Genomic DNA, 65,295 nt, shown 5'->3' on the forward strand with positions numbered 1-65,295 from the left:
AGGGCCCCAAAAGTGCCCGAGAAGTAGGAAAAAATAATAATAATAATAATAACAAATAATCCTACCGAAAACAATAGGGCCTTCGCCCTTTCAGGGCTTGGGCCCTAATTACTGCTTCAAAACATCATCCATGATGTTAAAAACCTTGAAATGGGAGAGATTCTCTTATATCCTAGACGTGTAGAAAAAAATCCCTTATAACCACACAATCATTAGATTAAACAACAATAGAAAAGAAATAATAAGAATTGTAATAATAATATGATTAAATGATAAATGGTATAATTAAACTATATAAAAACAAAGAAAATAATACACGACACAGATTTATGGTTGCACAGATTGTTACTTAAAATCCTTAGATCATTTATTTCCCCCTAAAAAAATTACTGACCACAAACTTGTGATTAGTAGTAATCTCTTTTTCTCCCTCTGGCTTTCTCCATCTCTATACCTCTTTCTTATTTTTATCCCCCCATATGTTACATATATGTCACTATTCTTTGAGCCAGTGAATCTTGAAGGGTAGGGGGGATTCATAGGGGTCATGAAGCCCCTGGGAATGTAGCTGATTTGATCTGAGTACATGCCCAGTTTGGCGCTCACAGGTCTGGCCACAGCACTCAGGGCAACAGGCCAGACCGGCTATTTATGCCTGGTGACCCGCAGGCATTGCTGCTCTACTGTAACATACAGAGCTGGTACAACCATCCAATTCTGTTAACGCACACACACACACACACACACACACACACACACACACACACACACACACGCAAGCTGCATCTAATGTCACTGCTTGAATATTAACAGCCTCTTTATTGGTAATAATTCTGAAATCTTCTTTCAGGTCTCCAGAGTGATGCTGATTGTTATGTAAATAAATTGACGTTGGTTAATTTCATATTTTAAATTGACTCAATTCATAAAAATGAAAGACTGGAATGATCAATCCCCTCTCGCAACAACCGTGTACTGAACGTGTGATTTCCTTCCTTCAGCTCCCAGAGTGACCGGAGATTAGCTGGTGCAGCTACCAGAGCAGGATGTCAATATGGCTGCTCAGCTGCTCGTTCCACCCGGACCTGACAGCTTCCGGCCCTTCGTGCCCGAGTCTCTCGCTGCTATCGAGCACCGCATCGCAGAGGAGGCGGCCCAACGGCCCAAAGTCGAGAGACGGCCTGATGATGATGACGAGAACGGGCCCAAACCCAACAGCGATTTGGAGGCGGGAAAATCCCTGCCCTTCATCTACGGAGACATTCCACCCAAAATGGTGTCCGTCCCGCTGGAGGACCTGGACAGCTACTACAGCAACCAAAAAGTATGTGAAGGAAGATTTTTTAAATGGAAACATTTAACTTTTGTTTGCTTGTTATTTGCATTTAGATTGTCAACAGGACTTTAGTCTGGTGTCAGAACGTGTATCATTCTCTAGTTATATAACAGATTTGAAAAGAGATTGTCACAGAATGTGCACTGTAACCACAATCCGTTTTTCTCTGCTTCAGACCTTTATAGTATTGAATCGTGGGAAGGCTATATTCCGCTTTAATGCTACGCCGGCCTTGTATATTTTGAGCCCTTTCAATCCATTGAGGAGAATCTCCATCAAGGTCCTGGTGCATTCATATCCTTTATCAGCTGAATGGATGTATGTAATTGGTATAATGACAACTATATTAGCTTCCGCATCAGCGGACGAGATCATTTTGTTTATTCTAAACGCACATTACAGATAGGTTGTCTGCTGCTTTAAATGCTCGAGCTCTGGTGTTTGGTGAATTCTGATTGGCACAATTGTCATTGTTTTTATTGTTTATCAGCTGGAAAAAAAAAAATTCTGAAAGTGATTCCAGTAATATCGTTTTTCTTTCCCTTTATCATTATAGTTGTGGTGTGGAATCTGCTATTCTTTTATATTTAGAATGATTTTTAGAACTTTTTCTTCATCGTTATCTTTATAATTATTGTTCCTGGTGTGAACAGCGCTTTAGTCTTGTATAGCAAGACTGTCACGTGTAGCCTGTTTTGGTTTCGTATTCTCTGTGTTCTGTTTTGCCTGTCTGATTTGCGAGTTCGTTTCCATGGTTCTTAATTTGTTAACGCCTGTTCTGTTTCAGTTAATCATCCCCTGTGTATTTAAGCTCTCAGTTTCCTGTGTTCCATTGTCTGGTCTCGTCAGTGTGTAACGTGGTTGTGGATTCTAGCTCCTGGGTTTTCCTGAGTTTTCCTGTTGAATTTATTAAAAGGCTGTTTATTTTGTATTCTTATTCTTTTGTCTTCGTGCATTCATTACAGCCACAGTATGTGACAGAAAACAAAACCAAACCTGGTCTACACGTGACGCAGACTTTTTATTGCGACAACTTGCTTAGAAGGAACCAACATCTGACAATCTGACCAACATGTAAAGGGAACAAACAAAATTTGTTTTGTTTTTACCTATACAGTTCAAAGGTTTGAGCTCAGTGAAATTTTGTGTTGTTTTTTAAAAAGTGTCTCTTCTGCATTTATTTGATTTTTGTATCAAATAAAAAAATATATATATAAAAAAAATAGGAATATTGTGAAATATTTTTACAATTTAAAATAACAATTTTCTTTTTTAATATACATTACAATGTAATTTATTCCTGTGCTGGCAAAGCTGCATTTTCAGCATTATTACTCCAGTCTTCAGTGTCACATGATCCTTCAGAAAAGATTATAATATGCTGATTTACTGCTCAAGAAACAATTCTTATTATAATCAATGTTGAAAACAGCTGCTTAATATTTCTTTGGAAACTGATACATTTTTTTCCCAAAGATTCTTTGATTAATAGATCAAAGAATTGATGTAGCCTATTTTGTGACAATTTAAAAGTATTTTAAAAGTATTTACTGTCACTGTAGCTGAATTTAATGCATCCTTGCCGAACGGAAGTATGAATTTTGTAAAAAATCAATCTTTCTGAATCTTTCCAACCATTTGAGTGATATTGTACATACCGCAGAATATAGAGTTCTGCTTCTATACATTTATTTTGTTTACTACTAAGTGCCTCTAACATAACTTTTGATATCTTTCAAATATTTGGCAAACTTTGGCAAATCCAGTGATCAGTTTTTTCCCATAGGCATTGAACCTTGTGGCTATGTCATTTGAGGCTGAGATTTGGTTGATTGGTTGTATGTTTTTGTGTGTTTTCTTTGTGTATATTCCTTGACCTCTGCTTACGCTGTTCAGTTTTGTGATCATGTGCACAATCTTGACCAACTGCGCCTTCATGACCCTCAGCAATCCCCCGGACTGGGCCAAGAACGTAGAGTAAGTCACATCTTGTGCATAGATTTAAGAAAGTTTTACAGCCTAACCTGATTAACATTTATTAAGAACCCCAATAGATCATAGTGGTAGTTTTGTGGATTTTTGTTCATCTCTGTCCTAGCGTACTCCTAAATGTCGACAACATTATCAGTATTCTGGAGCAATGAACTAAACATATTGATGATCTTCTATGCACTTGTATGGAGAGATTTTTGTTCAATAAAATGCTCTGTAAGATGTGTCATATCCCCCTATTTTATATATATATTAAATACCAGCTGTTTCTGAATAACAATAGAAAAGAAAACTTTTGAAGTTTTCTAAAGACTTAAAATATAATATATATTCCAAGTTTTCTGAAGCCATACAATAACTTGTGATTGTAAGTGACTCAAAATGGAAAAAGAAAGAAGAAAATAATAAAGTCATTATTCACTGGTAATCTTCTCCTCTAGTGAGTTGTTGACTCAAGAACTGCTGTGACAAGATCATTGAGTCAGTGAGTTGAATTTTTCGAACGAATCTCATGGCACAATTTTTCACTTAACCAGTTTTTGAGTTATACTCATTAAATCAAACACCCATCTGATAATGAAAGTTGATTACGGAATTTAATAATCGTTTATGTGTATTGTTACATTGTCTCGCTCCTACAACAAACACGAAGAATGCAAGATTGAGGAAACAAATGCACATGTTAAATTAAGAAAAAATCTTGCTACCAAGTTTGGATTTCTGTATTATTATCCATTAATGTGTGCATCAATGCTTAATAAAGTTTATTTTTGTTTTCGTCCCCATGCAGTTGCGATATATTATGCATGTACAGGAATATAGACTCCATAGCATATGGTGAATATACACTATGCTGTAACTTGCCTTTTGTTTATTATGTGTTATGTAATAGATAATGTGCAATAAGAAACAAAATAAACCCTGACAGGGTGCAACAATATTACAGTAATACATGATACAATATTACAATAGGACAGTTTCTTAAATGTTCAAGATTCTTGTCTTCAAAGTAACTAAAAAAAGTAACTAAAACGTTGTTAAAATCAGCAATAAAGTTTCATTACACTATAAAACTCTGAAAATATAACTGGATTAGATTAGTAGAAAATTACAAATGAGGAGAACCAAGATTGCACTTTAAATTTAATATAACAGTTTGATATAATGCAAATTTTACTTTCGGCCCCAGACCTCAATCAAGTTTGATTTTTGGCCCTTTGTTGTGGCACCTCTATGCTAGACGGACATGTTTGACCGTTGCGCTTGCGTCTAGCATCTTTTGTACAGTAACACGCATGACTCACCATTCTAAATGCGCAGCTCAGGTTAAAATTAAAAGTTCATCTTTTAAAAAACATGCCTCTAGTCCTTGCATTTTTTTCCCCACTGACCTGTGTTTCTCGCTTTTTTTACCGCAAAAAATGTGTTTTGTGTGCATGAACCCTTATGTTTTTAATGTTCTTAAGTCTCTTCTTAAAGGGATAGTTCACCCAAATATTTTTATTTTGTCATTACTTACCCTCAATTTCAGGGTGTGTAAATTATGACAAATTTGACATTTTTGGGTGAACTATCCCTTTAAAGCAAATTCAGACTGAACCAACAGACGGCAACTTTGTCGGGTTTTGTCAGATCTGTATGTTACCCGTGTCAATGTCTGTCGGCGTTGGTCAGCACTTTTGATTGAACGCGTTAATTCTGCGTTTGTCGGGTCTTGAAACATCTGAGAAATGACATACTGTAATCTGGCTGGCATCTGTCGGTGCAGTGTGAACTGGCCTTTAGACATTTCTCTTTTTTGAGAGTAGTAAACATCTTTTGCGTAAGTCTATCAGTATTTCTTGGCCCAATGTTCTTTTTCAATAGGAAATTCGTCAACACAGGAAATAAAATAGCATTTGACAAATCATTACATGGGGTCTTTAACACTTAATTGTTTTAATTTCATACTGTAGTTCTTAATTCTTTTGAGCTATGTTGGTGAAGTTTTGTTTTTGTGCATTCAGGTACACGTTCACAGGGATCTACACCTTCGAGTCCCTGATTAAGATCCTGGCACGGGGCTTCTGCGTGGGGAAGTTCACTTTCCTGCGAGACCCCTGGAACTGGCTGGATTTCAGTGTCATTATGATGGCGTGAGTATTTCTGAGGACAGCTCATGCAGAATATTTTGTATTAGAGCTGCACGATTCTGGATAAATTGAGAATCACAGTTTTTTTGTTTACAATAGAGATCACGATTCAGCCACAGTTTTGAATAGACAACCAAACAAAATATCAAGTAATTGACTAGAGGTTCTGACAAAATGTTAATCGCTGCAGTCTATTTAAAGTTATAATCTAATTAATTTCAATGAATTATTGTTTTTAAAAAAAATATTTTGAATGAATGATTCAATGACTCACTCAGACTTTACTTGTTTAATTACTGGATGAATCAGCGTTTTTTGAGCAAATCTCTTGAACGAATGATTCACTGACAACAATCAGTTGTTGCCACCTACTGGTGTAACTATGTAATTTATATAATCTTTATTTGAAGCAGCAAGTTATTATTTACAGCAAGGTGATTTGCCCCATTTTTTTATCGCTACTGTAGACATCAGTGATTATATCTGAACTATCAAGTTTTTATCTCAGTAATTCTGTGATAATTTGAATTCTGTGATAATTTGAATGTGATAATCAGATTTGAATGTTCTGTTGTGATCGTACATAACAGACATAGACGAATTGTTACCATTTAGAAATTAGATCGCGTGGATGTTTGAATCAAGATCGTGATCTAATTAATACTGCAGCTCTGTTTTGTATTAAAAACACAAGAGAAATGTGAATGTCGACTGTTTTCCCTGACCTGTTAATGAGAGTTTAGAAAGCTGTTGAATCCATGTCGGTTGCAGTTGTGTGAGTTTGAGCTGGTGTGTCGGCGTGCGTGTGTGCGCTTGTGGTAACTCTCTATTTGATTCTACAGGTATGTAACTGAGTTTGTAAACCTAGGCAATGTGTCAGCTCTCCGCACTTTCAGAGTGCTCAGAGCTTTGAAAACTATCTCAGTCATCCCAGGTAAGGGATGTATGTGTGCGTGTGTGTGTATAGACGTGCGCATGCGTGTGCGCGTAAACACGGTTGTCAGTCAGGTGTGTGTCTCTGTGTGACGTTTCCCTCTGCTGCCCTGTCCTGTCCTAACATGTGTGCGTGTGTGTGTTTGTGCGTGCGTGCGCGTGTGACCCCCCTCTCCCTCCTCCCTCCTCCCTCCCCCTCCCTACAGATATGTAACAGAATTTGTGGATCTGGGCAATGTCTCAGCACTGAGAACCTTCAGGGTTTTACGAGCACTCAAAACTATATCAGTGATTCCAGGTGAGGGCTAGCTCACAGGCTGCCTCTCTCTTCATCTGAGCTCTCGCTCACTCCATCCCCTCCTCCGCTGGCCTCTCTCTCTCATTCTGTCGCTCCAAGCGGTCAGAGAAAGCAGGAATCCGCTCGGGTGTAAAAACGGGATTCCAGGCTTTTAAAAACACATTCTGTAGTTTTCCTTATATCCCTTTTGCCGGGCTCTGCTCTGTTATTTCCCAAAGACCATCACGCCTTGGGAAAGGTCTCCCATCATGCCTTGGGAAATAGACAACTGGGCATTTTTTGAGTTGTGTTGTTTCTTTGTTTTTTTTTTTTTTTTTTTTGCATGAGACATTGCTGAAGCCTATATAGTCTGAGATAGAGAACTTGAGACCCTTTACTCTTCTCTTCTCCTGTGTCTGCTGTTTGAGTTCTATGTGCATGCGCATCGCCGGCCGTGTTCGCTATGTCCCGTGCTGTGTGTGTGTCTGTGTGTGTGAAGCACAGACATGCACACACGCACATGCTACACTTTCACTCACTGTCCTACACTGCATGCTTAAATGTTGTTAATACGCAATATCACAAACATTTATTCAACTAGCTAATAGTTAATACAATGTTTTAATCACCAAAAGCTTCTGACTGCTTTATATTGTACTAATTTACAATATCAAAAGCTGAATGTTTTACTTTTGTATTGTTATTCTAGTCCAAAGAAAAGATTAAAGTAACTGTAATGTCAAAATTATACTTAATGTTGTATACTGCCAGATTTTCAAGGAAAAGTTCAGCCAAACATGAAAATTCGGCCACCCCCCCCCCCCATTCAGCCTCCATACCTTATTCCAAACCAAACTTGTATGCTATTTTTTTAAGATAGCATGTGTGAAGAACATATCAGAATTTGAGTCTTAATAAAGGTACGCTACCAAAAGAGATTTTCAGTTGAATTTAGTTTTTACACACTTTTATATCTTTTTAGTTTTTCTATCTTTTTTGGATATTGACAGCTGTGGTTGCTATGAACTGTCACTAGAATAGAGCTGTGTGAAGAATCTTTTAAATGTCCTTTTTGTGCTTTGAAGGAAAAATAAGCACACAGGTTTGGAATAACATGAGGGTGAATAAATAATGTGTTTCTGGGTGAACCATTCCTGTAAAAAAAACACACAAAAAAAAAACAATCGATATACATACGTATATATATATTATATATATATATACACAGTATATGTAAGGATGACAGAAACAGTAACACTTTAACAATAAGGTACAATTTGTTAACATTATATAATACATTAGGCATTATGAACTAACAATGAACAATATTTTACAGTATTTATATTTATGGTAATTTACAGTATAATAATCTGAATTTACACAAAAATGGCATAAATGTACTAGTATATGTAAACATTTATATTATCTTAGATTAATAAATGTTGTAAATGTTATTTAATGTACAGTAGCTATTATGTTATTTAACAGATTAGACCTTATTATAAAGTGTTACCATAAGATCTTTTTCATATTTATGTAGTTGTAACATAGGCATACTCACACTGTGTTTGAGTTGTTGTGCGCATCGGCAGTGTTTGTGACCACTGTTGCGTGTTCCTCAGGGCTGAAGACCATCGTCGGAGCTCTGATCCAGTCTGTGAAGAAGCTGTCAGACGTGATGATCCTGACGGTGTTCTGTCTGAGTGTGTTTGCTCTGATCGGACTGCAGCTCTTCATGGGAAACCTGCGGCAGAAGTGTGTGAAGATGCCGGAGGTCAATGTCACTGAAAACCTCACCGCCACACTGAACTATAGTATCGGCTTAGAGCTGCACAACTCCACCTTTAACTGGACAGAGTACATTAAGGATGAGAGTAAGTGAAGAATGTGTGTGATTTTTCTCTCCTATGTGTGTGTGTGTGTGTGTGTGTTATTGAGATGCTTGTTGACACTCCATGTTCTTGCGGATGTAAGGAGTGCTCCACTGGCCCAAGAAAAATGAGTCATCTAGTGCTTTTATGGTTGTGTGTGTGTGGATGTTGCCAGCAGCAAGTGTGATTTAAAGGCTAGCTTTCATTTGGACACTTCCTTCAAGCTACATGATTCGGGGCTAGAAACATATACTGTGCATCTTTGTGTGTATACGTTCTGCTTCTGATCTTTTTATTATATATCTTGACATTTACTGTATCTTATGCTTTTTTCCCTTTTAGAAAATTATTATCACCTCCCAGGCCGCAGAGATGCTTTGCTTTGTGGAAATTCAAGCGATGCAGGGTAAATATATGTTCTCTCAGATTTTACATGCTAGTTCAAATTAAAACAAAACATGTCATTATAGTTATTAGAATATAGATAAGATTTTTGTAACAAAGAAAAGTTTTGCAGGTTTTATTAACAATCTAACATACAGTATCTCCCTTTTTAATTGGATAAGCGTATATAATGCAGTAGTTCTCAGCCTTTTTGACTCCCAAGAAAATATTCGAAGATAAGCTATCCTGTACCTCTGGTACTTCTGTTGTAATAAAAATAAACTCCAAAATATGATGTCTGTTTAATGTTTAATCTTTATTTTTAGTGTTTTTTAGCATTTTAAATTGTTAGTATGACTAAATTATTTTAGAACTACTCAGGACCAGTTTTCTGAGGCCACTGTTCTGCTTTGTTGGGATAAATTGCTTACTCTTATTCACTGAATATACTTAAAAACTTTTTCTAATTGGTGGGGATTACAGGCAGTGCCCAGAGGGCTTCAGATGTATAAAAGCAGGGCGTAATCCTGACTACGGCTACACAAGCTTTGACACGTTCAGCTGGGCCTTCCTCTCACTCTTCCGACTCATGACACAAGACTTCTGGGAAAACCTCTACCAGCAGGTACAACTTAGACATCCCATCACTGCCCACCTTGTCTCAGTATCCTACTGTAGGCTTGAAAAGACACCCCGCATCCTTCTATATTGTCTAGGCCATGTTTTTTATATTAGCATTATACCACACCATTGTTTTTTGAAGCTCCAGCAGCACACCAAAAGACATTCAGTTTTATCAGAATTGTGAGCTGACTGAATGCGATGAGAGAAAAATGCAATTTTACATAAAAAAATGTCATGATAAATCCATGCAGGCTGCACAAAGGTATCAAACATACAGTGTGATGAGGATAGTAAAAAAATTATCATGTCGTACACAAACAATTTACTTAAGTTCTTGTAAGGAATAATAATAATAATAAACTTTATTTTATATATCGCCTTTAAGGCAGCTTCTCAAGGCACTTTACACAGTAAAAATACAAAGAGAGAGAAAGCATACAAAAAACAAAAGAACACACTGGAATACAAAATAATTAAAACCATCAAGAAAAATAAGGAGTTTTTAGGTTGGATTTAAAAATGCTTAGATTTTGTGCATCTTTAATATGAGAAGGAAGTGCATTCTAGAGTCTAGGAGCATAGGGTGACAAAGCCCTGTCCCATACAGATCACAAATGTGTCTGTGGAACAGCCAAAAGACCAGCTTGAGAGGAGTGTAAATGATGTTTAGGAATATATAGTTAAAAGCGCAGACAGATACTGTGGGGCCAGACCACGCAGTGCCTTATATGTGAACATAAGGATTTTAAAATCAATGTGGAACCTGACCGGGGAGCCAGTGCAAGGACTTCAGTATTGGAGAAATGTGTTGATTTCTTCTGACTCCAGTCAGGATCCTAGCAGCAGAATTTTGCACACATTGCAATTTGTTGAGAGTGGTTTTAGGAACCCCAGCAAGAAAGTTCATTGCAGTAGTCAATGTGGCCAAAAACAAAAGTATTGATAAGCCTTTCAGTCACAGGTAAGGATAGCATAGGGCGAAATCTAGCAATATTTCTGAGATGACAAAAGGAATTCTTAACAACATATTGCACATGTGGGTCAAAAGACAAACTCGAATCAAATATAACTCCTACATTTTTTTATTTAGTTTGAAACATAGCCATCTAACAGTTAACCAGTTAACCAGCCAGTTTACATTAGTGAACCAGCTTTACGAAGCTGATGAGGAAAGCCAATAAGCAAGACCTCTGTCTTATCACTATTAAGACACAAAAAGTTTGGGGTCATCCATATTTTTTATCTAAGAAATACAATGTGAGAGAAAAGAAACATCCATGATTTGACCAGTTTGGGGCACCTTGAGCCAGCGCCCAGGAGGAAGCAACACTTTTAGTTGAGTGTGCTCGCAACCCGAAACGTGCAAGGCAAGTCTGACAGATATATGACAGATATATGACAGATATATGCATAGCTGCGAGCTGGGCAACACCCAACACCCAACACGTTCGCTAGGTTCTATAGCCTAGAACTAGGCTGGAACCATCCCAGAGACTTCCATATGTTGCACTACCCTGCTTGGCTAGTCGATATGTGTAACCGCCACATTCACCTCCATTTGGGCAGGGTGTGGCTTTCGCAACATCCCCTTTTCTTCAAGGGCACGCTTTCCCAGCGTTATCCAATTAGTCACACTGAGCGGGTCTTGCAGAACAGCAGTGACTGACCTTCTCTGCTTAGAGCTCCTACCTTCCACCCCAGCTCTAGGAGGCAGACCAGGAGACTCAAGCGGAACGCTGGAAGGGCCAGCAGCAGTGGCGTGTTGGTAGATATCCCCATTTGTCGGATCATCTCTGTCGTACGTCGAGAGTGACCGACTGAAGGGGAACGTCTCGGTTACGTATGGTAACCCTTGTTCCCCGAAGGAGGGAACGGAGACTGTACGGATTTCCCTAACTCGGCTCCTCAGCGGAAAAACAAATATGCTACGCACCTTCTGCTCATTATATGGTCGCGCTGTGAGGCAGAGCAGCTGTTGCAATTATCGCATGCCAATGTGCATTGGCCCGTTTTGTTACACTCGAAGTAGATTGCACCTCTCAGACAGGTTGTTGCCTAAAGCTTTCAGCGGCAATGTGGATTTATGTAATTGGCAGACGTGGTGTGCTGCAAATTCAAACAAGAGAACCAATCAGAAGCATCAGAATAGCATCGCTTTACTAAACGGCCTTTAAATAGCAGGAAGCATCGTGCACATCAAAAACAGGCAAAGCAACAAATTAATATTATTCAACATATCCTTGCTTTTTACAGAAAATATTCAGATGTAACCCCCTTTGTAATCGTTAACTTTTTCATAATTTAATTACACATAATTTTCTCAGTAACTGTAACAGAAAACAGTTACATTTATTATATAAGTAAATTACATGTAACTTAGTCTCCAACACTGATCATTACTGACTGAACTAACATAAGTTGTGTGCGAAACTGTCAGAGTAGGTACAATGTTTGATGAAAAACGTACTTTGCAACAGTTAAAAAAGTATGTTCTGTAGGGATGTGTGTAGTACAAATGAAATCCATAGACTACATCCACCATGTTGGCTTTGTCATGTGACCCACGGCATCAGTTGCGTCATTTCACTGCCATGCACAACTCCTTTCCCGTGGCCTTCACATGCACACTTCCGAATCCCTGCGGAAGTAGTAGGTCATTTGTGTACTTTTCCCCAACTGTCTTTGAATACTATGAGTTCAGACTACTCTTTTCGTGTAAATTTTTTTGCCTGCTATATAGTAGAGAAATAGGCATTTTCAGATCAGGGCAAGTTCTTTTTTGTGTAGTAAGTGATATTTTATTAGCACTAGCAAAAATGATTAGAATTTTGCACCCCAAGCATTTGGCAACCCAGGCATTGGACCACATCTCTCCATTAACTAATTAGTATTATTTCACTTGCTTTCTCATTCTCTTTTTACAAAATAAGCGTTTTTGTAACATTTTGTATACGTGTGTTCCGTCTCTCACAGACCCTGCGTGCAGCTGGAAAGCCCTATATGATCTTCTTTGTTCTTGTGATCTTTCTGGGCTCCTTTTATCTGGTGAATCTCATCCTAGCTGTGGTGGCCATGGCATATGATGAGCAGAACCAGGCCACCATAGAAGAGGCCCAACAGAAAGAAGAAGAGTTTCAAGCCATGCTGGAACAGCTAAAGAGACAACAAGAAGAGGCACAGGTAGCAAACAAACACACGCAAACTCATTAGCATGTTAGAATGCACAAACTTACGTTCACTTCAACAGGCAGACATTGATTTACAGTTACTATTTGTTCTCATTATTTTTGTTTTGATCATTATTTTATACTAGTTTCCTGATCTTTGATCTTATCCTATGCCTTCGTTATCTCTGAAGTTTCTCAGCACCACACTTACTGCGACTAACACTGTCCTGTCGCCATGGAAACCGACAGATAAGATGAGAGAGAGTGAGGGAGTGTCCTTTCCCTAGTAAACATGAAAAAGAGAGAAACAAGAGGAAGACAGAAAGAGAGAAATAGAGACAGAGACAAAAGAGAGCAAGATTTATTCCAAAATGGCGACTGTGTGTTCTCTGTGGTGGCGGATGGATGGATTGATGGATGGATGGATGGATGGATAGATAGATAGAAAGTTAAAAACATAATGAAGTGGTAAGGATTAGTGAGAATGGAATAAAGCAGCAAGGTCAACAATGCGACTAATACCTGTAATTTAGTCTGATAACATAAAGCGATCTTCCCTCCTTCTCCAATGTTCACTGTTTATCCATCTCTTGTCTCTGCTTTTGGTATGTAAGCTTGAAATTAGTCTACCTCTGGTTGCCCCTAACAACGGTTCTTGTGCTGTAATTGGCTGGCAGGTTGCAGCGGCAGCAGCAACAGAGAGTGGGGAGTACAGCGGCGGGAGGGGAGGCTTGTCAGAGGAAAGCTCCTCTGGGGGGTCCAGACTCAGCTCCAAGAGTGCTAAAGAGCGAAGGAACAGGAGGAAGAAAAGAAAACAAAGGGAAGAAGAAGAGAAAGCCGATCAGGAGAAGTTCCATAAGTCCGCCTCAGAGGACAGTATCAGACGGTCTGGATTTCGCTTATCCATAGATGCCAACCGACTCTCATATGAGAAGAAATGTTCCACTCCAAATCAGGTGACTTCCACTTTTTTGTGGCATTGTGGAAAATATGGTTTGATAAACGTTACTGTGTCCTTCGGATAATTCTCAGCTTCTCAGTTACTGAGTTTAGGTGGGTGGAGTGCTAATCGGCTACAGCATTCAGGCAGTCTGAGACCGAAAATAGTTCATTTCTTTATATTAGCTCATCAAAATGCTCAGCAATGCACTTGTACACAGAGGATTACACGGCTCAGATGTGACCTAAAGGTGGCACAGATGCATTACACAGATGCTTCAAAAATGATCCAGATATGAAGTTGATATAAATGTGGTTGAGATGTAATTTCAATTCATTCTAACAAGTCTGAACAAATGCAATCCACCAGAATCTACTATATAAGGGAAAACATACTGTACATGCTACCATCACAAAGGGTTAATGAGGGCACATGCCTGCAAATTAATCTGCAACACTATTTTTCACAATGTAAATATACAACAAAACGCAGTTACAATGAAATATGACATATTAAGAACACATGACATATTATAACAAAAATAAACTTAAGAAACAAAATGAATACATTTTTACATATTTTTTTGCATCAGCTGATGATACAAATGCAACCAAATCTACAGGGAATTTAGTACAGAGCAATTTAATTTTAGAGCAACCATGTGAGGATTTTGTTCTTCTTTTTAATCATTTCCTACTGAAACAGGAGTTTTGGGTGGGACATACCGAAGGGTTTGTCCCTTTTTTTAAAATATATTTTGTGTATATAATTTTGAATTATAAATTATTTCAATTTTAATATTTTTCAATGCAATATTAGAGATGCAAAGAAGCAAGCCATTCACCTTCAGAGATTAGTGATGAGTAATTTAATTATTATCAGACACACAAATAATCAGTATCGCTTGTAAAAAAAAAAACTTTATTAGTTAATTGCTAATCTCTTTTTGTTGGATCTCTTTTTCAGTCTCTTCTGAGCATTCGTGGATCTCTCTTCTCTCCGAGGAGGAACAGCCGTGCAAGTCTTTTCAGTTTTCGTGGTAGAGCGCGAGACTTTGGCTCAGAGAATGATTTTGCGGACGATGAGCACAGCACGTTTGAGGATAGTGACAGTCGCCGCGGATCGCTCTTCGTACCTCGCTGTGTTGAGAGACGAAGTTCCACTGTCAGTCACTGCAGTCTTGCCCCCAGGATTATGCTCCCAGCCAATGGGAAAATGCACTGTACAGTTGATTGCAATGGAGTGGTCTCACTGGTGGGCGGGACATCTGTACCAACATCACCAATCGGACGTTTATTACCAGAGGTGGAGCAACTGAAATACACAAACATAAACATGTAACCCATAATGAAACTACTTATATGTGAACAATATTATGCTCAATCCTCATGGTGTTTTTCTTTCTTTCTAGGGGACGACCACTGAGTCTGAGGCACGTAAAAAACGTTCAGGATCACACCAGCCATCTGATTATCTGGATGAAACAGTAGCCAGAAAAAGAGCTCTGAGTGTGGCCAGCATTCTGACAAATACTATGGAAGGTCTGACACACACACACTAACCTCACATATACACATACAGAATACAAACACACTCACACACACACACACACATACACACAAGCACACTCACTTATATGTTGTTATGTAAAGTGTGCTTCGACATACATGTATTTTTGTATGTTTGGATAGAAGTTGACATGCACAATATCAACATATTGACAACATCAGAAATGCAGATATGACATACAGTATACAGTATTGCTGGAGAGGCTTTGGAATGTTAAGTTCTGATTAGGTAATGGACAGGTTGCACGAGGCAGAGGGATGGGCCACAGATGTATATTCAGAGATGTACATAGTCTGAAAAATAGTACAATAAAGATAATGAATAGACCTAATATACTGTATATAAACAATAATAAGCATTTATTGTTACATAATACAACAGAAGTATCCCCAATTCACATCAGTGATGTTTCCATACATAAACATATAGTTTAATAAACAGAAACAAGGTGTTTCACAGAAAAATACATGCCATAAGCGATAAGTTGCTATTACTAAAATACAGTGCACATATATGGATACAATTGTGGCGTAAATGACGTTACCGAACATAACGCCAATCACTCGGTATTATAACCGAATACAGATTAACATCATATCATTAAGAACCTGTAAAATTGATCTGCATCTTAATAAAGAATGAGTAATCACATGTTAAATAATATTACTGATCTGAATAACACAAAATGATCGCTACAGGACATTTGGAACACTGTTAACCCAAATTTAGTACAAATGGTCAATGACTACTTTGAGGTCAATGACTAACACTTTGATGTTACATTTGTTGCAATCAACACAAACAAACTGGAATTAACATCCTTTCAGGTGGCAGCTGAAACAAATCACAATGACACAGCAGATAGCAGCTCAACTGACTATGCTGCTCGCTCGCTACCAGAATATTACTATGACTATGGTTTCAAAATAAAAGTCCCTCTTGAAGGAGCCTTTAAAGCAGGGGTGCCCAATCCTGCTCCTGCCGATCGACTGTCCTGCACAGTTCATCTCCAACCCTAATCAAACACACCTGAAGCAACCAATTAAGGTCTTCTGGATCAGTGGTTCCCAACCCTGTCCTGAAGGCCCCCCAACACTACACATTTTCTTTGTCTCCCTAATCAAACACACCTGATTCAACTCATCAGCTCAATTAACCCATGTGATAATGAGCTGATGAGTTGCATCAGGTGTGTTTGAGTAGGGAGACAAAGAAAACGTGCAGTGTTGGGGGGCCTTCAGGACAGGGTTGGGAACCACTGTTCTGGATCACTTGAAAATGAAAGGCGGGAGGGAGTTTGATTAGGGTTGGAGATGAACTGTGCAGGACAGTTGATCGGCAGGAGCAGGATTGGGCACCCCTGCTTTAAAGGGTAACTAAACTCTAAAACAACATTTTTTAGGTAATGATCTGTAAGACTGGTGCTTCATTAGTGCTGTTCATTGATTCGAGTAAATTGTTTGACATTTGGGTATAAAGTGTTTTAATTCTATAATATATGGTGTAAAAACGAGTGCTGGCCTCTTCAGGTTGAATGGTGGCTACTGCAGTTGAATTTTCCTATTGGAAGTTGTTGGCCCGTGTGACGTAAGCAGGTACCAGCTCACCACGTCCTTGGTATGAGCTCACCACGCCCTTGGCATAGGCTCAGCCCCTGGTATAAAACATCTTGTTCCGTCAAAAAAACTGTAGCGAGTCAGGAGTTGGAATTGCGAGTATTGAAAATGATCAGGATAGTGTATATTAACATCTAGTTAGCATAGCATTTATATAGTTATTTAGATTATTCTGTGTAGCCTAGGTAGTTAATTAGCATAGTTGTTAGTGTAGTATTGTTCTCCCTACAACAGACATTCTCTACCAGGGACAGTGAGCTGCAGTGCCCACAGGTGCACCTGTTGAGACAGAATAATTTGTAACTGTAGAGGGAGACTTGAAATCTCTGTTTTTTGCTTAATTATCAACACTAAATCATACCAAAATGAACCTAAATGCATTTAAAAAAAGTTATAGTTCGTTAGCATTTGCTATGAGCATTAGCCTAAATTAACCATAAGGATAATGTTTTACCACTCAGACACTGGCCCCTGCTTCGCTAGCATCGTAGGATGCCGATCCCAATGCGGGAGTTAAGACCGCAGTTTGAACCAGCGGCTCGAATTGATAAGGCTCTGGCCCTGTGTCCATAGACAATTCACCCTCCTCCACTTCAGGTGAAGGTGGGGGAGAAAAGTCCTCGACTTCAAATGACTGCTCTGTTGCAAAGCTACTGGCGTCACTCCAGTCACTCTCCATCTTTGCGAGTCTGACAGCTGTCAATTAATCCGTCACTGCGGGGGGTGCACACCCCCCGCTCAGCCTCACCCTCAGTCCGTCCCCTCTATCTCCGCTGGGGTCTGCCCACTTTTCCAGCATTTTTCAAATATTGCCAGTGGGTGGAGTCAGGCTCTGACCAGGGGTTGAGTTACCCTTTAATACAGTCAAGTCAAGTCACCTTCATTTATATAGTGCTTTTAGCAATATAGATTGTTTCAAAGCAGCTTTACAGTGATAATAGGAAATTAAAGTAACAGAGATTGTTTTAGCTTTGCAGCATTTCTAGAATAGTTTTGAATTAGTTAATTAATTAGAATTAGTTTTGATTGATTCACTTCCGTTGAAAAGATCATTAGTTATTAACTTAGGGGCCACTTACATGACACCATTCTAACAGAAAACCCTTAATGTGCTCCGACCTGCTCATTTGCACAACAACAGTGCCCGGTGGCTCGACAAAGCAAACCTTGAAATAGATTCCAAGGTGCAAGCGTTGAAATTTTTTGAAAAAAGTTGTCATCTCATAGTTATCATCATAAGGTTGGCAGTAGTGCTGCACGATTAATCATATCGCGATGTCAAGCCTATTCAATTATATGCAATTTGCTGCAATTTTATGAAATAAATAAATGCATGTGTGGACATGACAACCCATTCTCTCTGAGAGCTGTTTGCCCATTTTCTACACCGCTAATAAAAAGAAGAATCAGTTTATGCAGTGGCGCATTTGGTCACGTCGTGACTTTTTCCGGTGTGCAGCGCAGAGAACAGGTGAAGATGGATACCGAGCAGACGGACACTGAACTGGTGGCCAGAAAAAATTCTACCTCTGTTATATGGCGATATTTTGACTATAAGATAACCGACACTGAGCAGAGAGAGCAGGGCTGCCAACTCTCACTTATTCAGCGTGAGACTCACGCAGTTGACACTTTTCACACACTCTCACGCCACACATCCATTTTCTCACGCAGAGAAAAAACACGAAGCAAAGAGGACACTGACACCGACAGACTAGACAGAGCAGGTTACTTTTGATAGGAAACAAATTCTCAGATTCTGTCAATTTTATTAGGAAATTCAAACAATAGCGTTTTGGCGCTTGTAAATGAGACTTGACAGATCGTGGTAGTGAACCGAACATCTCTTACTCTTTACTAGTTAATAGTAAATAAACACGAATGTACAATAGGTGTGTTGAAAGATATAGTACAACTTACCGAAATGTTTATGCCTCATACATAATATCGATCAATCAGTGTTTTTCAACCGCGGAAAGAGGTCAGTAAAACAGCTGGAGAACAATATGTCACACAACGTTACATTTACCTCAGGAAAGCCATTTGATAGCACGTTAGTTGGCAAGACAAATTTCATATATAGAGAGAGGAGTATTTTGCTAAATATGTGCACTATATTAAATATTTATTATATTTTTACTTATATCATTAAAATATTGTAACGTTGTTATTATAGCCTAGTAAAAACCACATTATATTTAATACCATTTAATAATAATAATATCAGCTTACAGGGCTCTCTGTATGTTTACAGCATTAGTTGAGTTTTTTTTTTTTCTTGAGAAAAATGAACATACTGTACCTAATATTTATCCAAATGAATTGATATTGAATCAAGATCGGAATCAAATCACAAGATTTGAATTGAAATCATGAAATTTGTGTTAATTGCAATAATTAAAACAGTAGCCTACCAGTCATTGTACCATGTAAACATTGTAACTTGTTGTCACTAAACTTAACAAAATTCTGTTTAGGGACTGTTCGTTATTTATTTAAGGGGCCACCGGAGGAGTTTTGAGATCTGTTGTCAAAAAAGACATGACCCTCCCTTCGCCAGCAATATTTTTTTCTATGACCCTCCAAAATGATTGTGAAAAAAGACATGACCCTCCCCGATAATTTGATTAGCCTATGGTTTGCGCTTGGCAAAGATGTTCAGATAGCCATTGTTTGTTTGTTTCTTAAACCATAAACTCTTGCTTTCTCATCTGGCTGTAACGATAGACCAAACCTACGATTCGGTTCGTATCACGATTTTTTATTTTAGATTTGAAAAAAAAAATCATGTTTTCGGTGCTGATGCGGTGTGACGCGTTCAACATGTGGGTAGCGCTGCCAACAAAGCATCTAAAAGCTGTCACAAAGAACCGGCAAAAGTAATGATTATTAATATGTCATATATAGCTAGACATTTTAATTGTTTTTAATAAACAAGTGTTTTCTGTGTCTACTGCAAAGATGAAGTTGACGATGCGACGCGATCTTCTCAGAACGCGCCAGAGAGAAATGCACATTTCATAAGGAGAAAGCAGTCTGTTTTCCTTCGTTTTGAATTGTTCTGTTTAAAAGTAGACATTTCAAGCTTTCTATATATTTCTCAGGTCTATGAGGCAAGTAGCATACCTTACGCTGAGTTTCGGTTCATTCATGAGACAAGAGTCCAGTTCACTCGCCCGCGCCTCCGTGTCATGATTATCTATTTTCTACTATATTTAGACTACTTCTTATTTATTAAATCCAGATGAAACATTGATTAAAATTAAGATAAAATTAATAAAAAAAACGAAATTCACTTTAAAGAAATGCTTTGTGCTTTCTGTTTGAGGTCTCTGTGCAATTTTTAAAGTCGCTTCAGAGCAGTCATGTCCGTAATGGAGAACTGTCACGCCCGTAACTTTTTTTTTTTTTTTCACATAAATGCAAACACGAAAAATAAAATGAAAATAATATAAAATTTAATTTTCTGTGGAGGCCGATCTTTATTCATCCGGTGGGTATATATATTTTGGTTTGCACAGTGTAATTTATAGAATTACTAAAAAATATTTTGCCACCTAAAAGTTAAAGTTTTTTTGTGTCACGTCACATGTGTATTTCCATCATATTAAATATAAAACGCATGTGTAGACTGATATTTTTCTAACGTCTTGACTCCTTTCAGACGTTTCAAATAAATGCATTTTCTGATAATTTTTATTTTAAGTTTTGACTGCAAATGTCACATCCATTCACTGGAATCGCCCAATTTTAACGAATTTATCCTCAACTAGTTTTTGTGGTGTAGGTCTATGTATTTTATGTTAACTTAAATAATAGCCTACTAATAGTGATTTAAAGATGTGGTAGCGCTGCGAAGATCGCGAGTCGTCATGTCAACTTCATCTGTCTAGCCAACACTGACATAAAAAATAACTGTTTTATTTAGTAAACAATTAAAATGTCTCCTGCTATATTGAACATATTTGCCTGTTCCTTACAAAACACTGACAGTGGGTTTTTGTTTTTTTTTTGAGCAGCTGCGGACAAATTATTTCGACACACACACACACACACACACACACACACACAATATTGATAAACAGGATTTTTTGTTGCTTTTTTAATACAATAAAAAATTAATTTAATTTATTGTTTAATAAAATTATAAGCCTATTATTATTAATAAAATTTAGTTTATTAACAGCAACATAAGCTGTAAAGATGAAGTTGACGATCGCCATCTCCGTAGTAGTGAACACGCCTATAGAGAGAAATGCACATCATTACATAACCAGAGAGTAGCCTATTTCTTTTCGTTTTAAATTGTTAAAAAGACATTTCAAGCTTTCTTAAGATATATTTCATGTAGGCTATGTGAGGCATATGCTGAGTTTCGTTAAGATGAGATGCGCTCCTGTTTACGAGCAGTACAAGTGACCACGCGGGCGCCTCTACGATTGTGTTGTCTGCTATATTTGGTATTTGGCAATTGGTTGATAAAAAAAAATATATTAAAATTAAGATACAATTTATACAAAACGAAATTCACTTTAAAAAATCGTTTTCTGCAAAACAAAACTTAATTAAGTGGTCAAAATCATGTCTGACCCGCTCCATGTCTCTCGATATTGCGTATACTCGTGTGTGCGGTTCACTTTTCATAATCAACATAGATGAAAAAATAACATTATTATATTTTAACAAAAATGAAACTAAATGAGCTTATTTAATGGTAACAACACAGTAGGCCTACAGACTCTGTATTTGTACAAATTGCTGCACATTCATTTTATTCTGAATTTTGCACACACAAGTTGAAAGGCATTTGTTTGTGCATGCATGTAAAACATATCTGCAACATTTATCAAGTTCACTGATAATTATGCGTGCATTTATTAATTATTATCTTAATGAATAATGTAGCAAGGACGAAGCATGTAAACTGTTTGTTTAGAATTTGGATCGATCATCGCAAATAGATCCGAATGAAGAAACGTAGGCTACAAAACCATAGGCCATAGAAAATGGGTGGGCCCGGACCTAAATGCCCACCCGGGCCCAATGGTAGCGCCCCGGCTGGTGGTAGCCCTACATCTTACACATCGTGGAAACAAATGGAAACTAAAATATGCAGTATCGCCCTACAGCGCACATTCTATCAGCAGTTCTGGCGCCTCAGTCCCAATACTGTTAAACTCGACGTACATCACATGTTAATGCAGCGGTAGAGTTACACTCACAGGACACTGTGCACTTAACAAAAGTTCATTATTTGCTCGTGCTTTAAAGCTTTGCCGGGTAAACATTTCATTGGCGTTCTGTTCTGACATGATGCACTTTTTCTAAGAGCGAACTGAAGGGCGCGCGCACTGTCAAACAGCGCCAAACTGGATTTTTGTTGGGTCAGACCCATCTGATATCGAAGGGGGGCTGATAACGCGAGATCAACATGGAGCTAAATGGAAAAAAATAGCACCAAACAAGCCACTTTGAAATGTTGCTGTTTTAATGAATATAAAAGTTGGGTGACCCTCCCCCTAGACTAAAAAAAGTTGGATGACCCTCCCCTCAACAAAGAATAAAAAGACATGACCCTCCCCTATTTTCCTCCGGTGGCCCCTTCCATAAATACCGAACGGTCCCTTAGTTACCAAATGTTTTGACAATCACAATACACTTACACCAAAAATTATCCACAGACTGAGTTTATACAAAGCATATGTTACATCCTGCTTAAATGTCCCTGCTTGTCTGGACAGAAAGTTCAAAATATCTTATTTTCATGAGCATACAAATGTTCTTATTTATTGTTCTATTTATTTGTACTATTGAGACAATAACAAGTTTGCAGTAATGCAAGGATGTCATTATTTAATTTTGTAAAAAATATTATTTTAATTCGAAAACACTATGCATTTAGTTGTTGCTAGTTTGAGTTGAGAAATACACATTTCAGCATTATCACGAATCTGTGTGCAATTTCCTTGAGAACCAAGCAAGTTGACTCATGAAACCATTTGTTTATTAAATCGCAATCACATAGCACAATATTGACCTCAATAAACGCAATATGATATTTTCCTCAAATCGTGGAGCCCTAGTTGGCAGGATGACCAGGTGGACTACCGGTCTAGTATACACATGGCCCTGTATCTCCACATCAGCTGACCTGATATGACCATCCGGGCTTGGGTGGGTCTTGATGACTTGTCCCACAGGCCATAAACTACAAGGTACACATACATTCCCCAAGGGTTTTGATTCAGGATTGCCTCTACTTCCAGCAAGACTGTCATTAAGGCTTTCACTGTGAACTGTGAACCCAAAACTGTGTACAACAGATTTAACAGATATCACGATTTAACAGATATCACCTCTATCTCCCAAACTCCATCAAAGTGGGGGGCCAATGGGGGATTAAAGTGGAAGTGGATCCTCTGGCGGGAAAGCTGATGCAGTAGGTAAAGATCCAATGGAGCATAAGCTTCCCGTAACTCTCCATGAGTTTCACCCCCATGGATGTTTGTACCTCAATCCGACCATAACTCTGCTGGTGTCCCTCCCCTTGCAATAAATCTTCTAAGAGCTATGAGGAATGAGTCGGTAGTCATGCTAGAGAATAGGTCTAAATGCACCGCTCTCGTGGTCAGACAATACCCCACCACTTCTCTGTGCATCTTCCCATTTTGACCAGAAGGGTTCCAAAACAGTCCACTCCACAGTAATAGAAGGCAGGCTTGCAGAGCCAAAGGTGTGCAGAAGGTAGATTCAACAATCCCATTTAAGGGCTTGGCATTCTTGGCAGTCTTGGCAGTCATACTGAAACAGCCGGACAGCTTTCGGTCTCGTAGGATCCAATAGTATCTTCTTATTTCTGCAAACAACTGTTCTGATCCAGAAGGATGTAATTGGTGGTCATAATAATGAATGATCAGAGGAGTGACGGGATGATTAGGATCCAGGACCAGAGGATGTATAACACATGCAACTGTCCTTAAACGACCTCCTACCTATATCAGACCACTGGACGGATCCATTTCAGGGGGTAGGGTAACTAGTCAACTTCCGGACCTGACCAACTTTTCAGTCCCTAACCGTTTGAGGTCATCATCGGGGTTGTCTGCAGAGATTACATAATGCCAGGAACACTTATCCGTCAGCTCCTGGATCTCAGGAGACTCGGTAGTGACAGGACTCTGAATTCAAACATTGTAGGACCATGGTAGAGTCTGTCCACAGAGAAATAGCCTTGATACATAGTCAACTCTGTTTCAAGTAACTTAGCCAACTGTGCTGCGACTAGACTCCTGCAATGTTCCAGTCTTGGAATGGATGTGAGGTCATGTAGGAGTGACACGGGAGCGTACTATAATGAGGGACAGGTAGGTCCGATCATCCTGGTCGGTAGTCCAGGGTAAGCCACCGCTCCATATTCCTGCTCAGATGTATCCAAGAAGATATGTACCTCATGGATAGCTCCCATGAGTTCCTCTTCTCATGCATTCCAGGACCGGAGGAGCTCAGGTAGCAGGTTGGGGTTGACCCAACCTCTCTTCTTGTTCCACAGTTGCTTAATGATGACATTTGCTCTAGTCATATAAGGTAGAAGCTATCCCAGAGGGAAGTACTGAGTACCTTGGACCTTACATATATATGTAAAAGTAGGAGTCTCATATATCACAGGGCGGTGTTTGTATGACAAGGTGTCCATCCGCCAGTTCTAGCTCAGACCCAGTGTTAGATAGATTTTATTTTAGATAGATAAACTTTATTAATCCCCAAGGGGAAATTAATACTAGACTCTGGGACATCTAACTTCTCCTTCATCAACCATAGTTCCACACTTGCAGCTCGGGCTTTGGTTGGTAGGTGATTCAGCACACCAGGATCATTTCAGGCCCACTGGCGAATTTCAAATCTAGCTCTAGAAAGGGTATTCCTTATCCTATCAATCAAGCATCAGCAGTAGGTACGCTCTGCAGGCAGTTATCAAAATAAAAACATCTCTCCACCGAAAGCCGAACAGCCTTATCTGTCAGGGAGTGTTGCCGTACATGTCGTCGTAGTGCATAGGTAGCACAGCAGGGACTGGAGGTTGTGCCGAAGAGTAATACATGCCACTTGAGAATCTTGGGGGCCTCATCCATTTTCAGGTCCCACCAAAGGAAACAAAGTAGAGGATGGTCCTCAGGTAGAAGACAGACCTGGTGGAACATGAAGAGGATAAGGATGCCCAACAGAGAAGCCCCAAGGGGGGGCCTTGGCAAGAGGAACTGGTTGAAGCTTTGACCTTGGTACTGATGGGAGCAGTAAAAGACGATGCAGAACTTTCCATTGTGACTAACAATTTGGTGAGGGATGTACTAGCATTCACGCAGATCAGGTAGAGTGTCAGTCACTTCCCGAACAGCTCCTATATCAATGCGTTTCCTCATTTCCTCTTTATTGACCTCAGCATTTACAGGGTCCTTCAGGAGACGCCTCTCCACACTGTGAAGGGTAAGTAGGACTTACTCCTTAGGTGAATTCAACAAAGGCATGTCCTTTTGCCACAGTAGGGGCATTGCCAACCGATTGATTCCCTCCATTTCCAAGGTGAGAGTCTGACTTAGTGTGTGACCTCTTAGACATCAGCTCGGCATCATAGTTGTGGCACCAGGTTTCGTAACCGAGCCAGTTCGAAAGGTCAACCAGATTAAGGGTTGTGCTAGGTTGGCGGAACATGTGACGATGAAACTCAGTCTGCTGCTCAGGAGGAAGGTTACTCAGAAGGTGCGTGACCTGGGACCCACAACTCAGCTCCTGTTTACCTCATGTCCCAGGGTTCTCAGTAGGCCCACTAGTGACTTCACCTGGAGAGCGAACCACAAAGGCATAGATATCACCTTGCTTGATGTCAGGACTCTCAGGGACAATAGCGATCCTCCTTAAGGCTAGCTTATGCGGTTGGCCAAATTTCTCATGTTAGTACAGCCATTGTATCAGTGAATGGGGCAGGTGAGTTCAAATAAGCATCCGTTATCATTCTAGCCTCCTCAAGCTTAAGGCGATCCACTAAGATCTGGTATTTGAAAAGTTAAGTCCTATCTGGGGGAGCAGGTGTTTTCTGGTCAACGTCAGGATCAGGCCATGGCAGTGGGGGAAGCTCAGTTTCCATCCTCCGCAAAGGGTGTGGATTCATACGGCCTCACATGGGGACTGGATAACTGCGATGCCAGTGGTTGTGCTGGTCAGAGATTCTTGCCTCTGGCTTGACTGAGGTTGGCTTGAGCCACTTGAACTAATTCTCTGACTTTTGCACAGACTCCCAACTCAACTCCCACAAGTCTGCCTGGAAAGCTTGATGGGTCTGCGTTAGTTGAGCATGCTCACGGCACAGATGCTGTAGCTCACTGTTGCCTGTAGAGGTAGTGAAACCAGTTGCCTGAGTCGAGGAGAAGGATGGCTGATGGAATTCGAGGAGAAGGATGGCTGGAATTCGGTAAACTGTGGAGGCTTGTAACTCGAGGACATGATCTGTGAGTCATCAGAACAGACTATTATACCATTATACTCAGCGACAGGTCTGCCTTGAGCATATTGTACCCTGATATTGCTATAGGTAAGCTGGAGGACGAGAATGGTGCTTGGGGAGAGCTGCTCCTGTAATCTCTTCATCAGAGTCCATTATGTCAGAAGGGAATACTCAATCCGGAACGAACGACTAATTCTGTTGGAGAGACTTTTAGACTGTTAGGTTCTGATTAGGTAATTAATGAGTAAACCACCTGGGTGCTGGTCAGAGCACAAATAATGAGGAGACAGATAATCAGCTTAACACTGTGTATTGGAGGCTGAGGAATGGTCCACAGATGTATATTCAAAGATGTACATAGTCTGAAAAATAATAAGTACAATAAAGATAATGAATTAACTAAATGTATATAAACAAAAATAAGCATTCATTGTTACAGAATACAATAGAAGTATCCCCAATTCACATAAGTGAGGTTTCTATACACAAATACATAGTTTAATAAACAAAAATAAGGTATTTCACAGAATAATACATTGATAAGTTGACATTTCTCAAATACAGTGATCATTTGTTGATAGAATTGTGGCGTAAAGGAGCAGCATTCAACCAAACATAATGTTAATCACTTGATCGGTATTTTAACCAAATACAGATTAAATTGTCATGAAACCCTAATCTTTATTTTCAAAGATTTGAACAAAGTTGTGTGTGTTGAACATCATAGAAGACAATACCATCCATTCGTTTTAATTGTTGGAAAAAAACTAGTTAATTTTAGCCTTTTTTGTGCTATGTTCATCTTCCGGGTTTAAATTCGTCTTTCTTGTCAACATCACAGGATGTGACGTTTTCTTGTACATCGACCATCGACTCATTGACACCTCATAATTATTCATGACAGCATGCGTTGATTTCCTATGCCAGTGACAGGTGCTTCAAACTGTGAGATTGCATACAGTAAGTGAGAGATGCATGAATGAGTCAAAAATGAGTGTTTGTTTTTGCTTTGGAAGAGGTTCTGCTTTGCATAAGTTCTCTTCAATAGATCCTGTGTCTCCGACACAAACATGATTTACCCACACTGTGAGTGTAACCGGTCTTTACTGCCCTTTAACCGATCAAATGGCTTATAAAAAAATAAGCCTCAAAGTTATTAGTGCACGTTCATATATGTTTTCGATGCATCGAATGCTTCGATGCAGTTCTTATGTGAACGGCTGTGCATGTATTTGTGCATTAAATTATAGCTGTCACAGGATATGTATGTATTTGTGTAATTTATGATAAACTTATAAAACCATGTATAATATATGGATATTGTGTTGCGTGTGATGGTGAATTGCAGCAGGCATTTGTGGGAAGCTTAGATGCTTTTAATTCAATGAAAGCAAAATGACATGAATCAGAAGCCAATGCTGTGTTGTCCGTATCCCCTCTTCCCTCTCCACTCCGCAGTTTATACCACTGCCATTTTTGTAGAATTTTTCAAAACTGTGGTGGGAGCTTACCATAGACAGTAAAAGAAATGGACACAGCGACCCCATTGGATTCAACGGAGACAAAGTGAAGCCAATTAGAAACTCTTACTTCCTGGGGGTCGAGCGTACTGCGCAGACTCAAACTAAGCTTGACGACGTAGATGTGACGTGAACAACCCGTCTGTCTTCTAGTAGCTGTGCCAAGATCAATCTGAATCATTCCCTTCCGAATCTTGCAGAGACGGTGAGTGTGAGTAGGAGCTGTCCATGAGCTAGAAGCAGGAGAAACTTTTAGTAGGTGTTTTGATTAATTACTTTGTCATTTTGCCTCCACGTCCTCCCGATTGCCCGCGAGCTTCTCCTCCTGTCCATACGGTAATTTTCTACTGTGCGACAGAGAGTCGTGTGGCTATGACGCAATCGTTAGCCTATTTTTACAAAAATTGCTTCTACGGGGCCATAACGTAAGCTACAAGGTAATGGAGCATTTTATACATTGTCGTGTTTCTTTAGAAATAAATAATGGACAAATGGAGTCTTTAAACGCCTCAGATGTGAAGTTATTCGCTGTCAAAGTGACGCCAAAATGAATGGGAGTCAATGGGATGCTAACAGCAGGTGGGGGTCCGCTAGCCAATGGCGGCGCCCGGGGGTACCTTCAAAATAATAGAAATCCATGCCCCCCTGGAGCTTACTGGTGCTACCTGCAACCCTGGGATATGACGGTTAACATCACAGCATTAAGAACCAGTAAAATTGATCTGTATCTTAATAAAGAAAGAATAATCACACGTTAAACAATACAACAGATCTAAATAACACAGAACAATCACTTCATCGTTCAGAACACTGTAAACCCAAATATAATGCTAATTTCTTACCTTGAGATCGATGACTAACACTTAGATGTTACTCCTGAAGCAATCACCACAAACAAACTGGAATTAATAAGCTTTCAGTTGGCGGCTCGAAAAGATCGCAGTGACACATTATATGACGGCAGCTCAACTAACTATGCTGCTCGCTACCGGAATATTACGACGACTATGGTTTCAAAATAAAAGTCCCTCTTGAAGGAGTTTTTACATTATGAACGATTTTAGAAATAGTTATTTATTCTCATAATAAATGAACTCATTCACCTGTAGTGTTAACCCCATCAAATATTCATGCACACACACACACACACACACACACACACACACACACAATGTTGGGTTTCTATTAGAGGTGGGCATAGATTAATTTTTTTAATCTAGATTAATCTAGATTAATTTTGAAATTAATCTAGATTAATCTAGATTAAAATGGCTCATTTGAATTCTGCCGAAGGCATTCATAATATGTGTGCTACCCAAATAATGACTATAAAAGTAAGTCTTTGAGAACGGGTTTCTCAAGCCAGGTGGCGCATTAGACCAGGGGCTCATCTCCTGTTTCCAAAATGCATCACAAACTGCTTGAGAAAGCTGTTCTACTCACTGTAAAAGGTTACTACTGTACTGTTACCGTCCGTAGGCAACATTAGGTAGGCCTATGTTATGATCAACTAGGCCTACTATAGGCTATCAATTAGGGATGGGCGATATGGCCTAAAATCTATATTGTGATATAGATTGCAGCCTCTTGCGACAACGAATTATGTTGTATACTTACAGTTTTGCACAATATATGTTCTCAAAACTACATACACCCTTTAAAAAAATACATTTAGCAGTTGTTTAGCAGGGTCTGTGTAACCTGTTCTGAAATGGTTTTATTATAATATACTGTATATGTAGTTTTGAGAACATATATTGTGCAAAACTGTAAGTATACAACATAAATTTTCAGATAAATAAAATTGAAGTACACTAGCTGCAGAGACTTATAAGTACGTATTTTCCGCACTATAAGGCGCACTTAAAAGCCTTTCATTTTTTCAAAAAAACGACAGTGCGCCTTATAGTGCGGACCGCCTTATATGGACCTGGCGCCTTATGTTAATGTCTGTAAAACAACCGCTGACTTAAAACCTTGTTTATACTGTCGGCTGGCACCGGAGCGCGAGCCTCCGCTGACTGCGCGCGCAACTCGCCAAACAGACGAGGCATTTATACTTGACGCAACTGTTTTGTTTTAGACTGAACACCAGACCATACAACTGATTTAGACGCGCAAACTGGGTGCCGGTGTGATGATGAGATGTACTAATATCCGTCTGCTCGGGCAGATTCGGCTCAAGTCGTGCATCTTCTGATGCGGAGGCGCGCGCGCTGTTAAGCCGAATCTGCCCGAGCAGACGGATATTAGTTTTTTATTACCTTCGCGCTCATGCGGACGCGCCGAGTATAAACAAGGTTTTACAGCTCAGCCACTTGTTTTTTTTATATTTTTTTGCAAGTGGAAGATCTTGGTTTACATTTCGACTTTGGATGTGATCTTAGGCTTGAAAAGGTTGGTGACCACTGCATAACGCAAACCCAGTCAAACGTTTGACTGCAGTATCTTCTATTCTATGCGCCTTATAATCCGGTGCGCCCTATGAAAACAGTTATAAAATAGGCCATTCATTGAAGGTGCGCCTTATAATCCGGTGCGCCTAATAGTGCGGAAAATACGGTAGGTCTAATGTTTATTATGGCTTGGAGCTTATGAAACCCCAAATTTAAAATTAGAATATTGTCTAACTGATGTCTTTTCAGTTAAAAAGAAACACAACAACGATTCTTAAAATCGGGCGTAGACAGAAATTAGGCTATGTGTTAACGTTACACCACTAAGATATATTGGAATGGGAATAATACGTGCGCGCTGGTATTCAGTGATATAATGCTTCGTTTTGAATTTGAGGTGGTAGAGTGCGAATTAACCCACCATAATTGGGGGGTACTGCTCCTTCACTTCTTCTATGACCATCATGGTCCACTACCATATCAATCCCCACCGTGATCGCCAAGTGCAACATGTGTTGTGCAACACACATACAAGGTCTAAACATGTGACATTGACAAACTGATAATCAGTAGGCTATAGAATATCTCATTGTTATTATATATCCAAAAGAGAACTGGTTTGATCAACTCCCCAAAGTTAGAAGTTAAGTGCACTGAAATACCATTCTAATTACTAGTAAAACAAATACCTTTACAAGAAGCCTATTGCCTATTTCAGGGTTTTTCCTGGCTTAAAATGAGGCGGAGGTGGTAACATCCTAATAATGTAGGCTATTTTATTAATATAAGATAATTAAATGTTTATTTTTTTGTAGATCATCATATAGCCTAATGTGTTTCCCACATTATTTTGTTGGTGGAGCTTGGTATCTCTAGGGGGTCTCTCTAAGAAAATTTTGTACATTTTAAAGATAAATTCATTAATCTGGTGCACTTTGAGTCCCCCGAATCTGCTGTTAAAAATAAATAATCCACCCGAAAACCACCCATAATCTTTGATTTAGATATCTGCATCTGATCAGCACATTACAATTATTCAAATTCTCAGTGTTGTTAAGCATGATAATATGTTACCACATGTCACACTGAAGTAGGCTGATTTAAAATGAACATTTATTTAAAATTAAAGTTCTTCTTTTGGCAAAATTACATTTCCTTAATAGCCTAAACAAAGGCTTTACTTAAATTGTTTCATTACATCACTGTTTGAAAACACTATTAACATTCTTAAATTTGATAAATATATTCAATTAAAATAATTAGACAGGCTGTTACCAATAAAATTAAATAATTTTCATTGAAAAATTATAACTGTATTAAATTAGATTATTTTAAATATTTTTGAATATACAAATAAGGAATGTTGAAAAGAATGATAGGCTACTTTATGAAACTAGCGTTTTGTCATTCAACGTTGACACTTGCTTGAGAAGTTGAAGTCGTTCTCCATCTCTGTCAAAGAGTATAGAGTACGCCTCCGGTTCCGGCGAGTCTGCCCTTCAGGAGGTAGATCTCCCCGCCGGCCTTCGAGCACTGCCTGCCGATGAATGTCGCGACCACCGCGAACGAGCCGCACACCACAGCCGCGATCATCAGCGCGCGAGACGCCTGGATATAACCTGCGCGAGGCTTCTATATTCTTTGTCTCCGTTGCTTCTAGCGCCACAGTGGTTAAAAATGGTACGGTCCACAATAGGGGTGTCTGAAATCGCTTTACATTAAAATGTTCCTACAGTGAAAATAGGAGTTGACTTGTATTGTAACTGTAATTATATTTTTTCGCAATATCATAAAAATTATCTGACCCCCCCAAACCTGATATTTCTGTCCCTTTGGGGGGTACTAGGTCTTCATTGGGGGGTATAGTACCCCCCAGTACCCCCTGTAATTCGAACTATGGGTAGAACGGATTAGTCGTGTGTACTTACCAAACCGTTACCCCACACACTCTGTCTATAGTTTGCTGCTGTTTGTCGGACGGCTTAAATCTGAACCAAGTCCAAATAATGGATGTTGCAAAAGATGTTGATCTTTTTCACCAGCTTATACTTTCAGCCGTGTTTACTTAAGATGATGACGAATATGCGCTGCAGCCGCGGGTTTACCTCGCGGCCGCGGGTAGATTGCGTCATCATAGCTTGTGTAGTTGAGTCATCTTTATTTTTTACAGTCTATGCTTCCAACCCAACTTGGAGAATAGATTAACGGCGATAATTTTTTTATCGCGCGATAAGAGTCTCGCGTTAACGCAGCGCGTTAACGCCGATAACGGCCCACCACTAGTTTCTATGTTTTATTGGGACTTTCTGCATTTTTACATTTTCAAAAAACATAATTTAGTATGATTTATAAGGTGTTTTCCTCATAGGGACCAAGAAATTTCTATATTTTGTCCCCACAATGTAGGATTTACCAGGACCCCTCCACCCCACACACTCTCATGAGTCATGTACTGACATTTAAACACTGACTTTAAGTCATGTTGCTGCTGACATTCCAGTGCAATTAGCACCTCTGAGCAAATGCACTCTCAACATATTCATCTAATATTCAGTCATCACATACACTCCCTAAACCTCACATCCTCACTTCTTCAACAAACAGTGTCATATACAATTTTGTACAAATCAACTTCCCTATTTATTTCGGCATAATCCAGTACTTTACAATATATGTATATTTAAATATATGTTAATATAGGCTTGTCTGTATTTTCAAATGTTCCATATTTGTGTTGATCAATCAGTAACATTTATATTTATATTCCATTAAATGTCAATTGCAGTATTGACATGATGCCATGATTCATTGTACTGTGCATCCCAGTTTCATCAATGCAACCCATTCAGAAAGAATATTGGGAAAAAAAATCTATTTATTTATTTTTCACACAGCATTGTGATAGAGTGGTTACATATTTTCTGTGATCAATTGCAGTTGATCTTGTTATGCAATTAACTAATATTAAAACTGGTAATCCCCAATAAATGCACTGACATAATTTTTTTAATTAAATTTTGTCCCTCTGGCAGTGTCCTCAAATGTGCACTGTTTTACCCTATCTGATAATGTGCTAATATGCACCTTTTAGACATACTGTAAATAGGTACTGCATCCGTGACAAACAGTTTTAGCCCTAAAGGAGCAAATTTAACATATTTTTTTCTGACAGTGTATAGAACCAGGATAAAGGGTGTATGTTTTAAATAATATTTTTTAAATGGAATCTTTTTAAACAAGTACTATCAAGGCCAGTATTGCTGGTATCAATACCAATACTAATACTTGTTCTTATAATTCTATTCATTTTTTTATTTCTTAGGATACAATTAGTAATTATAACCATTCAACTTTTTTTGCAATTCAACATTATATTTGAAAGCCAAAATGTAATTATCTTTTCTAAACTTTAATTAATCTGTGTTCACAGAACTCGAGGAATCGCGGCAGAAGTGTCCTCCTTGTTGGTACAAATTTGCCAACAGCTTCCTGATCTGGGACTGCTGTCCAACCTGGCTGAAAGTGAAGGAGATTGTGAACATGATTGTGATGGATCCGTTTGTTGACCTGGCCATAACCATCTGCATTGTTCTCAACACCCTCTTCATGGCGATGGAGCACTACCCCATGACAGATGGATTCAACCATGTGCTGTCAGTTGGGAACCTGGTAAGATCTGAATGCAAGATTCTCATTACTGCAATACAATATTTGTAATTATCCTGTATTTTATTTAAAAGCAGCACACAAATACACTATTGGTAGTAATTTTACCACTAAGTTGAAGCAAACTCTTATGCTGCTCTAAAATCTTAAACCGCTTTTCCAACATTGGCCCGAACGGTTCTAACAACGGTAAGGAACGGTTTAATATTTTTCCACTAGAGCTTGGTTCAGCACGGCTCGATTACATACTGTTTTCGGCCCGGAATTCTGTGATCGGCACAGAATGGAACGGTTAAGCAACAAGAACAGTTTGACCCGCTGGTGGAAAAGTGCCTTTAGTTGTTGAGGTTGTTTAGTTATCTCAGTTCTGCTGATTTTTTCCTGTTGGGCTCTGTGCAGGTATTCACAGGAATCTTCACAGCAGAGATGTGTCTGAAGTTAATTGCTCTGGACCCATATTACTACTTCCAAGCAGGCTGGAATATATTTGACGGCATCATTGTGAGCCTGAGTCTCATGGAACTGGGCCTTGCCAATGTGGAGGGACTTTCTGTGTTGCGCTCATTTAGATTGGTGAGCAAATCTCACTTCTTGCCTTCCTATAGAGGTCTCTGATTTGTATACTGTGGGGTTCAAAGGTTTAAGAACACTAGTGAAAATGGTTCTATTTGTCATAAACATATAAATTTAACTGAAATTCACAACAGTAGCACTTGAGCTGCATGAATGCCATGCTTGTGGACTCCACTGTAAAGTATGTCTGATACCATTGAGAAACCCAAATTTCTCCTTTCATTTAATACTCCATAAATACAGGGTTATGGCTTGATCACAAAACATCACTTTTTTAACATTCCCTTTCTCATTCTCCTTCTTGCCCTTAGTTAAGGGTCTTTAAGCTGGCAAAGTCTTGGCCCACCCTGAACATGCTGATAAAGATTATTGGTAACTCAGTTGGTGCTTTGGGAAATCTAACCCTCGTCCTGGCCATCATTGTCTTCATATTCGCTGTGGTGGGAATGCAGCTGTTCGGAAAGAGCTACCGTGAGTGCGTCTGCAAGATCTCGGTGGACTGCGAGTTGCCGCGGTGGCACATGGACGATTTCTTCCACTCCTTCCTCATTGTATTCCGGGTGCTTTGTGGCGAATGGATCGAAACCATGTGGGACTGCATGGAAGTGGCTGGACAGTCAATGTGTCTCATCGTCTTCATGATGGTCATGGTCATTGGAAATCTGGTGGTAAGACCAATCATGCCACAAGGAGACACCTGGAAGATGGGCTTTCCCTATAACTTCCTTCTTCTATTGTGTCTTCCTTTCTATTCGTCTCATGTAAATTTACTTTGCAGTTTTACGTATCCCGCATTGGTGGCTGTGATTTTGGCAAGTAGGACATGCTCCTGGATCAACATCTTTGTTAATCCTGCAACAACATTCATATGAACTAATCAGATTTTAAGTTTAGAGTATGGGCAAGGCTTAAGGCTTTGAGTTCAGCAATGTCCTGTCTATCAGATTTTAGGTATGTAATGGTTAAGGTTTAGGGTTAGGACAATATTCTACAGAAAGTTGATCCAGGAACACTGCTTTTCTACAGCTTCAGTCATTTGTTAATATTCAAAAATTAAAATGTAGTACACCTCAATTCAAATTTATCTTAAGCATTCTATTTTGATTTTCAAGAAATACAGAAAAACTGTAAAATACAATATTTACCAGGTCAATAATACTTGGTTAGCCCCGTTATCGGACACTTACGGAACAAATTAATCATTGGTCATTTTTAGTACACATGAATATGGTGTTCGAAAAAAGCATTGGTAAGCAAAAATATTTACTTTTGCATGATGCTACATGCATGCTGATTGGTGTCTGCATTCAGCCCAAGACCACTGTTGAAGCATGAATTAAAGTCAGCAAAGCATCTTTTTAAAGGGTTAGTTCACCCAAAAATGAACATTCTGTCAGTAATTACTCACCCTCATGTTGTTCCAACCCTGTAAGACCTTCGTTAATCTTCGGGACACAAATTAAGATATTTTTTATTAAATCTGAGTGCTGTCTCACTCCTCCATAGGCTTCTAAGACGCTATAACTTGCTGGCCCAGAAAAGTTATTAAAGACATCGTTAATATAGTCCAAGTGACTACAGTGGCTCAATCTTAAGTTTATAAAGCGACGAGAATACTTTTTGTGCGCAAAAACAAACAAAAATAACGACTTTATTCCACTTTTAATTTCCTTCTCTCTGGGCCTCGGGTTGGTCTGAAGTAGCTTCATTATTCATAGGTGTGGTTTGGGCGTAACGTGAAATAAACCAATCAGAGAGTCATCTCACATTCCCTTTAAGAGCAGACGCTCTTTTTCCATGGCGGATTGCTATTGTAACGGCGGATTTGCCAGGCGCGCACCAGGAGCGGTTCACAGCCAAGGAGAGCAACGCTCTCGTCACGGCCGTAAAAGAGAGAGAAGTTACATTGAAATGGAGAAACCCACCCAAATTAACTTCGGTTAAACAGGCGTATGATAATTTGGGTAAATGTGTAAGCTAGATGTATGCTTTTATAATAAATTGTCTGTCTATCTATCTATCTATCTATCTATCTATCTATAATGTATGATTTGAAAATTGAAAACTGCTGCTTCTGTGTAGATGAGAGAATCAAAGTGTATGCGCGTTGTGCACACGCTACATTGATTATGGCCAAGCATGCGCCCTTAAAATAGCATATGAACAACGCACCACTGACTTTAAACTATTTTTTCCTGGTTAGTGGCGCAATTGTTTTCTAAACCTACAAAATAGCATAAAGGAACGTTTGCACCGGAACACGCCTCCTCTTTGCGCTGAACCGCCCTGGGGAGCGTAAGTGTATTTCCTAACTTACCGATGTGCGTCTCTGGAGGGAAAAGTCCGCTTTGCGCGGGTGCAAAATAGGAATGATACATGCGTCGGTGTACAAAGTCAATTGCGCTGGGTGCAAGATAGGGCCCATAGTGTCTTAGAAGCCTATGGAGGAGTGAGACAGCACTCAGATTTAATAAAAAAATTCTTAATTTGTGTTCCGAAGATGAACGAAGGTCTTATGGGGTTGGAACAACATGAGGGTGAGTAATTACTGACAGAATTTTCATTTTTGGGTGAACTAACCCTTTAACTGTTCAGTTGAATAAAAACCGAACTGAATACGATCCTGTTATATCTCATTAACATTTCACATTTTAACAAAGAAAAAATTAAGCCTATTTTAGGACCAACACATTTGTTTTGCATTTTCATGACATTTAAGGATATTTTCCTTTCCTCATTCTCATGTTTTTTTTTTTTTATTCCCATTATTCTTAGTGATTCTATTGTATTACTATAATAAACTATTTTTTCTAATGTGTCATATTGGATAAAAGCATATATTACTAATTTTACATTAAAACAGTAAAACATTATTTTCATCTTATCACCATTAAGAGAATGAGTCCTAAAATAATATTTTCATTATTTTTTCTTTTTCTTTTTTGAGGTAAAAGTTTAGGGTCAGTAATGTTTTTCTATTGCTCAACAAGTCTGCATTTATTTGATCAAACATGGTAAAAACAGTAATATTGTAAAAATATTATTACAATTTAAAATAACTGTTTTCTGCTTTTAGTATAATTTATTCCTGTTATTGCAAAGCTAAAATTTCAGCATCATTACTCCAGTCTTCAGTGCCACATGATTCTTCAGAAATCATTCTAATACGCTGAGTTGGTGCTCAAATAACATTATTATTATTACCAATGTTGAAAACAGAAAGTATGTACGGTCACTTATGATCAATTTAATGCATTCTTGCTGAAGTATCAATTTCAAAACATATGTTTCTTAAGAGATTTCAAGAGATTCACCCGTACATGTCGTGATCATTTCTGAGTAAAATTCATCTTATCAATGCTTGACCTTGCTGATTGTGAGAGTGTGTGTGCTGTTGTGTGGCAGGTGCTGAACCTGTTCCTGGCCTTGCTCCTGAGCTCTTTCAGTGCCGATAATCTCGCGGCCACGGATGACGACAACGAAATGAACAACCTGCAGATCGCTGTGGGCAGAATACATAAAGGCATCGCACTTATCAAGTCAACTTTGCGCCAGTTCCTCCAAAGCCTCTGTCTGGCCGGCTCTAAACCACGTGCACTAGATGAAGAGAAACCCCTTGATGACCTCCACAGCGACGGCAAGGAAAACTGCTTGTCTAATCACGCTCCGGTGGCAGTCGACCTCACTAAAGACTATCTGAGGGAGGTTTGCGTTTCCCCTGGTAACGGGGTGGAAGGTCACGTAAAGTATGGAATTGAGGAAGGCGACTACATGTCGTTCATACACAATCCCAGCCTTACTGTTACAGTACCGATTGCGGTGGGAGAGTCGGACTTTGAAAATCTGAACACGGAAGATTTCAGTAGCGACTCGTCTGACGTCGAGGGCAGTAAAGAGGTAAGCCGGATTTCATTGACTAAGCAGAAATTTCAATTTTAATATGCATGAAACACAATTCTGAGTTTTTGTTTAGGTGTCGGAGAGATTTGCTATGTAACGTAATGTAAAAAAGTCATTTTAATGGTTTATTTTTTATTGATTTAGGTTTGTTTGTAATTCATCAAGAGTCAATGTCTCTTTCCCTGTAGGGAACAAACAGTTGTGTTGAGTCATATTGCCATTGCATCATTCTCTGCTCAGAGCTACAGCCCATTACACGTGTGTGTGTGTGTGTGTGTGTGTGTGTGTGTGTGTGTGTGTGTGTATGTGTGTATTTATTGTGCCATGGTCTTCAGGGTAGTTTGTCCCTGTTCATCTGCAGCTAGTTAAGACAAACCTCTGGGCATTGTAGCAGGTAGACTTACTGAGTATACTCATTATATCAGTACACGTTCTCATAAACACGCACTGTCTGGCACACACACAACCTCACACACACTCTAATGTGTATTATTTACGACCAACTGAGCAGGAATGGCATCATGCATCCCAGACTATGAATGAGGCTGTTGAGGAAATTGCTAAATTCAGCATCCTTGCCCAGGGTGAAATTGAGTATGCTTAACTGTCTGTATGTTGTGTGTGTGTGTGTGTGTGTGTGTGTGTGTGTGTGTGTGTGTGTCTGTTATTGTCTGTCTGTATGCGTGTTTGTATTCCAACACATTTCCATGCTTTTCCAGCAGTACTGTCACTGTGCTTAAACTTTTCTCTCTCCCCTCTTCTAATTTGATCTATTTCTATATCTAATTTAAGTGGTTCAGTGTTGAAGTTGCAGACGTTATTATCCATGTTATGTGAAGTGTGTATCTCCTCTCTGTGTGTGACCTGTTATTGCAGCGTTATGACAGACGAACCCCAGGTTTTCTCTGAGAGAGCCCTGTAAGAGACTCACCTTCCTCCTCACCCACACTAACCATGGAGACTGCCTTTGTCATCTAAATCAGACCAAACTATCGTCTCTCTCTCTCATTTTATCTCTCTTTTTGGATCGGATTGCCCTTTTGTTTTATGTTTCTCAATGCCTGTGCCCTCCCCTCCCTCTTAAACAACCCTATTTTGCACCGAAGAGAGACAGCTGTCAGCCTTTTTGTTTTGGTTTGTTGTTTTCTACATGACTTTGTGTTTCTGTTGTAGCACTGGGCTTCTTTTGCAGTACCTTCAGTCATATGGAATGAGCAAGATCATCATTTTACATCAATAGCCCATTGAACATCTTTCTGTTACATTAGCTTGTATGTTTTGTTTTTTTGTACAAGCTATAAGTGAGCATTCAGAGCTAAATTACCTGAAAACAGGAAGTGGTTGAGTGTGCACGTGAGTGTGTGTGTGTGAGGAGAGGTGAGCCTTGAAAAACATGAAACTTTAATTATTACTGTCTATGCAGAATTAGTCAATCTCTGAATGATCCATATTAGAATGAGGAAAGCTAGTTCATCCAGCTACAAGCTTAGTAAATAGAGTTTTATGATAAACAACTGTTTTTAAAGTGCACTTATCTTAACTGGCATATAAATATTCATATTAGACGGCAGATTTTGATATTGTTATTTGCAAATATTATTGTCATATATTGCACTGTAAACTGCTGCAATTGTGGGAATCTGTCTTCATAGCAGTTGAAGGCATTTCTCAATCTGCTGAGGTGTGTAATTGCTAACTGCATTTATGTCATTTGTTGTTGCATACACAGTACAATGAGGAGGGTTCTACTGTGTTGGAACCAAGCCAATGGTTAATTTAGAAAGATATTTGATGATAACTTCTTGACTTTACGGCTTCTGTTCCTCGTGCCTCCTTATATTTGTCTGTCAGTGAGATAGATCTATTCTTAATCGGATTTGAAGACATGAACTGGAAGTTAAGGAGTACCAGAGAGTAACAGGGGATTAGGTACCAAATCAGAATGTTTCACCCCTTAGACTTTAATACATCAATTAGACTTGCTTTAGATCCAACATCAAAAAATATGTCAGATTAATGAGAGGCTTAATTAAAGCTTAGAGATTCTACAGTGAATACATTCAGTCTGGGTCAGGGCAGCTTGTTCAGGTTTGCTCAGCCTCTTATATTCCTACTGTGATTAAAATGTTAGAGACATTCTGGAAGATTCTGAAATTGCACACAGCATGCTTACATCATTCCCCCGCGCCGCATTAGCTGGGTGCCACGGCAACCAGCGCTCCAGCTCAGTTTTAGACAGCATCCTCCTCTATGTATTTTTTAGCCTCCCTCTGTTTCTCTGAGTGACTGTTTTATCAATCCAGCGGCTGCAAAACCGTCAGAATGGTCAATATCTTTATGACCCACAATTCTGTTAGGTAAAGAAGTACACTGTGGTCAAGAATAATGTATCAAATAATGAGTCTGCACCCACCACTTTAGGTGTACAATAACATCAGACAATGTAATCTTAAGTCATCAAACTTATTTATGGGAAAAGCTGTTGTGTTATTTTTCTGCAAAATAACATTGTCTTTCACCACTTTTTTTAAACCTATGAACCCCTTGAGCGTCTTAAGGGTGAATATTGTTAGATAATTACGTCATCCCGTAAAAATCGATACGTAATTTTGTTTTCCTACCAACAGAATTCTTGTTGTTCCCATGTTAGGTGCCAGTTAAAGTCGTTTTCTCCAATCAAAGCTAATGAAATGCTGTCTCAGACTTAGCATGTGGCTCTGGTGTTAGTTAACGCTAATGCGGCTCCCCTCCTCTTCAAACTGACTGGCGGACCGAAGCTTGACCACTGCTTAACGGAATGGACTTCCAGCCTGTGTTTTCATGTCAATCAAGGGATTGCACTCAATGGGGTGGGGTCATGTGATAATCTGAATCATGCCCAACCAAATGTATTGGGATTATCCAATAGAAACCATTTGTTTTTTGAAGGGGTGGGGAAAGGTAAGGGGTTGACATTTGCACTGGACATGAAAATACTCAAAGCACTCAACATTTGATGACAAGATCACAAGCTTGGATGAGAAAAAAATGCACCTTGAGAAACAAAAAAACATGCATGAGGAAGGAATGAAGGCACATCAAATGTACCCACAGCTGACTGTGAGATTATAAGGTGAAGCCAGAGACGTTTGTCTTCATGCCTGGCTGCTAATTAGAAAATCAATTCTCTGAAACAAATCAATCTCTAAATCCACAGGCTTGTAGGTACTTTTGAATGATATGAAACTGCATGGGACTGAGAATAATTGCAAAAGTTATCTGGACTAGGTGGTGTGCTTCAGCCAAGCCTAATTTTGTGCGTGTGTGTCTGTTTGCTTTCTTGTGTCTAATTGTGTGGCTGCATGGATGCCTGTGTAGAAGCTGCCTGTTGATGCGGTTCTCAGTTCCTCAGAGGGGAGCACAGTGGATATCCGACCCCCTGGAGAGGGGGCGGAGTCTGTCGAGTTGGAGCCGGAAGAGTCCCTGGACCCAGAGGCCTGCTTTACAGAAGGTGTGTGTGTGTGTGCGGTTCAGGTATTCCCTACATTCTGGGGACTTTTTCTGGGAAAGTAATACCAGAAATCTTTGATCTTGTAAGGACATTTTTTGGTCCCAATGAGGAAAATGGCTCAATCATACTAAATTATGTTAACTTTTTTTTGTGTGTGTGTGTGTGTCTGTGTAAAAAAGCGGAAAGAATGTTTTCTGTAAGATTTGTGTTTAGGGGTAGGGTTAGGGGGATATAAATCACTTTGGAAAGTCCCCATAAAACATGGAAACCCAACATATCCAGCTTGTTTGACTGTAAAGAAATATTTTCTCTTTTTAAACTCAACATGAAATCAAAAAGGACCTAAATACCTTATTAATACACACATTCTAGATTTTTTTTCTGGATGATTTACTAGTGTGTTATTTCAAACATGAAAACATGCTCCGCCTTTGAAACAATTTTCTTTTTTGGCTGATGATGGGCTGTACTGGCTTTTGGTTAATGTTAACCTATAACCATCATTGGTTAATGTTAATAATTAGTCTAAAAGCTATTTAGGCATTATTTTAGGCCATTTTTGTTGCTAATACAGCCTTTCTAAATCATTGCCCATAGTTAACGCACTAAAGTAATGCCATTTTCACTTTTATTGTCCTGTTTCTCTGTGAAATACAGTGTTACAAAATGAGTTGTGAATAAAGCATTGACCTTTGAGCATAGATTGGAAAACCAGATGTATTTGCTTTTCTTATGAAAAAGATTTAAAGGCACTACGGTATGCAAGTACTAATATAATCAAACACTCAACCTTCCTCTCTAGTCCATTCATTGTAACAATGATGAAAAAATGGCTCATTTAGAAAAATGATGAGTACATTTGCATACACTACCTTTCAAATGTTCGTAGTCAGCAAGAAATGAATACTTTTATTCAGCATAGATGCAATAAATGAATCCAAAGTGACCGTAAAGACTTTTAAATGGTTACAAAAATGTTGTTTTAAATAAACAGTTCTTTTGAACTTTCTATTTATCAAAGTTTGAAAAAAAAATACATTATGGTTTCCACAAAAATATTAAGCAGCACAACTGTGTTCAACAATAGTAATGTTAAGAAATATTTCTTGAGCACCAAATCAGCGTATTAGAATGACTTCTGAAGGATCATGTGACACCGAAGACTAGAGAAATGATGCTGAAAATTCAGCTTTGCCATTAGCCGACCCCAGACTTCTGAACAATAGTGTTTGACCACCAGTGTCCTCACACAGGCCCGTCGCGACAAGGCAGGCAAACCAAGCAATTGCTTGGGGCCCCGAGCTGGCCTGGGGCCCCAAGACAACGACTGGTTAAGAATAAAATGCAACGACAAACTGTGTGAGCGCCCCTTTGATAGTCAATGCAAGTGCAATGACACTGTTATCGGGATCCCCCTCAAGGGGCCCCCCCTCAGTAGTCGCTGACAGCAGCCAGCCAACCACGCGATCTCTGCTGCCGGCAAAATACAAAAATCTCCTCGGCAGTCATCATGAAGCGGAATTATGCTTCAGGAAGCCAGAAAAGAATGAAGAGAAAGGAAGAGGAGGATAAGAAAAAACAAGATAGTGGTAAGTAGGGGTGTAACGATACACGTATTCGTGTTGAACCGTTCGGTACGAGGCTTTCGGTTCGGTTTTCGGTACGCATTTTCAAACTGAACGGTTCGTTGGATCATTTTTCCTGCCGACCAAAATTTCGTTATTTCAAATGTAGGCGGGTCGCGCGTGGCAAGCGCGCTCATAATGTAGAGACGCCGGCGCGACCACAACATTGCCCAACATCAAATGTGCAAACGTAATGCAAGCGGAACGAAACTGGGCTACTCGTTATTGTGTGGTTGACGGACCGTTGTTTATCAGTTTGGACCAGTGCAGCGCGAGCCGATCGTGATCATGCGACACTGTTACTACACAGCGCTAATAAGAGATCCAGTAAAGAAAGCATTTGAATTCGCCACAGAAGTAATAACATCGCTGCGAGATCTAGTGAGAAACATTCACATAGTTTGGCAGGAATAGTAGGCTATAATGCCTTCAAGTAACATTACGTCGGTTTTATTTTGACATTATGAATACAATGCCCTCAAATGTTAATCTTAACTAAAATAAACATTTGTTTATAACTACTACAATATTACATTTAATTTTTTCCAAGGAGCTGTTTTGTTTTATATGCTCCTAAGAAGAGTCAATTATAGCTCCAGAAAAGTAAAAAGAAATCATATTTTATGATGCTAGTTTTAATTAAAAAAAGAAGAAAAATAAATAAATCAAGGAAATTGGCATTTCTTTCTTTTTGCTGTATCGAAAACATACCAAACCGTGTGTATTATATTGAACCGAACCGTGAATTTTGTTACACCCCTAGTGGTAAGTGATAAATTACACTGGATAAAATAGCTCCACTTGTCTTGTACAAATTGTGTAATTTTACAGCAGGTAGGCTAGAAAAAATATGTTTATGTTAGCTACCTGCCTGACGGCAAATGCTGCTTGTAACAAACAGTTAGTGCAACTTTTTTTCGAACGGACGGAATTATAATATGTTTTTTTATTGGGGGGGGCCTCCATGTCCATTTTGCTTGGGGCCCCCAAATTCCTTCAAACGGCCCTGGTATCACATTTACAGTATTCAATACAGTAACAAACCAGCTTGTTTAAGGGCTAGAGAAAATGTTGTAGCCATGGATCTTTGACTAACATTACAGTGGGATTTCAGGGGGAAATACTTTAAAAAGTACAATTTGGCCCCTTTATGTCATACTGTATATAGTACCAAAGCAAGACTTCTAGCATTGACTTTGAGAGTTTTGGGAGAGTGGACTGTTTATACTGAGCTCAATTGTTACGCTGTCCACTCACATTAAGTGACTTTTCTCTGTATCTTTTGCTCAGGCTGTGTGATGAGGTTTCAGTGCTGTCAGGTCGATGTGGAGAAGACAAACTGGAAGAATTGGTGGAATCTCAGGAAAACCTGCTTCATCATTGTAGAGCACAACTGGTTTGAGTCCTTTATCATCTTCATGATTTTACTCAGCAGTGGAGCATTGGTGAGAACCATCACACACTATATACTCACCCACTCACAATCATCCCAATCTTTTTTATTACAAACATTTAACAAGTACATTTGTTGCTGTGAATGTGTGTTCAGGCTTTTGAGGACATTTACATTGAGCAGCGTAAGACGATAAAGACGGTGTTGGAATATGCGGATAAAGTCTTCACATACGTCTTTATTTTGGAGATGCTTCTGAAGTGGGTTGCTTATGGCTTCGTCAAATACTTCACCAATGCCTGGTGCTGGCTTGACTTCCTGATTGTTGATGTATGTATGAATCTACTGCTTTGCAGCTGTTCAGTATGTGTGTGTAAGTGGATAGTGTGTGTTCTCTGGATCTGAACACATGCCTACATGTGTTCACTACATGATTGGAAGAATGTGTTTGTTTTACAGGTGTCGTTGGTGAGTTTGGTTGCAAATGCTCTTGGTTACTCTGAACTAAGTGCCATTAAGTCCCTGAGAACACTGCGTGCTCTTAGACCTTTGAGAGCATTGTCACGCTTCGAGGGAATGAGGGTAAGACACTCACACATCATGTATGCCTTGATTTAACCAAGTAGGACATGTTCCTGGATGCCTAACCTTATTTCTAACCAATGCTTAACATTACAGAGTAATGACTAGGTGGTAAGAATTAGTGATGTAACGATTCACATTACAGTTACACTTATGGTTAAAATTCAGTATGTTCTGTACTTGGTACATTGCTATTAGAAGTGCACAGATTAGGTCATTTGAGGCTAATATGATAACATTTTAGTCAGAAATTAAGATTTAATTTGTTGTTACATTGGTTTATAGTTAAATTTAACTACTTTTACCAGATTAACATGTGTTGGCATGTGGTCTTCTTAAGTACTGTGAATTCAGACATACTTCTTTTGTCACATACTGCTTTTCACCTACTATATAGTAGGGAAGTATGCGATTTTGGACGCAGCCCACGTGTGCTGTTCACGTCCTGAAAAGTGAAGCCAAATCATTTTGATCCACCCGTTTTCCTCTTTATATGTGGATGAAAGACTAAAATAAATCTGTTCATCATATAAAGCGATCAGGTCTCTTCAGAAAATGTGGACTAAACCACACAATTCGTATGAATTAGTTTTAAGATCTCTTTATGAAGTTTTTGAAGTGTCAAAGTGGTAGTTGTGTAGCTGTCTATGGAGGGACAGAAAGCTCTCAGATTTCTTAAAAAAGATCTTCATTTGTGTTCCGAAGATTAACAAAAGTCTTACAGATTTGAAACGACCCTAAACCCTAAAATCTGATTGGATCATCGCAGTGTTTTCCCAGGACCAGTGAAAATGTTGATCCTGGAACATGTCCTACTTGAGAAAAGCATGTTAAGCAGCATGCTCTCATACAAAAATACTGATACATTTTTAAGTGTTGTTGGGAAGATGTGACCCTCTTGCATGCTGTTGGTGAATATTAGGAGGACATCCTATTGACATGAATAAGTGAATATTGTATGTTGACTGTAGTATTTCTCTTTAGTGTGCATGCCTCTCTGCATGTGCTGTGGTGAGAGCTCTCTGATCTATTCTGATGATTCTGTGGTGGTTGTTGTGTTGTTTGTGACTTGACCTTACATTTCTTTCTCTGTTATGTGTCTCTTTTCATTTGCAGTAAACAAATGTTGTGACGTCATCGTGTCTCCACAAGGTTTTTTTTCTGTTTTCGTTTTTTGTTTTTTCCACATTTTGGTAGCTCAAAGTGTTTTGTGATGCACCCTCTGCAAGATGTTTATATGTTAAAAAGTTATGTTCTATGAACAAAATTGCAGTTGGTGTTGCAGTTGCAGTTGGAAGTTGGTGTTAGATATGAATAAAACAGATTGAATCAGAAATCAAACTGACAAATACTACCTACTACAAATGCTCATTATTAGCTTAATGTAGAATAAAATAGACTTAGCTTTGCTATTCTTTGCTAAACCCTGTTAACCCTCTAAATCTCAACTTGTCATTTCCCAGAATTGTATCTTAATCTATGGAAAGGATTAAGTTTTTATTAGCACATAAGCCATCCACTATAGAAGTTTAGGACGTTCATTGTAGTTTCCGCAGCTCTTGTATCCTTAGCAAGAGTTTCTTAGTGTGACATGAATTTATGTTAAGGTATGAGTATGTGACATGATTTTTTTCTTCTAGGTTGTAGTGAATGCCCTGCTGGGAGCCATACCTTCCATCATGAATGTGCTGCTGGTGTGTTTGATCTTCTGGCTGATCTTCAGCATCATGGGGGTGAACCTTTTCGCTGGGAAATACTACCATTGCATTAATACCACCAACGAAGAAATGATTCCCATCAGTGTGGTCAATAACAGGTCCGAATGCCTTGCCCTGATTAAAAACAATGATACGGCACGCTGGAAAAATGTGAAAATTAATTTCGATAACGTGGGAGCCGGATACCTGGCGCTACTGCAAGTGGTGAGTGAGCTGAACTCATGGCCTGACTGTGATTTATGTTATGCTAAGCATGAAGTTGTCTATTGTATTATATTTGTAGTATATCTATTGATTATTGATATTGTTCTGTTCCACAAGGCCACATTTAAAGGATGGATGGACATTATGTACGCAGCTGTGGATTCTCGTGATGTAAGTGTTTCTCTTTACTGCAGTGGACAGATCTTTAAAATACATTTTTAACCATTCAGGTTGCAATGTTACTTTTAAACCACCTTTGACTAGGGCTGGGTACCGAGTTCGATACTTTTTAGGTACCGACCGAATTGCATCGATACTATCGAGTATCGAAAAATGACTTGTTTTTCGGTACCAGATTTCGATACCTAAGGGGTTAACTCGTCAACGTCAGTACTCAAACAAATACATATGAAATGCACAACGACACGCCTAAAGTCGCTCACGCACATACACGCAAACTCTACACACACAAGACGCGCGGAACTCTCCGCGCACATGAGACGTGCGCGCGCACCCAAACTGTCCACGCACATTCTCATATGAGACGCGAGCACACACACACACAAACTCGCACACATACTCAATGAGACGCAAGCACACACACTCACAATACCCTAAAGATGTGGAAAAGTCGATCAAAAGTGTGGCTACATTTCTCCAGGCTCGATGCCAACAGCGCGCGATGCAGTATTTGTGGTAAAATAATTGCTGCAAAGACCGGTACCGCAACAGATATGACGAAGCCCTTGACAGTGCACGGAGTAAACATAAGAGCAGAAAGTTGCTCCGTCTTCGACTGGTAAATGAAGAGATACCTTGTTGATCACTCTGACAGTGTTTATATTGCAATAATGACCTACTGAATGTACACTGCCGTTCAAAAATGTGTTGGTCAGAATTTTTTTTCTGTAAGGATGCATTAAAGTGATCAAAAATGACCTTAGAAATCTTTTGTAACATTACACGTTTTGTTTCAAATAAATGCTGTTCTTTTGAAATTTATATTCATCAAAGAATCAGCGTATCATAGTTTCCAAAAACTGTTTTCATGTTTCTGAAGGATCATGTGACACTGAAGTAATGATTTTGACAACACATGAATAAATTACATTTTGAAACATATTCAAATAAGATTTTAAATTGTAATACTATTCCACAATATTACAAGTTTTACTGTATTTTTGATCAAACAAATTCAGCTTTGGTGAGCATGAGCTCTTTATAAAAAAATATTTTGTTCCTTATGTATAAGGAATATTTTGTTCCTTTGTGCTTTTTTTTGTTCCTTTGTGCACTGACTAAGGAGCATGAGTCAAACTGAAAAAAATAAAACCAAAGTTTTTCTGAGGTAATGTGTTATCTTGTTAAAATGGATTTCATAAAATTGGTATCGAAAAAAGTATCGTTCAGGAACCGGTATCGAAATCAAGGTATCGGTATCGGTATTGGTATCGAAATTTTTTGAACGATACCCAGCCCTACCTTTGACCCTTATCCATAGTTCCCTGTCACTTGTATTCGTGTCTAGAATAATTTTTTTTTAAATGATAATATTTGTGATTTAACAATTAATGAATCAAAGGGATAAAAAATATTTTCGCATGGAAAATCTCACATATCCATTGGTCTATACAATACATAGACAACTGTGATCATTTTTTTTCTGTTGAGTAGGAATGTACTTATGTGTACTTATGTAGATTAAGTTATTTGTAATGCACATCAGTAATGTGAATGTGTAATAAAATACAACATTTCCTTGTTCTTGCAGTTGGAGCAACAGCCTGACTATGAATCTAACCTTTACATGTACCTATATTTCGTCATCTTCATTATCTTCGGCTCCTTCTTTACCCTTAACCTCTTCATTGGTGTCATCATTGATAACTTCAATCAGCAGAAGAAAAAGATAAGTATTAAACTGAGGGATGTGAATTTAAACACTTTAATATAATGTAAGACGCAATTCTGTTAAGACCTTAGTTATTTTTATTTGTGTTTAGTGCAAGTGATGAGGAATAAAGCATATAACGATATGAAGCCTCAAATCAACTTCTGCGATTTTCAGTTTACTTTCAAAGAGACGCAGGGCCGGAGTGGGGCCACTTTTCAGCCCGGGAGTTTCAGGCCCAAGACCGGCCCACTTTTTCCATGGTGGAATTCCAAATTAGCACTTTTTCTAAATTGGATAAATGAAGCAACAGTTCAGCTCTTACTGTTGTGTAGTTTGTATTAATACCATGGGTTAACATATAATGTAAACGTTAAATAATAATTCACTTAGACTTTATAAGAAGCAATTGCGACTTTTTCACACAATTCTAAATTTATATTTCACAATTCTGACTTTATAACGCGACTTTATATCACAATTCTGACTCTATATCTTGCAGTTGTGACTTTATAAGCAACTGCAACTTTATTTCACGCAGTTCTGACTTTATTTCTTGCAATTCTGACTTTATAAGAAGCAATTGCGACTTTATTTCACACAATTCTGACTTTATATCTCGCAATTCTGACTTTATAACACACAATTGCGACTTTATTTCACACAATTCTGACTATATATCTTGCAGTTCTGACTTTATAAGCAATTGCGACTTTATTTCACGCAGTTCTGACTTTATATCTTGCAATTCTGACTTTATAAGCAGCAATTGCGACTAATTCACACAATTCTGAATTTATATCTCACAATTCTGACTTTATAACACACAATTGCGACTTTATATCACGCAATTCTGACTTTATATCTCGCAAATCTGACTTTATAACACGCAATTGCGACTTTATTTCACGCAATTTTGACTTCATATGTCGCAATTCTGAGAAATAAAGTCACAATTCCGAGGTGTAAACTCGCAATTGTGAGATAAAAAGTTGCAATTATCTTTTAAAATGTTTTATTCTGTGGCGGAAACAAAGCTTCCAAACCTCCTGGCCTTTTCCTCCCATCCATCCTCCCTGACGCGTTACTGCAGGGCCGGCCCAGCTATCGGTAGGCGCCGGCGGTGCCGCGGTAGCCTACCTGAGAAAACGTTTTGGAAAAGACGGACTACGGACCCAACCAACTCTATAGGAGGGGAGGGGAGAACTCCCTCACATGGTACAACCCATGCAGAGGCTGCGCGCTGCGGTGTCAGAATGCGAAACATGTGTAGCCTATGTAACTAACGTGACATTGAAATGTGAAAAAAAAAAAAAAACATCGACCGGCCAAAAGTGAAGCGGCCCACCGGGAATTCGCCCGATTACCCACTCCGGGCCTGAAGAGACGTAATGTGATATGTACACAGTCCGTGGTTTTGTTTAGTGAGCACAATACCTTATTGAACTGGTTTTGTTTATAAAACACACACAATGGTTATCCATTGAGAGAGAAATAGGACCTGGTATGGGCTGAACTGCCTCTTTGACATTTTCAGAGGTTCACAGGTGAAAAACTAACAGAGGCCCGGTTGCATTATGTTTGTGGTTTGACATATAATGAAACCATGGTTGTAACCAGTCTTCTGTATTTGCTCTTTACCTTGGAGGTCAGGATATCTTCATGACAGAAGAACAGAAGAAATATTACAATGCCATGAAGAAACTGGGATCTAAGAAGCCTCAGAAGCCAATTCCCAGGCCTACGGTAAGACACACACAGCTCACTGCCGCAGACTGTGTCTAACACTAGTGTTATAAGAACTTCCATTGTAACTTTGCATTGTTTATTATAACAAAATTAAACATAGCATCATTTTCTTTATATGACATATAATGATAATTTCTCTGTACTTCCCTCTAGAACAAGTTTCAAGGCATTGTCTTTGACTTTATCACCAAACAAGCCTTTGACATTGTCATTATGATCCTGATCTGCTTGAACATGGTGACCATGATGGTGGAAACCGACGACCAGACAAAGGAGATGGATGATATTTTGTACTGGATAAACCTGGTTTTCATCGTCCTCTTCACTGGAGAATGTGTGCTCAAGATGATCTCCCTGCGGCACTACTACTTCACCATTGGCTGGAATGTGTTTGACTTTGTAGTGGTGATTCTGTCAATTGTTGGTAAGAGATTCTTGGAGATTCTACAGATCTACTGAGGTTTTACTATCACAAAACTAACATTTTGAAGATTTAGTCCGGCAACATAAATGTAAATATTGTGTACATGTTGTTCCTTCAATACAGTAAAGGTGCAGTCACATATACTGTTGATCGGCAAAGTTTTGCAGATGAAATCGAGTCATTTCAATAGGAATCCATTCGATCAGTTATTTCTGATTCATTTCCGTCACACGGACTCACTGTTTTGACCAACAAAAAGCTGCTTGGTTTAAAAGTGACTTCTGTGTCAGCTGCTTTTTACATTCTACACTTGACAATGGACCTTTTTGGCTCCGAAATTTTGCACCTTAATTGATCTGAAAGAGAAAACTGGCCAAAGAAGACAGTTTAGGCTAATGTCTGCTATAGTGATAGATATTTCCTTGCAGTAATGCTGAGAATGCTAGAACCGAATGCTTTGACCCTACCTTAAATATTGTGTTACATAAAAATGATGATTTCTGAAATCACTTATCGGACTTATGTTTTTTTTTTTTTTTGTCAGGCATGTTCCTCTCCGAGTTGATTGAGAAATATTTTGTATCGCCAACCCTGTTTCGAGTCATCCGACTTGCCAGAATCGGTCGTATTCTTCGTCTCATCAAAGGGGCCAAAGGCATTCGTACCCTCCTGTTTGCCTTGATGATGTCACTTCCTGCCTTGTTCAATATTGGCCTCCTTCTCTTCCTGGTCATGTTTATCTATGCCATCTTCGGAATGTCCAACTTCGCCTATGTGAAGAAAGAGGCGGGGATTGATGACATGTTTAACTTCGAGACATTCGGGAACTCAATGCTTTGCCTGTTCCAGATCACCACTTCTGCCGGATGGGACGGCCTCTTGGCGCCCATCCTGAACAAGAAGCAAGATCTGAATTGCGACAGCGAAATGGAGCACCCGGGCAGCTCATACCGCGGCAACTGCGGAAACCCCTCAGTCGGCATCTTCTTCTTTGTGAGCTACATCATCATCTGCTTCCTGATTGTGGTGAACATGTACATCGCTGTGATCTTGGAGAACTTCAGTGTAGCCACAGAGGAGAGTGCCGAACCACTCAGCGAGGACGACTTTGAAATGTTCTACGAAGTCTGGGAGCGATTCGACCCCAATGCTACGCAGTTCGTGGAGTACAACAAGCTTTCTGACTTTGCGGATGCTCTGGATCCTCCGTTACGCATCGCCAAGCCAAACAAGATCCAACTCATTGCCATGGACCTGCCCATGGTCAGTGGTGACCGCATCCACTGCCTGGACATCCTGTTTGCCTTTACCCTGAGGGTACTGGGAGAGGAGGGCGAGATGGATGCCCTGAGGGGACAAATGGAGGATCGTTTCATGGCCTCCAATCCCTCCAAAGTCTCCTACGAGCCCATCACTACAACCCTCCGGAGGAAACAGGAGGAGATGTCGGCCTCCATCATTCAAAGGGCCTTTCGACGGTACCGTATAAGGCAAACCGTAAAGAAGGCCTCTAAAGCGTATCGGCAACAGCTGCAGGACGGGTTGCGTATCCCGGAGAAAGAGGTGCTTGTCATTGGAAAGTTTCAAGAGAACTCTGCGTCGGATAAAACGGATATGACTCCCTCCTCTGCCTCTCCGCCATCTTATAACAGTGTGGCCAAGTCAGAGAAAGACAAATATGAAAAAGAGAGGAGAGAGAAGGAGGACAAAGCAAAAGATGCACGGGACAGAAAAAAATGAACGAGGGACTGAAACGGAGACTATTCTTTTCAACTGAGACACTGTTTACAGAGCGGAACACGAGCACCGGGGGGCAATTCACCTCAAGAGGTTTTGGAACTAATGCCAAACTGAGTGTGTGTGTGGGGCGGAGTGTGTGTATGTGCGTGTGTCTAGACTATTGTGTGCGTGGCCACCGAGCTAGCCTTAGATGGTGCATTTATGGTGTTCACGGAAAGCGTTCTTTCAAGGACAAGTGCCAGTGTCGACACGACGAACACACGCACACACACACGCTTGAGTATGACTGTTGAATCCCTAAAGACATTGGTGTCAAACAAAATGGCAAGTATAGAGTGGTGTGTGAGTTTGTCTTTTAGTTTTGAGTGTTGTCACACAATCCTGAGGACTAAAAGAAACTGTTATAGTCATCAGTAGCTAGTGCTAACACTACCGCTGGTGTCTTTCTTATTGAATGGCGTATTATATACCTGCACATTTTTGTTAGCTCATTTTTTAAATCATGTTGAACTTTTCTACTCATAGGTTTGATTGTCTGAACTTCTTAATTTAAGGGCACGTCTGTGGAGGGAGGGGCTGGGGAATGTCAGTCATATCCGGTAGTGAATTATCTGAACGCTCCTATAACGGGACCTCATTTACTTTAGCGTATGCCGAACAAACCACACACGCACACACACACGTATATATATACCAGTAGGTTCCAAGTGCTACAAAATCAATCACTCAGTAAGCTGAGAGCAGAATGCTACTGTACTAATCAGGACTTTAACACATAGAATGTTTTTTTATTATTTATGGATAGAGATGTAGGCCTGTCTGCACTGCCTTACTGAACACAAACACGAAAATGGATGGATTGAACATAATCTTCCACTGTTGATAGCAGAATGAGCCAAACTCAGTGAATTTGTCAAAATGTATCTGATTCAAACCGGGTTCAATACATGTTAAGCTCAATTGACAGCATTTGTGTCATTATAAGGCACTTACAATGGGAGTAAAAATGGCCAAGCAGCAAATACACACTGTTTATAGCCACTTGTATAGTAGAGCCACAAAACTATTGTATTATAAAATATTATATACAAAATATTAAATGTTATATTATAATTACACATGCGTAACATGAGACTAGTGTGATGTAATCGCTTACTAATCTTGTCTGTTGTATTATTATTTTTTTAAATCTGTTGTCTTGACAATGCTCGTAAAGCCTGTAAACTCAATACAGTTTCGCACAATATCTGCACAAAGACACCAAGAAGGGAGGGTAATGCAACTTTGACCAGATTTGTATTATTTTTATCTTAAAGGGGCCACGTCCTATTTTTTTTTTTTTTTTTTTTTTTTGCTGTGCATCTAATCAAAAGCTCTTTACCCGACACCTGGTGAAAACAACACGTTTCTGGAATAGCAACAACCACAGGAATTCAATTAACAAAATACTTTTAACTTAATGTTTTTAAATAATAATAATAATTTATTTCCTATTACAGAAGATTTAATGTAACTGTTTTATAAAAAAATATATAAGTTATACATCTTGGCATGCAAACCCTCCAGATGCTGGCATAGTTTACTTTTATAAAAGTAGTTTCTTACTCTAACCTAGTTTTTTTCTTATTTTAGGGACTTGACATTATTTCCGGTGGTAATCAATATTATGCAACAAATGCTGTTCATTGAAGCCTAAACATTCTTTTAATTTGTACACCACAGATGATAGCAAAAACAACGACCATAATGTTAACAGACTTCGGATAGCCTGAATGTACACTCACTGGTGAACGTGATGAGAAACGGCAATGTAACCCTACTGAATGTCTCTACCAGACAGCCACATGTCTCACCGTCTCATTTTATTTTGAACAAAAAGAAATGAAATAAAAACATATTTATATATATATATATATATATCTTCCGAATCTAAAACCATTCCGTGCATAGGTGCAGGTCAACCTGTCAGTGGATGTCTACTTGACAACAATTTTCCTCGTTTCAAAGTTCAACGTCTGTCGCCGAGCATCGGCAACAACCCTGAGTTCTGCTGAATAATACGATTAAGACATGAGCTCTTCTGTTGAACTAGTGGTGGTGATTTTGTATGTATATACTGGCACGCTGTATCTCACCTCTGTATTCAACTCTGTAGAGGAGCACTTTTACACGCCACTTAAACTGTCATTTGGATGCATGTGATCGTGTGCGAGAGGTGTACGTGCGAGTGTGAAAGAGAAATAGAATATGCGAGAGAGATCTAAATGTGTGTTTCGACTGTATGTACTGGGGCCACCATCGATGTGCTTTATTCTCATTTTCTTTATTGTTATAATGTAAATAGTAGTTTCAAGCTCATGTTATTGGGTTTTTTTATTATTATTATTATTATTTTGTTGAAATTTTTTTTGCACAGTGCTACATGTGAAGGCCAGGTCCTGGTTTTAAATGTACATAAAAATTTATGAAGCAATCAGTGGTTGTCATATTTCATTCGTAGTGTGGTAGTAAACTGCATGCACTATATTAACCAATTTCATGGTGACGTTATTTTAAAAGCCAAAAGAATAAAGATCATATTTTTTGTACCAAAGCTAAACTTATTATATTCGTTATCACACACTCTGAAAGTACATGGCAAATTTAATTTCAAGAGAGAATCACAGCGGAGAAATACATACTTTTTGTTGGGTTACTTGAAAATGTTTATGATTTGCAAACGTGTACCTTTTGTTTTGAATGTGCAATATGAATTGATTTCCTCTAAAGCAGAGCAAAGTTTGCAGACATCCACTGTAGTTTTCCAAAATAAAGCACATTTTGGGAAACCAGTAACTGAAAAGCCTAAGACAGTTATTTTGAAAATGTTTTTGTCAAATATGCAGCATTTGTCTCCGTTCTATCGGCTGTATTGTTATTTGTGCCATTCAAAAATTAATAAATAATCCAAATAAAACAAATAGCTATCAGTCGATATAGCCGTTATTTTGTGAACATTTAAGAATGTGGTCGCTGTGATTTTGCCAAGACATATTCTGGATCAAATTTTGTTGAGTCTGGAACAACATTTTCTGTCCAATAATTTAGTTCTAACCCTATCCGTACCCATAAACCTAACCCTACCCTTAACTTATCCCTATGATAGATGAATAACACTGACGTAGAAGCATCAAACACTGGTTGTAAACCTAAACTTTACATAAACTGTAAACTTGTCCCTCAAATCTGATTGGTTGAATGTACCCCACTTTACCTCTGGACATCACAAATCTCTGCTGAAAAAAGGAGAAGAGAAATGGAAGAGGTGTAGAAGAGAGGTAAGAGAAACAGAAGAGGGTCTAAATTTAGTCTGTTCGGTGAGATTAACTGCTGCAATCATCCTTCTATTACTGCTAGACTCCCATTTCACAGACCCAGTGTGTATGTGTGTGTGTGTGTGTGTGTGTGTGTGTGTGTGTGTGTGTGTGGAGAAACACTGTAATCAGGAATGACCCTGCTGGAGTGCCTTTCTTCCTGTTGCCTGGCAACCTGACATCACAGTACACCCTTCAGTGATTGATCACACAGCGTCTACCCATAGTGCTCTGGGGTTTTCAGCAGGCTTTCCCCAACCAACACCCCTCATTCTCTGTGTCTCATCCCCTCTCCCACACTCACTCATTCATGCTTTCTGTTTCAGTCATCGAGAGAGACGGGCTTGCATTTCCTGATTACACACTGTCCCTGTGGGATTTTTTTTAAGTAGCTGCTTATTTTACAGTCTTTTATGCATACAATGATAAGGTTCTTTATTATGTTAAAGTGCGTTTGTTTTTATCCCATCATTTTTGTCCAAATCAAAATGAATCAAAAAACAGAAAAACAATGATGAGCTGATAAGCTGTATCTCTGTTGAACATCATTGATGCACAGATTCATATATCCTTACAAATGCAAGCTAAAAAAATACAGGGTGGGGTTGACGAGTGACACTGGTACCAAAGACAGATTTCAATCAAATCTCTTTCTAAATAGTCCAAGGCGCCCTCTTGTGGTTGAATGATGGGTACACATGCGTTGTATAATGTTTGCCCTTCACAAGCAAACGTGGTGTTGCATCGCATGAACATTTTTCATTATTTCTGTCTTAAAGGGAATAATGTCTATAATACTGTCTATAATATAGTGGACATGAAATGGACAGCAAAATCGCTGTCTTAAGAAGTCTCTCTTAAAGGTATAGTTCACCCAAAAATGAAAAACCTTCAGATTTTCATTCATCTTCGAAACACAAATGAAGATATTTTAAATGAAATCTGAGAGATTTCTGTCCCTCTATTGACAGTCGACGCAACTTTCGCGCAAAGATTTCATTTAGATACCTTACGGGTTTGGAACAACAAGAGGGTAGCCTACGTAATGACAATTTTTTTGTAATTTTTGGGTGAACATTTAGGGTAAACCCCTTGTGAAAAGAAGTAGCCTACCCAGATAGCAATTACATTTGGCCCGGATCCGTTTTAAGCCCCTTGCATCCGTTTCTATGACGTTTTCTGATCGTGAACCAGATTCGTGCCAGATAGAGGTTTCAGCTTAAACATTCTAACTGCCATCAGTTCAGTATTTATATCATTTTACAGATCTGGCCCAGATCACTTTTCCCCAAATAGTAAGCTACTTAATACAGAAACAATAGCCTATTCTTTAAAGGAATATACTTAAATGAAAACTCAATGTTTATGGCCAGTTAGCTAGCATGTTATTTACTGTTAAATGAAGGCATTATTAAAATGTTTTATTAAATGTAGTTAGTTGAACTTAAGACTGCTTTTATGACCCCACTTAATTAGGTTTTTATGTGTAATTTCATAATTCTATTGTTTTTAATGGTAAACTACAATATACTTTAATGTCATTTCTATTGAAAATTGTGTCAAATATGTAATTACACATTTTGTAAAGTTTAAGTTAAATACTTTATCAAATAACACACTGCAGTTAAAATTATAATCAATACTTTTCATGTGTTTTAGTATGTTAGGCAACACATCAAACCAAGTGTTGTTCTTTAAAGCATGACAAAAGATTATTAAAACATATCTAAAATGCACTTTTTAAAAGTGTAGGCCCTACTTAAGTGTGTTAATAAACAGTCTAATCTCTTTAAATACACTTAAATGGCCTTTTATGTCATTAATTTTATCTATCAATTAAGAGCTTTTCTTTTTCACAAGGGTTTATTGTGTTTGTGTGTACATGTGTGAGTTACTGAGTGTGTGTGGCTCTTTAAATGGTGTGAGTAATTGCCTCTGAATGTCACCAGCTCAACTTTTCCACTAAGTAAAAATGTGGGAAAGTAAGAGAAAGAGCCTGACTGTACAAAAAAAAGGACACCACCTCAACATCTGCATTTGCGTTACATGGAAAGTACAGGCATTTTACCAAATTCAACAAGCTGCAAAAAGAGATTTTTTTTTGTAACACATGGATAAATGTGCTCCTGATGGATAAAAGTGCTGAGAAAAATAGATATGCTCCTTAGTCTTGCTTTAAAGGAACCATGCATTTAACTCTTTGAGCTGTGTTTCTCCATGCAATCTCATATTTCCAGAAGTAGAAGATAAGTAGGTCAAGTGAGGAGAGAGAGCGAAGGAGAGAAAGAAACAGAGAAGGACAACCTTAAACACTGCTCTTTACCGGTGAGGAGGAGCAATCTCATCTCCACTCAAACACTGAAAATGCCTTGACTGTGAAGAACTGAGATGACTAGATTCACATGGTCAACTATTCAGTACAGGATTTTACTCTACTGTATTAAGAAACAGTAACAATTCCAGAGACAGGGTATTGCATGATAATGTCTGACCACCAACAGATATTTTCATGAAATTGAAAATGGTTCCAACACAAGAGTGCAATACAATAGAGTCTTGGACCAAACAGCTAAAGAATGCACAAGAACATAAAAATTCCTTTTCTAGGAGGGCTGAGTTTTTCCCCATTGTAAACAAAAATGTCACAGGGCCTTCCAGGCCATGAGAATATAATGAACTGACTTTGGTTGGTAGGTGTTGATGGTAGTTTATCAAAAGAACTGAATGGTAATTGGCAGGGCCGGAGTGGGGCCACGGAGTGGGGCGCAATTCTGACTTTATAACACACAATTGCGACTTTATATCACGCAATTCTGACTTTATATCTCTCATTCTGACTTTATAACACGCAATTGCGACTTTATATCACGCAATTCTGACTTTATAAGAAGCAATTGCGACTTTATTTCACACAATTCTGAATTTATATCTCGCAATTCTGAATTTATAACGCGCAATTGCGACTTTATATCACGCAATTCTGACTTTATATCTCGCAATTCTGACTTTATAACACGCAATTGCGACTTTATTTCACGCAATTCTGACTTTATATCTCTCATTCTGACTTTATAACACGCAATTGCGACTTTATTTCACGCAATTTTGACTATATCTCGCAATTCTGACTTTATAACACGCAATTGCGACTTTATATCACGCAATTCTGACTTTATATCTCGCAATTCTGACTTTATAAGCAATTGCGACTTTATTTCACGCAATTTTGACTTTATATCTCACAATTCTGAGAAATAAAGTCAGAATTGCGAGATGTAAACTCGCAATTGTGAGATAAAAAGTCGCAATTATCTTTTAAAATGTTTTATTCTGTGGCGGAAACAAAGCTTCCATACCTCCTGGCCCCTTCCTCCCATCCATCCTCCCTGACGTGTACCGTTACGGTAGGGCCGGCCCAGCTATTGGTAGGCGCAGGCGGTGCCGCGGTAGCCTACCTGAGAAAACGTTTTGGAAAAGCAGTAGCACCTCGATGCAGTACACAAGATCCGAGGGGAGGAGTCGGATCTTATATAAGGGGTGGAGATTGGTAGGTTTAGGGGTGGAGATGGGAAGGTTTAGGGGTGGGTTTAGGGATCAGGGGGTGGAGATTGGTAGGTTTAGGTATGTAAGGTGGGAGGAGTTGGATTTTATCCGACTCCTCCCCCCGGATTTTATGCTCTGCAGTGAGGACCATCTCGGCGGTGCCGCGGTAGCCTACCTGAGAAAACGTTTTGGAAAAGACGGACTATGGACCCAACCAACTCTATAGGAGGGGAGGGGAGAACTCCCTCACATGGTACAACCCATGCAGAGGCTGCGCGCTGCGGTGTCAGAATGCGAAACATGTGTAGCCTATGTAACTAACGTGACATTGAAATGTCAAAAAAAAAAAAAAAACCTTTCCTCGACCGGCCCAAAACTGAAGCGGCCCACCGGGAATTCTACCCACTCCGGGCCTGGTAATTGGTGATGGTATAATGCACGTTGTTCCTCAAGGGTAGGCTATGTGTAAGGCCCTCTTCTGTTTCAGTTTTATTTGCTTTTTTTCCCATATGACTGTTGGAAGTAAAAGGAAAGTTCACCCAGAAATTAAAATTCTGTCATCATTTACTCACCCTCATGTCGTTCCAAATCTGTATGACTTTATTTCTTCTGTGGAACACACAAAAAAAGGTATTTTGGAGAAGTTGGTAACAGTTTGGTGACTATTGAATCCACTGAATGGACAAAAAAAAAGGCCTTTCTCAAATATTTTCATTTATGTTCCACAGAAGAAAGAAAGTCATGGAGGTTTGGAATGACATGAAGGCAAGTAAATGATGACAGCATTTTCATTTTGGCTGAACTAACTATTTAGATAGCTTATTGTAGGCTAATTTCCAAAACAAAGCACGCAATGAGGTTTGTGCAAAAAATAAATCTGGCCCTTATATTGTTATCAGCAAGACAACGCAGTTTAATGTTTGTGTGCTATTAAAGCACGAATGAATAACCTTTAGCTGAATGTTTCTCTCTCTGTATTTTGGTGTGTGTGTAGTACTGTAGGTAAGATGAGTGGACAGGCCTGTAAGCGAGCTGTCTTTCTGTGGGTTGAATAATGCATTTCTGTGACGTTCTCCTCCTCTCTCTCTCCTTACAGCCGTGTCTTACTTCTCTTATCATTAGTTTGCATTAACCTGACCCCATCATTCCCTCTCCTCCATTATCTCTCCTGCTCTTTACTTGCAATCTCCATCTTTTCGCCTCATCAGACATTCTTACAGTCCTCCTCAGTGAAGTACAAGCATCCACTGTAGCAGAAGCGTGTGAATGTAGATCACATGTTTTCACCTGTCTCTGATCCATTCCATGACTCAACCGTCTGAACGTGTCCTGCCTGGAATTCATTTACTTAAGTAATGCTGGTCATAGAATCCTCCCCCTGGTTTATATATAACGCTTTTCCTCCATTCATCCGTCTGTCTGTGGCCATTTCCTGTAAGATAAATGGAGTCATGATACTTTTCACAATAAGAATGAGTTTGAGCACAGCAGCAGACTTTTTTCTGCTCTATCAACAGCATCTATGGTATGCTGTTGTTTACCACAGGAAATCATTTCAACTCTTTATAAAAACAAACTGAAACATGAATGAGAGTAACACAGGACATTGTGCAACCAGGCGCAACGTGATATAATGTAGTGATGAATCTCTCTTCCATGTAAAAACTCATTACAGTTTTTATCATAGTTGTGACCACAATTTTGTACATTGCATGATATCCAATGTAAATCTCATTGGCCTAAAATCTAGCTCTACTGTACATACAGTACAGTTCAAAAGTTTATGGTCGATAAGATTTTAAAATGTTTTAAAAGGAATACCATATGCTCACAAAGGATGCATTCATTTGATCAAAATTACAGTAAAAAAAAAAAGCAATAATGTGGAATATTATTAAAATTGAACTGTTTTCTATTTTAATATATTTAAAAATGTAATTTATTCCTTATGGCAAAGCTGATTTCTTATCAGCCATTAATACAGTCTTTAGTGTCATATGATCCTTTAGAAATCATTCTAATGTGCTGTTTCTTAATAATAATACTAAAAAATATTATTATCAATATTGAAAACACTTGTGCTGCTTAATATTTTTGTGGAAACAAAAAGGTCAAAAGAAGAGCATTTATTTACATGTATGTACTGTCACTTTTGATTTATGTGTCCTTAATAAAAATATTAATTTCATTAAAAAAACTACAGTAAAAATGCAAACTTTTGAACTGTAACTGTATATTGTCACTGGAACATGCCTGGTTAGGACACAATACAATGATTTCCCCATCTTTTTTTTTTCAATTTATTTATTCATTGAAACTGAGATACAAGTCAAAATATTGTGAACAGTAATTAATGATACTATTAATTGAGCATAACTTGTATTTAACCTGAAATATTCCTAACCACGCAAGGATAGATCATGGAAATGAGGCAAATGGAGTTTGGTATAAACGTCCTTGTCACCATGTTTTCACTTTTGTAATTGTGATTTCATTTCTCATCATACACAGACCAAATACTGCAGAAATACAATTCAAATTTTTTTTTATAAGCTGCTTGACGAGATTCACAGCTTGAATATATATATATATATATATATATATATATATATATATATATATATATATATATATATATATCGGCAATTATGAGATAAAATCTCAGATTTTTGGCTTTATAAGTCACAATTGTGAACTCTAATGTGTCAATCACAGTATACCATCTTATTTTTTTCAAAACCCATGTGGAAGGGGGGCAAAAGGTGGTCTGAGGCTGAAGATTATTGAAATGTTGTAGAATAAGAAACTATTTCAAACTATCTACTTCAAAATTCCATGCTTAATTCAATATGTTAATTGCCGTTTCTCTGTAATATTTTGTGAAATTTACTAGGAAATCCTACACCAAATGTTTTTCAGTGTAGTACCATAGCCTCTGTCTTTTTTAAATAAATGGCTTCTTTTTTTTTGCAGGATACAGTCTCTGTGTGGGTTCTTTTTTTTTTTTAGGAAATGTGTGTGCAGAAAGGAAAGGGTGTTGGTGTTAAAGCCGTGAGGAGGGCTGTGGTCAAGTTTCCATGATTTGTTCAGGGGTGATGTTTGTTTCCTGTTGGCAGAAGTGTGTGTGATTATGTTTTACTCAACTGCAATGCTTTGAAACCCTTCACTTTGGTATTCTGTGTGTGTGTGTGTGTGTGTGTGTGTGTGTGTGTGTGTGTGTGTGTGTGTGTGTGTGTGTGTGATTGTGTTTACTGGAAGGAAAATTCATAGCATGAGTTCACAGAGAAGTTTTTTTTTCTTTTCTTTTCTTTCTTTTTCTCCTCCTTCAAGGCTGTCCTCAGTTTGTCCGTCTGGTTCGGCCTCCTAGACACCACAACTGTGCCACGCAGTCCTTCCTCCACATCCCTCTCTCGCTCTCTCTTCCTTGTCTCTCTTCCTCCGTCCACTCTCTCGGTAGTGGTCCTCTCTGCTCTCGTGGGGGAGGCTGGAATATCTGGTTTCCCGAACAATGGAAACTCAATCAGGAAATGGACCCGAGGTGTTGAAAGAAAGAGAGTACGCTTCTTCATCTCCTTTCACCCCGCGGCCTGCTGACGCTAAAGAGGACCTGGAGGAGAACAGGCACATTGAGAAGTTTGACATCCCACTCAGCAGTCTGAAGCAAATGTTTGAGAAACCGCCGGTGCAACATGTGGTGAGTCTTAGAGTGAAAGCGAAAGAATGAGAGAATGAGAATGGAAAGACAAATTATGAGCTCTTGAGTCTGTCTGTTGATGAAGAGAAAGAGTGTGAGCATTAGGATGTCGTTTTTATGATATCTCATTGGTGGCTGCAACTTATAGATAGATTGTAGGCATTCTAAAAAGAATCTGAAGATACATGTACTGACATTTGTTTAGGGTCTGTTTGTTTCCCCTCATCATTCTTTAGTATTTAAGTGATCTGTTTTCGTACATTATTTGTTGTTGTTGTTAAGTGCCTATAATATGTATAATATGTATATGCTAACAGTAAAAGATAATGTATTGAAAGAAATAGATAGCCAGTTAACTTTGGGATATTTCACAACAAACACACACTCTTTGAAGCACATTTACAGGTTAGAGAGCTAGACTACCATTAAAAGTTTGGGGTCAGTAAGATTAGTAATGTTTTATTTTAAAGAAGTGTCTTACTCACCAGGGCTGCATTTACTTGGGAAAAAAATTGTGAAATATGATAATACATTAAAATAACAGTTTTCCGTTTTGGTATGTTTTAAAATGTCATTTAGGCCTATTCCTCTAATGCCAAGCTGAATTTTCAGCATCATTACTCCAGTCTTCAGTGTCACATGATCCTTCAGAAATCATTCTAATATTCTGATTTGGTGCTCAAGAAACATTTATTATTACTATCAATGTTGAAAACTGTTGTGCTGCTTAACGGTAGGGTAGGCAATTTCTGGAGAGGCTTGCAATTGCAAGCTAGCTTTGAAAGCATAAGATCCCACCCTCCCTTCAGAGCGTCTCCAAAGCCACGCCTCCTTCAAAACACATGAACGCGCACAGCCAGAGCAGAGTCTGCAAAGCGTCACGAGAGACGGTGTTAAATTACCTCATGTCTCAAACCACATAACATTACAATAATAATGAACATAAACAATAATTCATTCAGAACATAATTCATTTAGGCGTTGATAGTGTTGACAGAAACGCATGAACAGTCAAGGTAGAATGTCACGGGTTGCCATCTCGTAATTACATTGTTTTTATAAAAAGTAAAGTTACATAAAGTTTCATCTTTTAATTAATTACACAATTTAACACCATACACTACATGGCTGTTATACCAATTGAATCCATGTCATTTATCAAAATCCATCTAAACCGCAATTACAATTGCCTAAATAATGTTAAGAGATTAATGTTCTAAATACAACATTTTCAGTCATAATAAGTGAATCAGAGGGTGCTTCTTAATATTCAAAGGCCCTGTCCCAAATGGCACACTTCATATGCACTTTTGGTCTTGTGGACTTACAATGGCTGGCGCGTGTCCGTTAAGTCCATGTAGGGTGAACTAGGGTAGGGTGTCTCATTTGTCATTTTAGGTTTCAGAAGGCCCCTTTGTGGCCGATATGCGCCCTCGATGCACACTTTTGATGCGAGCTCTGCAGCAGACTTCTTCCCGACAGTCAAAGCGGCATTAC

General features: G+C 38.8%; 2 protein-coding genes across 6 annotated transcripts in view; both read left to right on the forward strand.

Moving 5' to 3' along the window:
* Positions 1-1,054: 1,054 nt before the first annotated feature.
* Positions 1,055-53,208, forward strand: scn1lab (sodium channel, voltage-gated, type I like, alpha b; the record flags this gene model as incomplete). Of its 5 annotated transcripts, none has more annotated exons than XM_081380435.1 (26): positions 1,055-1,324; positions 1,512-1,654; positions 3,233-3,313; positions 5,335-5,463; positions 6,303-6,394; positions 8,293-8,544; positions 8,884-8,947; positions 9,409-9,550; positions 12,523-12,729; positions 13,394-13,672; positions 14,623-14,961; positions 15,068-15,197; positions 33,684-33,922; positions 34,319-34,492; positions 34,804-35,160; positions 37,898-38,389; positions 41,750-41,882; positions 44,798-44,952; positions 45,057-45,230; positions 45,360-45,482; positions 47,123-47,404; positions 47,522-47,575; positions 49,176-49,317; positions 50,944-51,041; positions 51,198-51,468; positions 52,013-53,208. In XM_081380435.1, 26 exons carry the CDS (start codon positions 1,055-1,057, stop codon positions 53,206-53,208), a joined length of 6,018 nt encoding a protein of 2,005 aa, XP_081236561.1. The 5 variants fall into 5 exon arrangements, with proteins under 5 accessions (XP_081236561.1, XP_081236565.1, XP_081236562.1 ...); XM_081380439.1 differs by having other exon boundaries at positions 14,623-14,820; XM_081380436.1 differs by lacking the exon at positions 6,303-6,394 and adding an exon at positions 6,600-6,691.
* A 10,363-nt stretch (positions 53,209-63,571) lies between these two features.
* xirp2a (xin actin binding repeat containing 2a) overlaps positions 63,572-65,295 on the forward strand; it is a 34,035-nt gene continuing 32,311 nt past the window's right edge. Inside the window, exon 1 of the mRNA XM_081380825.1 lies at positions 63,572-63,798. Within this exon, the coding sequence (XP_081236951.1) occupies positions 63,613-63,798 (186 nt within the window). The 5' untranslated portion in view covers positions 63,572-63,612. The remainder of the gene's footprint in view (positions 63,799-65,295) is intronic.

This window comes from Scardinius erythrophthalmus, assembly GCF_964197995.2.
Source record: "Scardinius erythrophthalmus genome assembly, chromosome: 12".
Taxonomy (NCBI): Eukaryota; Metazoa; Chordata; class Actinopteri; order Cypriniformes; family Leuciscidae; genus Scardinius; species Scardinius erythrophthalmus.